The sequence below is a fragment of the Petaurus breviceps genome, unplaced genomic scaffold, assembly GCF_028583685.1.
Source record: "Petaurus breviceps papuanus isolate PSGF00001 unplaced genomic scaffold, PetGlider_PUasm1.0 90330, whole genome shotgun sequence".
Classification (NCBI taxonomy): domain Eukaryota; kingdom Metazoa; phylum Chordata; class Mammalia; order Diprotodontia; family Petauridae; genus Petaurus; species Petaurus breviceps.
Genome location: NW_027187219.1, coordinates 1,933,589 through 2,005,677, shown reverse-complemented (window position 1 = coordinate 2,005,677; position 72,089 = coordinate 1,933,589). Strand labels below are relative to the sequence as shown.

At 37.2% G+C, this 72,089-nt stretch overlaps 3 protein-coding genes and 3 pseudogenes across 3 annotated transcripts in view; all 6 read right to left on the bottom strand.

Annotated features, from left to right (window-relative positions):
- Positions 1-5,290: 5,290 nt before the first annotated feature.
- Positions 5,291-6,226, bottom strand: LOC138177110 (olfactory receptor 14I1-like). Its single transcript, XM_069108094.1, has one exon. It carries the CDS (start codon positions 6,224-6,226, stop codon positions 5,291-5,293), a length of 936 nt encoding a protein of 311 aa, XP_068964195.1.
- Positions 6,227-21,937: 15,711 nt separating this feature from the next.
- Positions 21,938-22,787, bottom strand: LOC138177063 (olfactory receptor 14I1-like; annotated as a pseudogene).
- A 14,602-nt stretch (positions 22,788-37,389) lies between these two features.
- Positions 37,390-38,239, bottom strand: LOC138177062 (olfactory receptor 14I1-like; annotated as a pseudogene).
- A 9,540-nt stretch (positions 38,240-47,779) lies between these two features.
- Positions 47,780-48,635, bottom strand: LOC138177061 (olfactory receptor 14I1-like; annotated as a pseudogene).
- A 13,345-nt stretch (positions 48,636-61,980) lies between these two features.
- Positions 61,981-62,970, bottom strand: LOC138177109 (olfactory receptor 14I1-like). Its single transcript, XM_069108093.1, has one exon. The coding sequence runs from the start codon at positions 62,968-62,970 to the stop codon at positions 61,981-61,983; it is 990 nt and encodes a 329-aa protein (XP_068964194.1).
- Positions 62,971-71,332: 8,362 nt separating this feature from the next.
- LOC138177108 (olfactory receptor 14I1-like) overlaps positions 71,333-72,089 on the bottom strand; it is a 951-nt gene continuing 194 nt past the window's right edge. The window contains exon 1 of the mRNA XM_069108092.1: positions 71,333-72,089. This exon is cut by the window's right edge and continues 194 nt beyond it. Within this exon, the coding sequence (XP_068964193.1) occupies positions 71,333-72,089 (757 nt within the window).

Genomic DNA, 72,089 nt, shown 5'->3' with positions numbered 1-72,089 from the left:
GATACTTTCCTAGGGAGTATTATTTTGGTGCTATATCTATCCATTATAGGCAACTTCTTGTGTTATCATGCGCAAATAACAATCCAAAGATATATTTCTTAGCTTTTGTATGTTAAGGATGAACATTTCTTTCTTTGGAAAAATATCCTCTGAATTATCTTGCCAATGGCAACTTTGACTTTCTGGTTCCTCAGACCATGGATGATAGTCCAACTGAAGCCCAAAGACAAGTCACTGGCATCATGGCATTATGGTGATTCCACAGTGTAGGGGGAGAGAAATGGCCACAAAACAGTCATAAGATATGGCCAGTAGCAAATCAATCTCTGTTGCTACAAAGTTGAAAAGGCACAAGACATAAGCAGTGCAGTCAAGAAGGAACATGAGTTGAATGCCACTCAAGGAGTTTAAAATGAATTTATGAAGCATGACTGAAATCTTGCACATATTCAGTAAAGATAAATTACTTAGGAAAAATACATAGGAGAGTTAAGATGTCGGACAGTAAGAAATGCAACAATGGCTGTTCATCAGAGCTGACAGGTAAATCAATAGGAATAATACAATGGGTTAAAGCAGCATCTTCTGTATGTCACGTGACCAGAATATACCACTAAGATAAGATTAAACTCACCTTTCTATCCTTATGGAACATAGAATCCAATAGCTGCTTAAGCTATATTTTCAGATATTACCTACATAACAAATATTATAAAAAATTAAAATGGATGAGTGCATTTGAGATCACAAAACTAAGTTCTTTTAATGTCTGAGAATAAAGGTCATGGGGAGGAAAAGGACAACCATTTAATTAGGGACCCCAGCAATGCTGACTTCACTACCAGCTCAACTCATGCCCTGGGCTTCATTAGCTCCTTACCAGGATCACGGCCTTTGTAGACACAGCCATTTTCACTTTCATTTATGTTTTGACTTTTTTAATTAGAAAGAATTATCCTAGAGATGGCTGGATTTATTGCATTTGTATCTCCAGATCTTTATTTTTTCAAGTGTGAATTTTGATTTTTGAAATTTTTTTCCAATTATAAGTAATATTTTAAGTTTGATATCCATTTTTTAATTTTATTTTTAATTTATGGAATAAAACAAGAATTTCCACAACAGTAAAATGAAAAGACTATTGTACATGAAACAGCAAATCTAGTATGCACAATTGGCTATTCCTTTAAATATACAACAAAATTATCAAATAATTTTTTCTTTTATTTTCTTCCCTTCATCCCAGAGAAGGCTATCATTAGACACAAATAGGTATGTGTCTGTGTGTACATGTGTGTGTGTAAGATTATTTTGTACATACTTCATTTTACCAGTACTTTCTCAGGATGCAGATTCTTTCTTCATATGTCCTTTATAGTTGATTCGGATATTTATAATACATAAAATAACTTATTCACTCAAAGTAATTCATAAAACAATAGTGCTGTTACTGTATACAATGTCCTCTTATTATGACCACAGGGTATAGGTATTTTAATAACTCTTTGGACAGAATTCCAAATTGCTCTCCAAAATAGTGAATCATTTGACAATTTGACAAACAATGAATTTGTTTCCCAATTTTTCCACAACCTTTCCAAGATTTGTTACTTTCCCCTTCTATCTTTTTAGCCAGTCTGGTAGAATGTTATCTTAAGGTTGTTTTTATCTGCGTTTTTCTCATCAATAATGATTCAGAGCATTTTTATGTGACTATAAATTGTTTTTATTTTTTCAGTGGAAAACTTCCTCTTCATATCCTTTGGCCATATATCTATTGGGAAATCATTTGCATTCTCATAGATTTGACAAAGTTCTGATTACTCTTTGTGAAAATCTCTCCATCTTATTTTATACTCACTATTTTCCTTCGCAGACTCTTTTTTTACCCTATCTCTGTTACCTTATCTTTTCCCCTTACCCTGTTAGTCCTTATTTTACCCACCCCTTTAAAAACCCCTCCCTTAATGTCTCCCTCTACCCTGCTAATCTTATTCTATACATCCTTTTAAAAGTCCTTCTTCCAACCTATCCCCCAATTTTCTCACTTTTCTATAAGTTCACAAGACTTCTAAACCTCTTCAAACGTACGTTCTGTTTCCTCTTCAGTATAGAGGAGAGTAAGGTTCCAACATTACCAGCCCTCCATCACTCTCTGCAGTTCCTGTTTCAGATTTTATATCCATGTCCCATTTTATGATAATTGCTCCCTTTTACCTTTTCATACACAATTTTGTTTTTTTTAGAATTATTCCATCATATAAAACTCAGCCACAACCTTTCTTTCAAATCAAATGTAATAATTTTTTATATTTTTTAAAATTTGTTTTCTGGGGGCGGCTAGGTGGCGCAGTGAGTAAAGCACTGGTCCCAGACTCAGGAGGACCTGAGTTCGGTTCTGGCCTCAGACACTTAACACACACACACACACACACACACACACACACACACACACACACACAAACACACACACTAGCCGTGTAACCTTGGGCAAGTTACTTAACCCCAATTGACCTCCAAAAAGGTAAAAAAAAAAAATTGTGTTCCAAATTCCCTCACTATCTCCATCCCTCCTCGGCTACTCTTGAAAAGGCAAGCAACTTGATATAGATTTTACATGTGCAAGTAATGTAAAATTTATTTCCATATTAGCCATGTTTCAAATACAATGCAAACAAAAATCCCTACAAAATTAAATCTAACAAGAGAAATAAAGGAAGTGAAAGAGTAGGGTTTGATCTGCATTTTGGACTCCATCAGTTCTAGTTCTGAAGATAAATAACACTTTTCCTTACAATTTTTAGTCATTGAATTCCTGAGAATAATAACTCATTCACAGTGAATTATCTTAAAATATTGATGTTACTGTGTACAATGTTCTCCTGCTTCTATTCATTTCTTTTATAGAAGTTCGTATAAGCTTTCACAGGTTTTCTTGAAACCATCCTGCTCATCACTTCTTATAGCACCATGCTGGATCAAAAAGCATGCACAGTTTTATAGCCCTTTGGGCACAGTATCAAATTGCTCTCTAGCATGGTAGAACTAGTTCACAATTCCACCTAACAGTGTATGAGTGTCCCAATTTTTCCATAACCACTCCAGCACTTCTCATTTTTCTTTTCTTTCATATTACTAAAATGGATAGGTGTGAGATGATATCTCAGGATTGTTTTCTCTAATCAATAGTTACCATTTATCAATTAGGGAATAATTTCTGTTCTTATAAATTTTCCTCCTTTCTCTGCATGTTTGAGAAATGAGACCTTTAACAGAGAAGGTTGCTGTAAATTTTTCCATTGAATTTTCTTCTTTTCTTCTAATCTTGGCTACATTGGTTTTTGCGGAGGAATTTTTTTCTTATTTTAATATAACAAAAATTATTCATTTTACATTCTATAATGCTTTCTACTAATTTGATTATAAATTATTTTCTCATCCAAAGATCTGACAGGCAAAATACTCCATGGTCCCATAATTTGCTTATGATATCAGCCTTTATATCTAAATCCCGTACCCATTTTCATTTTATTTTAGTATATAATGTTAGATGTTGCTCTGTACCTAGTTTCTGGCCAAATCCTTTCCTGTTTTCCCAGAAATTTTTGCTAAATAATGAGTTCTTGTCCCAAAACCTAGAAACAATGCAGCTACTCCTATGATCCACGGCTGGTTTTCCAGCGTTCAGCCTGCACTGCACTGTACTCCATGCCTGACCACCACCCTGGTGAAGTAGACATTTCCTGCCAATCTCCTAAGTTGTCTTGGGCTAGAAAATTCTCTTTCCCTGAACTTTATTGGTTATTTAACTCTAGAATGCAATTTTATGCATCATTTTAAAGTTTTTTGGAGGGGAATTTGAAAGAACTCAGGTGAGTTCCTGTCTTTACTTTGCCATCTATTTCTAGCACTTTTAAAGGCAGAAAAATGAGCACTTAATAAATTATTTTTCTTTGTCCAATAATTCATCGATCTATTCACATTACAATCTCTCTCTGTCTCTTTCTCTCTCTCTCTCTCTCTCTCTCTCTCTCTCTCTGTCTGTCTGTCTGTCTCTCTCTCTCTCTCTCTCTCTCTCTCTCTCTCTCTCTCTCTCTCTCCAGGTTTTCAATTAAACAAAGTTTCATTAATTACTCCTAAGAATTAGATGCAATTTTAGATGGTAGTAAACATAAAGCTAAATAAAAGAAGGTTTCTGTTCTCAAAAAGCATGGATTTAATACACTATAATTAACAAAGGACCTACTGTGTGCAAAAAACTGTTAGGGATATAAAAGCAAAAATGAAACAGTCTTTGCTATCAAAAAGTTATCTAGGTCTTAATTAGTACAAATAAACAATTCCTTGAGGTGGTTGTATTTTTCAATTTCACATAAGATATTTTCCTTGGACTAGAACCTGTTTCAGTTGAAAAATATATGATCACTTAAAGAGGACCATACCAGTTGACCTAGTTAGATGCTATTGGAAAGGGAACAGAGAATCCACAAGGAGGCATAAGACATTAATACTTTTAGATTTAATAGAAAATAAAATGTAAAAAGCACATAAAAAGACAAATAATCCATAAAATCAGGTGTAATAAAGATTAATTCTCACTTGAGGGATGAGGAAAAATTTTGTGCAAAACCATAGCATCAAAATTGAGATGGAGGGACTAGAGTGATCATCAAACCCCTCATTTTACAAATGAGCAAACTTAGGAAAAAAGGTTTAAATCTCACCCAGGCAATTAAAACACAGACACAGACACAAACACACACACGCACAAACACACAAACACACCACACATGCATGTATATGTACATATGTATATAGCTATACATATATGTGTGAAAGGATGAATATATTTTCAACATGCAGAGAAGGAGAAGACCATTAACACAAGAAAGATGAGTGGAAGCAAAACTATGGAAATTAGAGGGCAAGATTCATATCTGGAGAAAAACAGCTCAACTATCCTGATGGCAGCTTTTGGTTTAGCTTATCTACTGTTGTTCTAGGGCTCAGTGAGAATTCCATACATTTTTATTATTGCACTGTTGCCCAAAGAAAATGGGCTGGTGTCATGATAATTCTACTACAGACAGTAACCACTTTTAGGATAGGTCTATGTTATGGTAAAATAAAAGATGGATTCATTCTATCCCATGTGATGTATCATCTAAGGTTCTCTTTTCCTGGGTGGTATGTTTTTGATACCATTTCTCCCCATTTTAGACAACCTCATGTATCACCTTGCACATATGACAGACCAAATACATATTCTTCAGGGTTTTTTTTTATTTTTTCAAGGATGAGAGGAAAAAATCCTCTTGATCATCTTGTGCATGGCAGCTGTGATCTTCTGATTCCTTAGGCTGTAGATGATGGGGTTCACAAAAGGGGGCAGTATGGCATAGACCATAGCAATTAAAAGGTTTTGGATAGGTGATGTGACTGATGTGTCCGTGAGAACAGCAATAATTGCAGAAATGAGAAATAGGATGAGGATCATCAACTGAGGGGAGCAAGTGGAAATGGCCTTGTAGCGTCCTTCCACAGAAGGAATCTTGAGCACACTGGAGAAGATGCGAGCATAGGATACAATTAAAAAGGCAAAGCAGAATAACAAAAAACATGAACTTGCTACAATTAATACAAACTCGGTATTGAACACATCAGAGGTTGAGACTTTCAAGACATGAGGGATATCACAGAAAAACTGGTCGATCACATTGGATCCAGAGAAAGGCAGGCGGAACATGTTCCCTGTGTGTGCAGCTGAATAAATAAGTCCACTGTACCATGAGCCAGCTACTGCCCAGACACTACGTGTTGGTGTCATGATGACGCCATAGTGTAGGGGCTGGCAGATGGCCACAAAGCGGTCATAGGACATGGCCACAAGCAAAGCAAACTCTGTTGCTGAAAAAAAGAGAAAAAAGAAGATCTGAGCAGCACAGCCAAGGACAGACAATGATTGTGTGCCAGACAAGGAATTCACAATGAATTTAGGAAGCGTGACTGAGATGGTGCAGATATCCAGTAGGGATAAGTTGCTCAGAAAAAAATACATAGGACAGTGAAGGTGTGGGTCAGTAATAATCGCAGCAATGGTGAGAAGATTGCCCATCAGGGCAGCCAAGTAAATCAGCAGGAACAGCAGAGCATGTAACACCTGCAGCTCCCGCATGCTGGAAAACTCCATGAGGAGGAATTCTGTGATGATGGAGAAGTTGCCCATGGCTGCTGGTGAGCTGTAATTCAACTGAAATCAAATCACACTATGAGTAGCAGAAACAGTGTTGAAAAGAATAATTAAAGTACTTATTTAAATAGAACTTGAAAACTATCCTGTGCAATTAAACCTGAACAAAAAAAATCTCACTCTTAACACCCAAACCAGCTGAAGGCAGAGCTTCAGTAGACATGAGACTAAGACGCATCAAAGAATTCTGGAACAGTTTTAAATACTTAGCTGTGCAGAATGACCAGAGGAAGTTATACATTATGAACATTAAGAAAGTGAATGTTACCTCTCCAGAAGTAATAAAGAAGACACTCACCAACAAGAGTGAAAATGGATTTCATTCATGTGTGCATATGTGTGCACACACACATATATTTATTTACACATATAAAAACGTGTATTTTATACACATATATGTATATAAGTATATCTATACATATATCTTTATATCTATATTTATCTATCCAAAGTTCTAGATGAAGAATGAGAGAATGATGAGGATGAGGGCAATATTAATATTTCATTGCATATTTCATAGGGTTGTGTTCAGGAGAGTGGTTTGAAAATATTCAAACATTATATATATTAAGGTAATTTTATTGATAGTATTATTTCACTGGTTGGTAAAGCAAGACCCAAAATGATTCAGAGGTGTTGTTTTTTTTTTTGCAAAGTAACCAATTTTTCTTACTTTAAATGCAGTTTCCCTCTCATGGAAAAAAAATAGAAATAAAAATAGTTTTAGAACCAGCAACAGTAATCACTCTGTTGTTGTTTTTAAGATATTTTTCAGTTGTGTCCAACTGTCCGTGATCCCATTTGGGTTTTTTTGGTAAGTATTTCATGGTCACGATACTAGAGCAGTTTGCCATTTCCTTCTTCAGCTCTTTTTATAGATGAGGAACTGAGGCAAACAGGCTTAAGTAATTTGCCAAGGTCACACAACCAGTAAATATCTGAGACCAGATTGGAAATTTACAAAATGTTCCCTATTCAACTCATCAATATCTATTGTTTAATATGTATGTCATAGTCTCAAACTAAAAAGAACATGACACAATAGGAATGTCATGTCTTCCAAAAACATTCCTCATCTTTTGTTTGTTTCCTTAGCTAACATCATCTCTGTAGCCCAGCCTTTTTTGCACTTTCAGGCATCTCTAGAACTCAGATTCTGAAATCACACATAAGGAACTGGTCAACATTTTACTGTTCTGACATGCTTCTTCATTCTTGCTAATTACCACACAAAAAACTTTGCTTTCTGATAAGAAACAAATGTGCCATTTGAGCCCCCAAATTGATGGCTAGCAGAAGCCTTTTTGTTCTTCAGGCCAAAGAATGTCCACTTGAATAAGTTCCCTCTTTGATTACTCAGTGAGAATCTTTTCTTTAAATAAGGTGAATAAGGTTTCTCTTCATTCTTGTGAGATTATCTTTCCCTTAGTTAGATAAGACCAAGCCTGAGTCTAGACCATGTCTTCCATCTGATTCAATCATCAGAACATGGACCTGGGAGCTCAAGAGATGTGGTTTTTAGGTTTAATTTTACATTTTCCTTGGAATTTCCCTCTTAGTGTCACCTCTCCATCTCTCATTCCTTGCTTCCTCTGGCTATCTGGGCCAAGATCTGGAAAATTAACTCTTTGGATGATATAATCCACACTACCCTACCAGAGCCAATATTCATGATTCCTCTACTCTCTGGATACTATTTCTTATTGGGTAAAAGGAATCCATTTCCCTGATTAGCTACTGTGAAGATGAACTATTTCAAGAGCTAATTGACTCTGAAAAGGAACTAGGAATGGGGCAATGATTTTGTTTCTACAGGAATCTTCTGGAGAGAAGACTATATGTACCAATGCAGATGGGCAAGACAGAGAAAGAACAAAGGTAGAGATGGAGGTGGAGATGATAGAGAAAGATGGAGGGAGAGACAGAGAGAAATATATTGATATTCAAAGATACATATAAAGAGATACATGATAAATAAATGAATATATAGAGATGGATGTTATAGTTATCAATAGAGATATTGATGGAGTGATATATAGATATACAAATATGTGTATATCTATCTATCTAAGTGTGTTTTATAAACATGCATAAATTGTGTATATATTTATATACATAAAATAGTGTTCATATTCACATAAATGTGTGTATGTAATATAGGGAGTGTGTGTGTGTGTGTGTGAGAGAGAGAGAGAGAGAGAGAGAGAGAGAGAGAGAGAGAGAAATGATAGATAGATGAGATAGATAGATAGTTAGACAGATAGATAGGTATACCTGTATCACTATTTCACTTAACCATAAATACTCTTCTAGACCTCACTCTCTTTCCCAAGTTTCCCCCAAAACCTGAACTCCTAAGGCAACATTAGCATTCATTCACCACACTTCCAACTATCCCGTCACTGAATCTTACAGTTCAACCATTTTAATAGCATTATCAAAACTCAGTGCCCCTGAATTCACTGACCTAGCATAATCTCACCTCCTGCCCTACATGAAAACCTCTATTCATTCACCTGTAGCAGACATACATCTATGCACATTCACATTTCACACACACACACACACACACACACACACACACACACACATGCATACACAGAGAGAAACAAAATATGTATTGTTTTGCTCCAGGCTTCTGTTTCCCTCTCTATAGCCAAAAGTGAGAAAGAAGCCACAGAACTAGAATTCTCAGAGGAAAATATGACAAAATATAAATTAAAGTCCATAGAACAGACTCCTCATTTTAATTTTCACTGAAAAATGAGGAGCATTCATTTTATTTCCTGCACATGTAAATGCCCATTTTCCAATCAGAAGCTAGGGGATCTAGCATGTACTTCAAGTCGTTCAAACATGGCATGCACCTGAAAGAGTGACTGAAGGTCATAAACCTTCTTTGAAAATAGCTGGGGAATTGCTGAGACTCTCGGAGAAGTCCGTCTTCTCTCTCTCTTTAAATATCTCTTTCAAATATGATTATAGGAGCAGAAACTGAAAACAGGAAGGAAGTTTAGAGCCCAGTTATGCAGGCCCTTTCTTTACAAGGGAAGAACAGTCAGTGACTGACTAGGTTCCCTAGGTTGTAAATGACAAAGCCCAGGTTAAATAATTACCTTCTGTTTCCCAATTCTGCAATCCCTCCACTGAATTTATTCAGATAACCAACTCCTCTTTGTTGGAACAAAGCTAAAATATAGATGAGGGGATGGGGGAATATGAGAAGTGAAGTTTCAATTGAAACTCAAAGTTCCAATGTCCTCCAGTTATCTTTGCAGTACTCCAACATAAAGTTTAAGCTACAAAGAAAGTGCAGTAAGGAATTGACCCTCGTGCCCAACTCTCCTGGTGATCAGTAACAGAAATTTACATTAATCAAAAGGAGAACTAGGGTCTATCATCATAGATCAGAATAATAAATAGGACTGATATTCATATAACACTCTTGAGATTCAAAAAGTGTCTTAGATAGATCATCCCTACTGAGTCTCAAAATAAGTCTGTGAGCTACAAAGATAATACTATGCACATGGTACAGGCACAGTGATTGGGGCGGGGGGGGGAGGCGGTTGGGTTCAGCAAAGCTGAAGGTTACCTATAGTCAAGTCACAATAAGTCAACAGGCATTTATTAAGTGACTACTATATCTCAGACAATAGTAAGCACAGGGGTTACAAAGAAAGGCAAAAGATTGCCCCTGATTTCAAAGAAATCACAATCAATGGGGAGAAGAAAAAAAATAGGTAGGAACAAATGACATGTATAAGAAGAACTAGAGATGATCCCAGAGGGAAGCCAAAAAGATCACACAGCTCATAAGATCCAGAAGAAGAATTTGGAGTAAGATCTCCCTTAATTCCAGCCCACCATATTATCCACAGTATGATGCCAAAAAAACTTCGCAGAAGAAAGAATCACTCACTTACACAGAGATCATCACCATGATTCTGAGTTCCCACATCAACCACCTGAGCAAACTGACCAGTCACAAAGGAAAACAATCATAATCATAATGAAAATACCTGAGTTATTTGTTCTGAAGTGTATACTGTCCAGCTGTTATTGTCATTAGATTCTCTAACTGCTTACAGTTCCACATATAATTCAGAGGCTATCTCTTTCCTTACCAATTAATTTCATTCTCAGTGGAAGACTCACAAATGTGCCAAGGCACTGAAGTCTAAGCTTCTGGACCTATAGGCATTCTGGAAATTTTGTGGTGATTGTTTGGTTCTAGAACTTGGTGAAATATATTGTCCAGAGTCTTTTGGAGAAGGTGCTGTGAAGTCACCAGAGAATTTAAGATAAACATCATCATACCCTGGGTTGCTATGGATTATCTGACCCATCCTTTGAGAATAATTACATAGGAAATAGTCTTTTATAAACAACATGGTGAAAAAAAAATGTTTTCCCTTCAGTCTCATTAAAATATCAGCCACAGAAGTATAGCTTTTGGGAGCCTCTCAGTCCATGAAGTACATAGTCAATAGTCCGTAAGTATTTAATGAAAGCCTAGTACATGCCAAGCACTGGGTTAAGGGTAAAGGAAATGGGGGGGTGGGGATGAAGATGAAGAGGAAACAATACCTAGTACAAGGCCATGTGGGAAAAGTACAGTCATTGCAGCTGGTAGGAAATGAGAAGACTGTGTTGGACTCCCCCATTAAGTGAAAGGCTTAGGGGTCATGCTTCTGTCCTCTAGTCAGAGGGTCCATTCAGAGGTATGGAGGAAAATAATAAGATAAGTGTAGTATGGTTGATTCCATCTCAAAAGATAATATTATTTCATAATGAGTTTGTTTATTAAATGTTTAATTCATTTATTAATAATTCCTAAATCACTTTAAAACTGTATTAACATGGGGCAGAGTCAAGGTGGCAGAGTAGAAACAGCACCTCGGGGGCATGTGGCTCTGGCTTCCACCTTCCCCAATTCATGTAAAAGGGGACTACAAACAAACTTTGGAGCTACAGAACCCACAATATGACACAGAGAAGCTAACCTCCTGCTGAGGACAGCCCAGCAGGAATTGGCCAGCACAGCACTCTGGGAGCTGAGCCCAGGCCCATGCCAAGGCTTTAGCCACAGGGTGGGCCTGACCAACCGCTGGCTGGAGGGACTCCATATCACCAGCAGCTGTGGTTGTTTCCAGAATTATCAACACATAGATGCTGAGTACAAAATGAGAGGTCAGTGCAGTGTGGACTTTGGGACCCAGTAAATGAGAGTGCATTGGCTTTTGCCCCCAGGGTGAAAAGCACTCCCTCAGCTGTGCAGCCACCCCCACATGGCAGCTTCTGCTCCCAGCCTGCGGAGTGTAGGGGGACCAAGCGACCAGTCTGAGGGGTAATCGCTCTTGCTTTAACCTGTTTGGATCTGGATTGTGGTCTAGGGTGGAGGTGCTGGGATTTGTGTCCAGCTTACCAGTGTGTGTAGAGGCATCAGCAAGGGCCCCCAACTAATACCTCCAACAGATGAGAAAACCACAGCATTTGGTACAAAGCTCCCCTGTCTGTTGGCAGAGTCCTACTGTGGCAAAAAGTCCAAAAGTCAAGTAATTGAGTGGCAACATGACCAGGCAAAGGAAACAAAGCAAACAGAAGGATCCAACATTAGACTCCTACTTTGGGGACAAAAAGGATCAAAGCAGGGAAGACAGTGAAGTCAGAACTCCTGCACCAAAACCTTCAAAAGAAAATACAAGCTGGTTACAGGCCATAGATGACCTTAAGAAGCAGATAAGAGAAGTGGAGGAAAAATTGGGAAAAGAAATGAAAACAATGCAATAAAATTGTGAAATGAGAGTCAACAGCCTGACTGAGGAAAATAACACCTTAAAAGAATAGACTATCTCAAATGGCAAAAGAGGCTCAAAAATGCAATGAAGAGAAGAATGCCTTAAAAAGCCGAATTTGCCACATGGAAAAAGAATCTCACAAGCTCACTGAGGAGAATCATTCCTTCAGAATTAGATTGGAGCAAATAGAAGCTAGTGACTTTGTGAGAAATCAAGATGCTGTTAAACAGATCCAAACAGATGAAAGAATACAAGGCAATGTGAAATACCCCACTGGAAAAACCACTGACCTGGAAAATATATCCAGGAGAGATAATTTTACAATTATTGGACTACCTGAAAGTCATGACCAAAGAAAGAACCTAGAAATCATCCTACAAGAAATTCTCAAGGAAAACTGCCCTGATGTTTTAGAACTAGAGGGAAAAATAGAGGTTTGAAAGAATTCACTAATCACCTCCTAAAAATGATCCCAAAAAGGAAATATTAGGAATATTATAGCCAGGTTCCAAAATTCCCAGATTAAGGAGAGAATATTACAAGTAGCCAGGAAGAAACAATTTTAATATTGTGGAAACACAATCAGGATAACCCAGGATCTTGCACCTTCTATACTGAGGGATCAAAGGACTTGCAATGTGATATTCTGGAGGTCAAAGAATCTGGGATTAAAACCAAGAATCACCTACCCAGCAAAATTTAGTAATATATTTCAGGGGAAAATATGGTCATTCAGTGGAATAGAGTGCTTTCAAGCATTCTTGATGAAAAAAACAGAGTTGAATAGAAAATTTGACATTCAGATACAAGAAGCAAGAGAAGCATGAGAAGGTAAACAGGGAAAATAAATCATAAGGAACTTATCAAAGTTGAACAATTAACACTCCTACATGGAAAAATGGTAATTGTAACTAATGGGACTTTTTTCAGTATGAAAATAGTTGAAGGGAATAGAAATATATATATATATATATGTCTATATCGGACAGTATATGGGCATACAAATACATATGTCAATGTGTGTATATATGTTTACAGGTATACATAAATAGAGGGCACAGGACCAATTTAATAGGAAGGGATGATACTTAAAAGGTGAAATTAAGAGGTAAGAGAGGAATATAATGATAGGTGATGAGGAGAGACAGAATGGGGTAAACTATCTCATATAGAAGAAGTAAGGGAAAATGTTTATAATGGAGGGGAAGAATAGGAAGGCAAAAGGGAATGATTCAACCTTATTCTCATTGAATGTGGCTTGGAGAGAGAATGAAATATACACTAAATAGGGTATATCACCCTACAGGAGAGTAGGGGGGAAGGGGATGAGAGGGGGGATGATGGAAGTGAGGGTAGACTGGGGGGGGGGGAGGGAAGTTGGAAGCACCCACTTTTGAAAAGGTACAGGATAAAAGTAGAGAATAGAACAAGTGGAAGGTGGGACAGAAGGGAGGGTAATACAGTCAATCTTTTACAATATATCTACTATGCTAATGTTTCGCATTAGCTGCACATGTACAACCCATACTGAACTGCTTATCTTCCTAGTAAGGGTGGGTGACAAGGGAGGAAGGGAATGAATCTGGAATTCAAATTTTAAAATCAAATGTTTAAATATATGTATATATACTATTATTAATAAAATTTTACATTGGAAAATAATATATACAGGCGCTGGGGCGTATAGATCCACCATGCCCTACTGGAAAAGTCAAAGGGGGTATGGGAGAAGATATGGGAGAGAGCAGATTGGAGGAGGGGATATCCTGTGGGACTGCTCTTTTGGGGCAGTGGGTAGGGGATAAACAGGAAGAAAATTTGTAACTTAAAATCTGGCAGAAATGAATGATGTAAATCATAAGTTAATAAAGCATTTGAAAAATGAAAAAAATAAAAAAAACTTTATTAACATTCCTTTTTGTAGGTCTGTACCCCAAAGAGAATAAAGATAAAGGAAAAGGACTTAAAGGTATAAAGAGATTTGTAGAAGCTCTTTTTGTGGGGGCAGACTTGGAAATTGGGGCATGGGGTGCCCATCAATAGTGGAATTGCTAAACAAGCTGTAGTATGTGATTGTGATGTAGAACTATTGGACTGTGAGAAATGATGAAGGGAATGGTTTCAGAGAAACCTAGGAAGACTTAGATGAACTGTTGCAACTTGAAGTGAGCACAACCAAGAGATCATCATACATAGTAATAGCAATATTGTAATGATGATCAACTTTGAAACACTTAGTTTCTCTGGTCAATACAATGATCCAATATAATTTCAAAGGACTCATGAAGAATGATGCTACCTACCTCCAAGGAAAGAACTAATGAACTCTGAGTGCAAATTGAAATATAATTTTCTCACTTTCTTAATTTTTTCCTTTTTGTGAAATGAATGATATGGATAGATGTGTATGTGTGTGTGTGTATCTTACATGATTTCACTTGCATAATTGAAATCATATTGCCTGCTTTCTAAGTGGTCAAGGGAGGGGTGAAAAGGAGAGAATTTAGAACTCAATTTTTTAATGTTAAAAAATAACAAATATTTCTGATTCCTGTGTTTTCCTGATTCTGCACAGCTCACTCTGTATCGGTTTATCTATCTCCTCAAATGTTTTTGACATGATCCTCCTAATCATTTCCTAGAACAATCATATTCCATCACAGTCTTATACAACTTGTTCAACCATTCCCAATTATGTGTATCCACTTAATTACTAATTCTTCTTCTGTCACAAAAAAGAACTGCTATAATATTTTGTATATATCGGTCCTTTTCTTTTTTCTTGGATCTCTTTGCTAAATAGCCCTAAAAGTAGAATTGCTGAATCAAAGTTTAAGAGATAGTTTTGTAGACTTTGAGCATAGTTCCAAAGTATTTTCTGGAATGGTTGGACCAGTTCACAACTTAACTAACAGTTTATTAGTGTTCACATCCCTTCCATCATTTGATATTTTGTTTTTCTGTCATGTTAGTTGGTCTGATGAACATAGAATGATACCTCAGGGTTTTTGTTTTTTAACTTCATTTCTTCAATCAATAGGGATTTAATGTTTTTTTCATGACAACTGAAAATGACTGAACAACAACAAAGTAAAATTAATGTGTCATTTTATAGATTAACAAATAAAACAATTCATCATTATTTTCTTGATATTTATTGATACATTTGAATTTCCTAGTATTTATAGTTCCAAATTTATTATCCTGTCTAGCCTTTTCCAGTGATCTAGGTGTCTGGGTAGCTAGGTAGCACAGAAGATATAATGCTGCACCTGGAGGCAAGAAGACATCATCCTTAGTTCAAATCTGGACCCATACATTTGCTAAATGGGCAAACCTGGAAAAGTCCTTAACTCTGCTTGCCTCAGTTTCCTCACCTGAAAAATGATTTGAAGAAGGAAAGGGCAAATCACTTCTGTATCTTTGTGAAGACAAACACAAATGGGGTCACAAAGAGTCTGACACAACAAAACAACAATTCCCTTGTAGGGGTGGGGATAAGGAAAGGGTCTTCCATTTCCTTGGGAAAAGGAACTCTATCAATGCAAGTCCTTCTTGGACTTCTATCAATGCAAAGCTACAACTTCTTTTCAACATACATATAAGGAGTTTTCTGAAGCATGAAGGAACTGTAATGGGAATGTAAATTTTAAAGATCTTCCCTGCCCCTAGGCTAAAGTGCACCTGGAGCCTGGGGTGGGAGGCTTGTTTTTCAGTAGATACTTCTTGATTGGCCAGTGGGTCAATAAGGTTGTTACATTCTCTGAGCCAGGAGAAGGCTATATAAGCCCTGATGTGAGGCTTTGTTTTGGGGACTCACTTTGAGAAGTGTTCTGTGATTTGATATGGATTCTGGGAAGCCATTGTCTGGAGCTCCCCCCCTCCCCCCCGGCTTTGAAAAACCCAGGTGTTGATTGGGTATGGATGTAATGGCTGGACAGTTTGGAGGGCTGTCTACTTGATCTGTTTCTGTCTTGATAATTCTGCCTGTATACTTTGAAGTTCGGGGTGCTGACCTTTTCCCCTGAACACGGTAAACAATATATGTCTGACTGATTAAAGTAAGCTTGTTAACCCATTTTGAGTTGCTTTCCTTTATCAAAGCAGATCCAAGAACTTGTGGTGGCAGCAAACCCTGAGGGCGCTTGGGGTGCTTGCTGCTACAAAAATGGCATCACGAACAGGATTTGCAGAGTAAAAGGAAAGTATGGGGGCTGGGATAATTGTTTGTTTCCCAGTTGTGGTAGCTGTGATTCTGTGGAGCAATGGAGCAGGAGAGAAGAATGGCCTGCATGCGGATTTCGCTGAGCTGAGAGCAGGAATGGTGAGCTGCCTGCATCGGGACCTGGGCAGAAGCCAGGAGCGGCTGCCGCCTGCGGGAGGAGAAGGAGCCCAGGAGTTTGGAATTCAGCCACAGGAAAAGATAAGAACTGAGCAGCAAAGCAGGGGCACTGAATGTGTTTCCTGGCTGCATCCCACAATTTGGGACCCAGGGGGAGGATGGACTTGTGACTATGGTGGGTGGGATGAAGTACCTTGGATCCCCAGGGACCCCACCTTGTATTCCCATTACAGGAACTCAGTAACTTATCCAAGATTATCTACCTTTTTCAAGGCACTGTTTATTTTATTTTGCTTTTTTTTTTGGAGGGGGGAAGGCAGAGAAATTGGGGTTAAGTGACTTGCTCAAAATCACATGGATAATTTTGTGTTGTGTCTGAGGCTAGATTTGAACTCAGGTCCTCCTGACTCCAGGGCCAGTGCTCTATTCACTGCACCACCTAACCACCCCAAGGCACTATTTCTTGAGGATGCTCTAATCATGTTACTCACTTGACTCTACTTAGCTGTCTCTCTAACCTACTATACTTTCCCACCAGTTTTCTTACCCACCTACCTTGGGGTAATGCTTCTCTGATTGGTGAGTCATTGGGCAGAATTATAAGTTTTGAAGGTGTTCAGCTTCTCACTTCTGTCCCCCTTCAGGCCCCATGATTTGGAGAAAGGTTGGACAAGATATGGTGGCTCTACTTTTAACTCCCCTTCATATTTTGTCTTCCTCTATTAAAATGTAAGCTTATAGAGTTTAGGAACTGTATTATTGCTATTGGAAGAGAGGGTATTCTACCATGTATGTGTGTCTGTTTGTCTGTATGTATGTAGCTAACTCTCTAGCTATCTTTCATATCTATTGTCTTCCACATTGGACTGTGAGTTCCTTGGGAGCAAGAACTATATTTGGCCTTTCTTTCTGTCCCTAGGCTTAGCGCAGAACTCATCACATAAGATGTGATGAATAAATGGTTATTGAGTAACAGACTGGTCTTTTCTTCACCTCAGTTGACTGAGGTCCTTTTTGTAGCCTTTCCTGGGCAGAGGGCAAATTCAGTCTGAGTTAATGCTTTAGGGAAAATAGACTGACATAAGATGATGTAGATCTTAGAAGTCATAATGTACAATTGCATCATTTAAAAATGGGTATACTTAGGTAAAAAATATTAAGCCACTTTTATTGCCCAGGGAAACATAAATATTTTGTGGAACTCAAACCTAGAACTTCTTGTAGAGTAGTATGTGAATTGCTAAGGTTGTGTAGGTAGGGGAAGGTCATGGCCATCATACTGATGAGTAGAAGCAAAGACATAAAAGTATGAAGACATGATTTATGTTGGTAGAGAAGCAACAGAACCATCCTGAGAGCAGCTTTTTGCTAAACTTGTCTGTTGTCGCTCAGGGGATAAATTAGCATTGCATCCGTTCTTCTGCTGATGAAGTTACCTGAAGTCAATGGGCTGGTGTCATGATAATTCACTACAGACAATGAACACTTGTAAGATGGGTAAAAGGATGATTAATTCACTCTATTCAATATAGCATTATATCTAAGAGGGTACTTTTCTGGGGAGTATTGTTTTGGTGCTATATCTACCTATTTTAGGTTATTTTAGACCTATTTAGACATATTTCTTAGCTTTTTATGCTTTCAAGGATGGATTTATTTCTTGTGAAAATGTCCTCTGAATTATCTTGTCAATGGTAACTGTGTTTTTCTGATTCCTCAGACTAAAGATGATGGGCCAACTCCTTCCCCCCCCCCCGCAAAAAAAATATACTAACATTATGGAAAAATCGGGCAACAGATGAGCACAAAGCAGTTGTAAGACATGTTTATTAGTGAAGGGAGATAGGTTGATTTCCAGTTGAGGTGTTTACAAAGAATTTATGAAGCATGACTGAGATGTCACAGATATTTGGCAAGATATGTTGCTCAGAAAAACAGATATAGGAGAGGACATGTGTGGGGCAGTAATAATTACAACAATGGTGAGAAGATGCCCCATCTCAGGACCACCAGGTAAATCAGCAGGAAGAGTACAGAGCATAGGATCTGTATTTCCTGTATGTCATGGGACCTGGAATACACCACTAAGATTAAATTCTCCTTTCTACCCTTATGGAGCATCCAATCTAGTCATTGATTAAATCATATTCACAGATATGACATATGACAAATTACATGAAAAATATCATGAAAATGATAGTAGATAGGTATATTGCAAAAGTAAATTATTTTAATATCTGAGAGAAAATGTCATGGGGAGGAAAGGGACAATTTTAATTTAATAAAGGGCCCCCACAATGCTGATTTCACTACCAGTTTATTTCACTACCAATGTTAATTTCACGATTCACTCCCTGGACTTCATTAGCTTTTTACCAGCTTAACTGCCCCTGTATAGGCACTTCCCCTTCCAGTTCCCTTTCTGTTTTGGATTATTCTATTAGAATGATATATCTTGGAGAAATCTGGGTTAGTTGTGTTTGTATCTCTAACTCTTATGAAAAAAAATTCATCTTTTAATTTTAATAATTTTTATCTACTTACATATAATAACAATTTAACATTCTTTTTTAAAATTTTGAATTCCAAATTACCTCATTCTCTCTGTCCCTCTTTGAAAAAGCATGCAATGTGATAGAGAGAATACAAGTGTAGTTATGCAAAATTTATTTCAGTATTATACAGGTTGCAAAAGAAAACACAAACTAAAACACACAAACATAAGAGCAATTAAGGAGGTTTAATAAAGTAGGGTTTGAGGTAAATTTGGACTCCATCAATTCTTTTTCTGCAGGTAGATAACATTTTTCATTATATGTCTTGGATCATTGAATTGCTGAGAATAGCTAAGTCATTCACAGTTGATCATCTTATAATACTATTGGTACTGTGTGCAGTGTCTTCCTGATTCTGCTCACTTCACTTTGCAACAGTTTATATGTCTTCCAGGTTCTTCTGAAACCTTCTTGATCATCATATACCACAGTTTGTTTAGGCATTTCCCAATTGATGCTCATCCCCTGAATTTTCAATTCTTTTCCACCAAAAAAAATTGCTATAAATATTATTGTACATATTTATTTTCTTTATTTTTTTAATTTTTTGGATACTGAGTAGTGGTATTACTGGGCCAGAGGGCATTCACAGATTTATAGCCCTTAATATATATCAAATATGAATTATTCTCCAGAATGGTAGGATAAGTTCACAACTCCACCAACAATGCATTAGGGTTCCAAGTTTTCCATAACCATTCCAACATTTACCATTTTCCTTTCCTGACATATTAGTCAGTCCGATAGATTGTAGTTGGTACTTCAGAGTGGTTTTCTCTAATCAATAGTGATCATTTATTTATCAATTGGAAATGACTTGTATTCTCATAAATTTGACTTGTTTATATACTTGACAAATGAAACCTTTAACAGACATACTTGCTGTAATTTTCCTCCCAGTTTCTTGGTTTCCTTCTAATCTTGGCTACATTGGTTTTGATTGAGCAAAAAGGTTTTAAATTTAATATAATCAGAACTATTCATTTTATATCCTACAATGCTTTCCATCTCATAGTATCATAAATTTTTTTTATCAATAAATCTGACAGGTGAAATATTCCATGCTCCCATAATTTGCTTCTGATATAAGTCTTTATGTCAAAAACATGTACTCATTTTCACTTTGTCTTGGTATGTGATGTGAGATGTTGCTCTATACCTAGTGTCTGGTTAAATGCTTTCCAGTTTTCCTAGACATTTTTGATAAATGGTGAGTTCTTGGCCCAAAATCTAGGAACAATGCAGTCACACCCATTGTCTACTGCTGGCTTTCCAACATGCAATCTGCCCTGCACTGCACTCCAAACCTGACCACTGCCCTGGTGAAACACATTTTTGGCCAACCTCCTAAGTTGTCTTGGACTGGAAAATTATTTTACCCTGAATTTTTGTTGGTTAGGCCACTTTAGTATTTTATTCAATGTATCTCTTTAAAGTTTTTTGGAGAGAAATTTGGAAAAGCTCAAGGGAATCACTGTTTATTTTGCCATCTATCTCTTGTTTAAAAGGCAAAAAATGTGCACTTAATAAATGCTTTTGCTCTCTCCACCCACACCCATCCATCCATCCATTCCTAATACAATATCTCTGTCTCTTCTGTCATCTATCTCTCTCTGCATGTCTGTCCCTCTTTCTCTGTCTCTTTGTCTCTCTCTGTCCCTTTCCATCTGTTGGTCTGTCTGACTCTCTCTCCAGATATTCAATCAAACAAACTTTCATCAATTGCCTCCTAAGAAAGAGATGCAATGTTAAGTGGTAGGTAAATATAAAGTAAATTCAAAGAAGGAAATAGTTTTCAAGAAGCTTAAATTAATATACAATGATTTATTATGCAAATACTGTGTGCAAAAAAACTGTCCAAGGGATATAAAGACCAAACTGAAATAGTCATTGACCTCAAAAAGATTAACTAGTTCCTAATTCATATAAATAATTGATTCCCTGAGGTGGTTGCATTTTAAAAATTCACATCAGATATTTCCCTTGGACTACAACCAATTACCACATTTTTTCATAATTGTAACTTCAAATTGTGCCAATTGAAATACACACGATCACTTCAACAGTGCAATTATTTTTATTAATTGACCAAACTGTACACTATTGAAAGGGAATAGAGAATACACCAGGAGAGATAAGGCATTTGTAGATGTAGTAGAAAATAAAAAGTATTAAGTGCACAGGAAAAAAAAGATAAGCAATGTATAAAATTAGGTATAAAGAAAGATTACTTCCAGCTTGAGAAACAAAGAAAGATTTTGCACAAGATCATAACATCATAACATGAGATGGAGGGAATATGGTGACTTAGGGAAAAAAGAGTTAAATTTCCCAGGGAACTGAGATACACACACACACACACACACATGCATAGACATGCATGCATACGTGTCTGTATGTGTATGTATATGTTTGTGTGTACAGGTGTGTGTATGTATTGTGTGTGTTTGAAGGATTAATAGATCTTCAATATACAAAGAAGAACAACATTACCATTATAGAGAGGAGTGGAAAGTGACAAGGCAAGAAGCATGTTAAGGGGGAAAACAACACAACTATCCTGATGACTGCTTTTGGTTAAGCTTATCTACTATTGTTTGGAAGATCAACGAGTGTTTTGTCCATTCTTTTGATGGCAATGTTGCCCAAAGGAAATGGACTGGTATCAAAGTAATTCCACCTTTGACAATAACTACTTACAGGATGGGACACTATTATGTGAAAATAAATGAGCTGTTCATTCCATCCCATGTAACATTTCATGTAAGGGTCTGTTTCCCTGGATGGTATGTTTTTGGTGCCATTTCTCGCCATTCTAGACTACCTCAGGTTTTCATCTTACACATTTGACATATCAAATATATGTTCTTCAACTATTTTATATTTTCAAGGATGGATATTTCTTTTTTGGGTAAAAAAAAGATCATCTTGATCATCTTGCCCATAGCAGTTGTGACCTTCTGGTTCCTTAGGCTGTAGATGATGGGGTTCATAAATGGGGGCAGTATTGTATACGCCATAGCAATTAAAAGGTTTTGGATAGGTGATGTGTCTGATGTGTCCTTGAGGACTGCAGTCATTACAGAAATGAGAAATAAGATGAGAATCATCAACTGAGGGGAGCAAGTGGAAATGGCCTTGTAGCGTCCTTCCTCAGAAGGAATCTTGAGCACACTGGAGAAGATGCGAGCATAGGATACAATTAAAAAGGCAAAGCAGAATAACAAAGAACACAAACTTCCTACAATTAATACAAACTCAGTATTAAACACATCAGAGGCTGAAACCTTCAATACATGAGGGATATCACAGAAAAACTGATGGATCATGTTGGATCCAGAGAAAGGCAGGCGGAACATGTTCCCTGTGTGTGCAGCTGAATAAATAAGCCCACTGAGCCATGAGCCAGCTGATGCCCAGATACAACATGTTGGTGTCATGATGATGCCATAGTGTAGGGGCTGGCAGATGGCCACAAAGCGGTCATAGGACATGGCCACAAGCAAAGCAAACTCTGTTGCTGAAAAAAAGAGAAAAAAGAAGATCTGAGCAGCACAGCCAAGGACAGACAATGACTGTGTTCCAGACAAAGAATTCACAATGAATTTAGGAAGTGTGACTGAGATAGTGCAGATATCCAGTAGGGATAAGTTGCTCAGAAAAAAATACATAGGACAGTGAAGGTGTGGGTCAGTAATAATTGCAGCAATGGTGAGAAGATTGCCCATCAGGGCAGCCAGGTAAATCAGCAGGAACAGCAGAGCATGTAACACCTGCAGCTCCCGCATGCTGGAAAACTCCATAAGGAGGAATTCTGTGATGATGGAGGAGTTGCCCATCTCTGCTGGTGAGTTGTAATTCAACTGAAATCAAATCACACTATGAGTAGCAGAAACAGTGTTGAAAAGAAGAGTGAATTAAAGTATTTATTCAAATAGAACTTGAAAACTATTCTATCCCATTAAACCTGAATAAAACCAAAAAATCATTATATTTTCAGCCAAAACACCCGAAGGCAGAGCTTACAGTAGAAAAGATGAGGCTAAGATGCATCCAACAATTCTGGAAATGGAGTTTTAAATGGAGCTTTGGAATGGAGCTCTTCAGAATGACCAGAGGAAGTTATTCATTATGGACATTAGGAAAATGAATAGTACCACTACGAAGTTAATAAATAAGAATATCACACCCAATTATCGAAATGGATTTCATGCATGTGCAAGTTTACACATATGTGTGAGCATGCATGTATACAGTTATACACACATATAAATACATGTATTTGCATATACACATCTATATATCCATAGAACTATATATATATTTATATTTAACAATCTATAGATCTAGATGGAAAGAGCAAATGAAGGAGGAGAATGAGGGAAAGATTAATACTTTTATTGCATATTTCATAGTGTTGAGTTCAGGAAAGTAGTTTGAAAACATTAAAACATTATATGAATTAATTTTTTGATGGTATTGTTTCACAGGTTGGGAAAGCAAGGCCCAAACTGATTAAGGGTTTTGTATAAAATAACAAAGACCATTAGTAGTGAAGTCCAAACTTAAGACCAATTTTTCTGACTTTAAATGCAGTCTCCCTCATAAAAAACAGAAATACAAATGGCTTTGAAACCAGTAATAGTGATTGATCTTTTGTTGTTGTCGTTTTTGTTTCAAAGACATTTTTCAGCTGTATCCAACTTTCCTTTTCACCATTTGGGTTTTTTTCTTGGCAAAGATACTGAATTAGTTTGCCATTTCCCTCTACAGATCATTTTACAGATGAGGAACTCGGGCAATCAGGGTTAAGTGACTCACCCAGGGTCACTGAGGTATTAAGTATCATAGGCCAGATTTGAATTCACAAAATTGAGTCTTCCTGACTTCTGGCCCACCACTCTACAGTGCTATCTAGCTGCTCAATTACACTATATAGAATATATATGTATGTATGTATAGGTAGAATAGATAGAATAGAATAGAGGACAATATTAAAAGGATCAATATATACTGTTTAAGACTTATGTGCTAGGCTTAAACTAAAAAGAACCTGACACAATAGAAATGTCATCTCTTCCCAAACATTCATCATATTTTTGTTTGTTCGTCTCCTTTGCTAACCTCATCTCTGTAGTCCAGTCTTTTTAGTACTTCCCTGGCATTTCTAGGGCTCTGATTCTGAGTTACAAGTAAGTAGCTGGTCAACATTTTACTGTTCAGATGTGCTTCCTCATTGTTGCTAAGACTGTCCACACTGACTTTGTTTTCTGAAAAGAAAAGACATCCCACTCACGCCCCCAAATTGATGGCTAGCAGAAGCCATTTTGTTCTTCAGACTGAAAAATCACCATCCAAATAAATTTTCTTTTTATCCTCAGCCACTGAGAATCTCCTTTAACTAGGTGAATGATATTTCTCCTTATTCTTGTGAGACTTCATTCCTCTAGTTGGACAAGACCAAACCAGAGGCTAGCCCAAGTCTTCCGTCTGGCTCAATGATCAGAAGATGACTTGGGAATTCAAGAGATCTGATTTTTAGAGTTAATTTTACCCCTTCCTTGGCATTTCACCCCTACTGTTGCCTGTTCTTCTCTTACTTCTTGCTTCTGAGCATCAGGCCAAGGATATGTAAAAATTACCTTTTTGGATCATATAATCTGTACTGCTCTACCAGAATCAACATTTATGATTTCTCTAATTTCTGCATAATATTTCTTATTTTGTGAAAGGAATTCATTTACCTGATCAGCTACTATGAGAATGAACCACTACAAGAGCTAATTGGCTCTGGAAAGGAATTAGGAATGGGTCAGTGATTTTATTTCTATAGGCACTAGCTGGAGAAAAAACTATGTGTACCAATGTAGATGGACAAGACAGACACAGAGCTAAAGTAGAAGTGGATATGGAGATGATAGTGACAGAGAGAAATGGAAACACAGATAGTAAAAAAAATATACTGAAATAAAATTACACATACAGGGGCGGCCAGGTGGCTCAGCGAGTAAGAGCATCGACCCCAGTGTTGGGATGACCTGGGGATCAAATCCGGGCTGAGATACATAGCACCACACCCAGAAATAACTAGCTGTGTAACCTTGAGCAAGTTACTTAACCCTGATTGCTTAAAAAAATACACATATAGAGAGAATAGATAAATGAATAGATAAGATATATAGATGGATGCTATAGATAGCAATAGAAATATTGATGGAGTAATATCCTGATATAGGTACATGTGTATGTCTATATATACATAAGTGTGTTTTACATATAGAAAAAACTGTGTATATATTTATATACATTAAATAGTGTTCACATACTCATATGTGTGAATACATGTATGTAGGTAGAGAGAGGGTAGATAGATGGATAGATAGATAGATAGATAGATAGATAGATAGATAGATAGATAGATAGATAGATAGATAGATTACAAATAGATAGATGGATGGATAGTTATATAACACCTCCACATCACCACAAATACTCTTTTAGACCTCAGCCTCCTTCCCAACTTTTCCCCCAAACTTGAACTCCCAAGTAGACAATAGAATTCATTCTCCAACCTTCCAAATATCCCATCATTTAGTTTCACAGTTCAGTCATTTTAACAGCATCGACTAAAATCAGTGCCCCTGAATTCACTAACCTAGTGTAATCTCATCTCCTGCCCTATATGCAAACCTATATACATTCACCTAAAGAAGACACAGATCTATAAACATTCACATTTATACATATACATAAACAAAATATTTATTGTAGGATTCAAGGCTTCTCTTTCCCCCTCTATGATCAAAAGTGAGAAGGAAGTCACAGACCTAGAATCCTCAAAGGACAACATGACAAAACACAAATTTAGAGGGTTTTAGGTCATATCGGCAGTCCCCTCATTTTAATTTTCACTGAAGAATGAGGAACATTCACTTTATTTCCTGCACATCTAAATGCCCATTTTCTAGTCAAAGGGTAGGAGATCAAGCATCTACTTCAAGCCATTCAAAATGGTTCTCCACCTGAAAGAGTTATTGAAAGTCACACACTTTCTTTAAAAATAGCTGGGGAATTGCTGAGATCCTCGGGAAAGTCTATCATCTCTCTGAATGTTTCTTCCAAATTTGATTATGGGAGCAGAAACTGATAATTGGAAGGAAGCTTAGAGCTCAGTTATTCATGCCCTTTCTTTACAAAGGAAGAACAGAGACAGGCAGTGATGGACTCTAGGTTTCTCTGGTTATAAATGACAAAGTCCAGATTAAATAACTGTCGTCTGCTTCCCAATCCTACACTCCCTCCATTGCATTTCCCCAAATGGCCTACTCCTCTTTGTTGGAACAAAATTACATTACGAATGAGGAAACCTGGGAGGTGAAGTTACAATCGAACACAGAGTCCCTGTGTCCTCCAGTTATCTTTGCAGCACTCCATCATAAAGATTAAGCTACAAAGTGCAGGAAGGAATTGACCCTTTTGCACAACTCTCCTGGTGATCAGTAACACAAATTTACAATTAATTGAAAGGAGAACTGGGGTCTATCATCATAGATCAGAACAATAAATAAGAATCATATTTACAAAACACTCTTGGGATTCATAAAATATCTTAGATATATCATCTCTAATTAGTTTCAATACAAGTCTTTGAGCTACAAAGATAATACTATGCACATTGTAGAGGCATGGTGTTTGGAGGGGGAGGTTGGGTTCAGCTAGGCTGAGGCTTACCCACAGTCAAGTCACAGTACATCAACAGGCATTTATTAAGTAACTACTATGTCCCAGACACTGGTAAGCACTGGGTTACAAAGAAAGGCAAAAGATCATCCCTGACTTCAAAGAACTCACAGTTAATAGGGAGGAGAAAACAAGTAAACAAATAGGTACAAATGACATATACAGGAAGAATTGGAGATAATCTCAGAGGGAAGCCAAAAAGATTACACAGCTCATAAGAGTCAGAAAAAGAATTTGGGCTAAGCTCTTCCTTAATTCCAATCCACCCTATTACCAACAAGGTGATACCAAACAAACTCCCAGAAGAGAGAATCACTTACACAGACATTATCCCTGTGATTTTGAGCTCAAACGTGAAGCACCTGAGCAAACTGACCAGTCACAAAGGAAAACAATCATAATCATAATGAAAATACCTGAGTTATTTGTTCCGAAGTGTATACTGTCCAGTTATTGACATTAGGTTCTCTACCTACTTAGAGTTCTAGACATAATCTGGAGACTATCTCTTTCCTCACCAATTAATCTCATTCTCACTGGCAGACTAAAAAATGTGCCAAAGCACTGAAGTCTAAGCTTCTGGACCTATAAGCATCCTGGAGATTTTGGATGATTCTTTTGTTCTAGAACTTGGTGAAATATATTGTCCAGTGTCTTTTGGAGAAGGTGCTGCAAAAACACCAGAGAATTTAAGATAAACATCATCATACCCTGGGTTTCTATGGATTATCTGACCCACCCCTTGAGAATAATTAGGTAGGGTATAGTCTATTGTATAAACAACTTGGTGAAAAAAGTTCTCCCTCCTGTCTCATTAAGTTATCAGGAATAAATCACTGAACTCCAATTGCCTCAAAAAAAAAAGTTCTCTAGTTGGCATAAAAGCACTTGCTCCTCCTGCCCCTTCCTACTTTTCCATTCTTCTTATACCTTGTCCCCCTCACCAAACTCTACAGTCCAGTCTGTTGACTCAGAGCTCCTTGAGATGACACACACTCTCATCTATCTCTGTACCTCTACACTGGCTGTCCCCTGAGACTTAGAGGGCTTTGCCTCTTCACTGGAGCCTCTTAGCTTCCCTGGATTACTTTAAGACTCAACTCAAATTCCACTTTCTGCCAGAGACCTTTCTCATTCCCCCAGCTGCTAGTGCCATCCTCTCATAGATTACCTTCCATCTACTCTGTGTCTTGTATGTACCTAATTATTCACATGGTGTCTCTGCCCATTGGAATGTGAGCTACTGGAGAGTGGGACTAACTTTTCCTTCCTGTGTATCTCCAGTGCTTAGCACAATGCATGGCCCACTCAATAACCATTTATTAAGTGCCAAAAAATAAAATAAAACTTTAGTCATAAAATTGTAGGCTACTGGGAATCTATCAGTCCATGAGTCAATAGTCAGTAAAGACTTATTGAATGCCTACTATATGCCAAGCACTCTGTTAAGTGTAAAGGAAATGGGAAGAGGAAGATGAAAGGGAGATAGCACCTAGCACAAGGGCATGAGGGAGAAGTACAAAGTCAGTTCAACTGGCAGGAAATGAGGAGAAGACAGTGTTGGGCTCCTCCAATAAATGAAGGGTTTAGAGGTCTTAGTTCTGCCCTCAAGTCAGAGGGTCCAATTAGTGGGGTAGAAGGGAATCATAACATAGGAGTAGTATGGTTGATTCCATCTTACAGGATAATGTGATTTCACAATTTGTCTTTTTTAACCTTTAATTCATTTATTAGCAATTTTCAAATCATTTCTTAAAATTTTTTATTTAATATTCCTTTTCATAGGTCTGTACCCTAAAGAGATCAAAGAAAAAAATGCAATTCTATGTACAAAATATATATATATATATTTCTTGAAGCTCTTTTTGTGGTGGCAAAGAATTGGAAATTGGAGAAATGCCTATCAAAGGAGGAATGACTGGACAAGTCATTTTTTGTGATTGTGATGGAAAACTACAGTGCTATGTGAAATGAGGAGGGCACTGGTTTCAAAAAAACATAGAAAGATTTGTATGAACTGCTGCAAAGTGAAGTGAGCAGATAGTAATAGCAATATTGTAATGATGCTCAACTGTGAAACACTTAATTACTCTGCTCAATGCAATGATCCAAAACAATTCCAAAGGACTCGTGAGGAAAGGTACTATCTTCCTCCAAAGACAGAATTAATGAACAGAATTAAGTGAAAAGTAGATATAAATTTTTCACTTTCTTATTTGTTTTCCATTTTGTGAAATGTCTCATATGAATATGTGTCTTACATTATTTCACTTGTATAATGGATATCATATTGTTTGCATTCTAGGTGACCAGGGAAGGAGTGGGAGGGAGAGAATTCAGAACTCAATTTTTTTAATGTTAGAAATAAATAAATTACAATTTTTTCAATTCCAGTTTTCCTGATTCTGCTCAGTTCACTCTAAATCAGTTGATATGTCTCCCTAAGTCATTTTCATTTTGTGAAATCACCCTCCAAATCATTTCTTTCTTTTTTTTTCTTGAAGCAATTGGGGTTAAGTAACTTGCTCAAGGTTACACCGCCAGCTATTTTGTGTGGGTGTTAAGTATCTGAGGTCAGAACCGGTCCCGGGTCCTCCCACTCCAGGGCTGGTGCTCTTATTCACTGCACCTCCTGGCCGCCCTGAAGCATTTCTTATAGCACGATAGTATTCCATCACAATTGTATACCACCACTTGTTCAGTCATTCCCAATTGATGGGAATCTCCTCAATTTCTAATTTTTTTCCATCACAAAAAATAGCTGCTATAAATACGTTTTTATATATCACTCCTTTTCCTTTTTCTCTGATCTCTCTGAAATAGTCCTAGAACTGGAATTGCTAAGTCAAAGGGTGTACACAGTTTTATTGACTTTGAGCATAGCTCTAAATTATTTTCTAGCATGGCCGGACCAGTTCACAACTTAAGCAACAGTGCTTTAGTGTCCCTATTTCTCTACATCCCTTTCTGTATTTGATATTTTGCTTTTCTGTCATGTTATTTAATCCGATAAACATGCCATGATAGCTCAGAGTTTGGGGGTTTTAACTGCATTTCTTAGATCCGTGGTATTTAGAACCTTTTTATATAAAAATACTGAAAAATAACTGAACAACAAGGAAGTGACATCAATGTGTCATTTTATAAATTAATACATAAAACAATTCACCATTTTATTTTTTAAATATTTATTGATACACTTGAATTTTCTGTTGTTTATAGTTCTGAATTTATCCTCTTGCTTGCCTTTTCCAGAGAGGTAGGTGTCTGGACAGCTAGGTGATAAAGAAGATGTCGTGCTGCACCTGGAGGCAAGAAGACTCATTGTCCTTAGTTCAAATCTGGACCCATATATTTACCATCTGTGTGAAGCTTGAAAACTCACTTAATCCTGCTTGCCTCAGTTTCCTCACCTGAAAAATGATCTGGAAAAGGAAAGGGAAAATCCCTCCAGTATCTTTGCCAAGACAACCCCAAATGATATCACAAAGAGTCTGACATGCTTTTATCCCCTGAGGGTGGGCTGGGAACAGTTGGAGATCTCCCTGCCCGTTCTTCCCCTCCCTTCCCCAGCCCCACCCAGCCCTGCCTGATATGTCCCAGAAATTCCTGCACTTTCTTGTGTGGGTGTGTATGTGGGAGGGGGAAAAAGGGAGCAGAACTGTTTGATGCATTCAGGAAAAGCTGTGCAATGTGTAATACCTGTGGATCTCTCACCTCCTAGACAAGACAACTCCAAAAGACTCATGGAAAATGCTATCCACACAGAGAAAGAACTTTGTAGTCTGAATTGAGATGGAAGCATATTATTTGCTCTCCTTTTCTTTTGTTTTTTTGTTTCTTCTTCTCATGGTTGTTCCCATTAGTTCAACATAGTGTCTGAGGTAGGACTACTCCTGCCTCAAAAAGGGCATATGGTCATTGAGTGAAATTGAGGACTTTGAAGTTGTAAAGCCATGCATAAGCAGCTTTGCAGAGGATGGCTGCTGTGAACAACTTCTGATTACACAGTATAGTGGACACTCTATTTATTCCATAACAAATCAGAGCAAAACATTCAGAGAAATCAAAGTATAGCATTCCCAACGACTTATCACTAATATGGCCACATAGTTTTCACCATAGTGGTCACAAAGTTTTCAACAAAGAACATTCATTTAATAACTCAATCATTCAATAATCCTAAAGGAGGTTTGCCTCCTTTAAGGATACCAAGTACAATAGTCAAAGTTCTCCACTCATGGGGCACACTAAGTTAACTCAATCAGTCACTTATTCATTCATCATTCATTTAGTACTATCATTTAGTCAATCAATCATTCAATCAACTCAATCATTCACTATTCAGTCATCAGAAAATGCACAGACCCTCCACCCTAGGTCTCTAGTAAATTACAATTTCTCAGTCAGTACACAGTATCCAAGTAAAGGCCTCTTTCAGTTTGACTCAGGGTGGTGCCTCAGATTCCCTGGATCCCCTTCCATTGTCCCAGATCCTACCTGGATTCACCAAACTGTCACCTGGGTCCAAAAACAGAAAACTCTCAGGTCCTTCTCCAGCTGTCTATGCAGTTCCTGCTCCATATTGGAGCTCACAGTGTCCAGTCCATCTCAAGTCCTTCAGAATCTCTGTTCCTGGGAAGAGAAGGCTTAACAAAGCCACCAACAGATTCATGCAAAGTACCAGCATCACAGTCATGCTTCCTCCATCTTCATCAGCTCCAGTTGGCCCTCAGCTCCATCTGGCCCTTGGAAATCCTCAGCAGCCTCAACAACTCCAGCTGGCCTTAGGACTCAGAATAAGTTTCAGCTGGTTCCCAGAATCAAAAATCACTTCATCCAGGTTCTCCAAATAAAAATCATTCTCTACAGCCTAAGGGGCTTTACCTCTTCAGCCTTCCTGGTGGCAGCAGTTTCTGCCTCCATGAAGCCTGCTCCAAGAAAGTCTGTCTGACCCAGCAGGGACTTCTCCTTATATACACAAAGCATTAATTTCCTGTTTCAGCCAACCCCTTCCTGTTATATCAGCAACAGGGATTCATACCTTCTGTTTCTTTAACAGAAGCTTGATTAATTACTAAGTGCTAAGTACCTGTTACCTTTGCCAATACAAAGGAATCTTTAAATTCAAATTACATTACCATTACACAAGTATTCTTGATGAAAAAATCAGAGCTGAACAGAAAATTTGACTTTAAAATATAAGAAGCACAAGAATGTAAACAGGAAAAAGAAATCATAAGGAACTTATTAAAGTTTAACTATTTAAATTGCTACATGGAAAAACGATAATTGTAACTCATGAGACTTTTCTCAGTATAAGGATAGTTGTAGGGAATATATATATACACATATGTATATATAGGAGGGTGTATGTTTGTATAAATACATATGTGAGTGTGTGTATATGTGTGTACATGTATAAATAGAAAGAGAGCACAGGATCAGTTGAATAGGGAGGGATGATATCTAAAAAACAAAATTAAGAGGTGAGAGAGGAATATACCGAGAGAAGGAGAAAGAGAGAGATATAATAGGGTAAATTATCTCATACAAAAGAAGCAAGAGAAAGCTATTACAATGGAGGGGAAGAAGAGGAAGGTGAAAGGGAATGGGTCAACCTTACTCTCATTGAATTTGTCTTAAGGAGGGAATAACATGCACACTCAATTGGGTATCTTACCCTACAGGAAAATGGGGGGAGGGGGTGGAGAGGATAAGAGGGGGGATGATAGAAAGGAGGAAGATTGGCAGAGAGGGTAGTTAGAAACAAACACTTTTGGAAAGGGACAGGGTCAAAATAGAAAATAGAATAAGTCGGGGGAAGGATAGGATGGAGGGAAATATAGTTAGTCTTTCACAATATACTTACTATGGAAACATTTTGCATAACTACACACGTACAATCTATATTGAATCGCTTATCTTCCCAGTGGGGGTGGGTGATGAGGGAAGAAGGGAAAGAATCTGGAAATCAAAATTTTAAAAACAAATGTTAACCGCCTGCTCCCCGTTTCTTATAGCGCAATAATATTCCATAACATGCATATACCACAACTTGTTCAGCCATTCATATTTACCTGGAGAGACTTAAAAGAACTCATGCTGAGTGAGAAGAGTATAACCAGGAGGAATTTGTACATAATTACAGACACAACGTATGTGTGATGACCAACTTTGATAGACTGGACTCTTCTCAACAATGCAGGGATATAAGTCAATCCCAAAAGACGCATGATGGAGAGAAAAACGTGCATCCAGAGAAAGAACTAGAAAGAACTAAATTTATATCCAGGTGGAAGAAAAATACCTGATCTTTTTCGTTCTCTTATTTGATTTTATGTCCTCTTTACCATTTTTCATTCCAGCTGGTACAATCCATCCTTATAACCTGACCATTGTATAATGTGAAAGTATTTACAGATCCTATTCTTGATTATAAGACGCCATGGGGGGGAGGGGAAGGAGGGGGACAAAATGTGAAATTCAAGGAATTGTGGAATTTAATCCTGTAAACTAAAAGGAAACAAATTAATAAATTAAAAATTGAATTAAAAAAAAACAAATGTTAAAAAATAAAATAAATTGTTTTTTACATGAAACTGGAAAATAAGGTATACAGGTACTGGGGTATAGAAATCCATATTGCCCTACTAGAAAGTTAGAGAGGGAATAGGGGAGGATATAAGAGAGAGTAGATTGAGAGAAGGGGTATTCAGTAGGCTCGTTATTTGGGGGTTAGGGCAGGGGAAAGATGGAGTGAAAATTTGTAACTCAAAATCTTATGGAAATGAATTTTGAAAACTAAAAGTAAACAGAGGAAAAAATAAAAAATAAAGCAGCAGTCATCAAAACTACTTGGTACTGGCTGAGGAATAGGGTAGTGGATCAGTGGATTAGATTAGGTACATGAGATAAAGCAGCCAATGACTATAGTAATCTATTGTTTAATAAACCCAAAGACTCCAGCTTCTGGGATAAAAACTCACTATTTATCAAAACCTGCTGGGAAAACTGGAAAATAGTGTGGAAGAAATTGGGCATAGACCAATATCTTACACTGTATACCAAAATCAAGTCAAATGGATGCATAATCTAGGTATAAAGGCTGATGCTATAAGCAACCTGGGAGTTCAAGGAAGAGTTTTCCTTTCAGATGTATGGAGAAGGAAAGATTTTATGACCAAATAAGAGTTAAAGAGCAATATGAATTGCACAATGGATAATTTTGATAACATAAAATTAACAATATTTTATAAAAATAAAGCCAATGTAACCAAGATTAGGAGGGAAGTGGAAAATTGGGAAAGAATTTAAACAAGCAGTGTCTCTGATAAAGGCCTCATTTCTAAAATATGCAGAGAATTGAGTCAAATCTATAAGAATGCAAGTCATTCCCCAATTGATAAATGGTCAAAGGATATAAAAAGACAGTTTTCAGAGGAGTAATATAAAGATATCTATAAGCATATGAAAAAATGCTCTAAATCACTATTGATTAGAGAAATGCAAATCAAAACAACTCTGAGGTACCACATCTCACCACTCAGATTGGCTAAGATGACAAAAAAGGAAAATTATAAATGCTTGAAAGGATGTGGAAAAATTGGAACACTAATGCATTGTTGGTGGAGTTGTGAACTGATCCAACCATTCTGGAGAGCAATCTGGAACTATGCCCAAAGGGCTACAAAAAAGTACATACCCTTTGACCCAGCAATACCCCTTCTAGAGCTGTATCCCAAAGAAATAATAGAAGTTGGAAAAGGAGCCATATATACAAAAATATTTATAGCAGCTCTATTTGTGGTGGCCAAGAATTGGAAATCAATCCCCATCAATTGGGGAATGGCTAAACAAGTTGTGGTATATGAATGTAAAGGGTTACTATAGTACTATAAGAAAGAAGGCTTTCTTAATAAGTTGGAGAAATTTACGTAAACTGATGCTGACTGAGGAGAGCAGAACCACGGGAACTTTGCACACAATTACAGACACATCGTATGTGTGATGACTTACTTTGATAGACTGAACTCCTTTCAGCAATGCAAGGTTAGAAGACAACTACAAAAGACTGATGATGGAAAGGGATATTAACATCCGGAGAAGGAGCTATGGAGTCTGAATGCCAATGCAAGCAAACTCCTTGCTCTCTCTCTTTTGTGTTTTGTTGTGTTTTGTCCCTTCTTTCTCATTGTTCATTCCATTGGTTATCATCCTTCTTTACAACTTGACTAATGTTCAATGTGAAGATATTTGTAGAAATTATATTGGAATGCATTTTACCATGGGGAAGGTGGGAGAGGGGAGGAGAGGGAGGGGGAGAAAATTTGAAACTCAAAGGAATGTGGAACTGAATGTTGTAAACTAAAAGTAAATAAATGAATTTAATTTTTTTTAAAAAAAGGGTCTGACACAATGAAACAACAAAAAGTCTCTTCTAGCCATAGGGATAAGAAAAGGTCTTCTGTTTCATAGTGATATGGAACTCTAAACTGAAGAAAGTCCCTATATCAATGAAAACCTCCAACTTCTTTACAACTTATACACTGAAGGAGTTTTCTGAAGCACAGAGGGACTCAATAAGTTACCCAAGATTACCCATGTTTTCCAAGGCACTGTTTATTGAGGAGGTACTAGTCATGCTACCCACTTAACTCTACTTAGCTATCTCTCTAGTCTACTATACGTTCCCACCAGCATTTTGCCTACCTACCTTGGGGTAATGATTTGCTGAATCCTATTCTCTTCATTGGTCATTCATTGGCCAGGATTATTATTGTGGAGGGTCTCTCTGCCATGTTACTCACTTCTTTACCTTTTCAGGTTCCATGAACTGCAGAATTGTTGAATAAAGTAATTGTTGAATGACATAACCCATTCTAGCTCCTCTTGATATTTTTTCTTTCTCTATTAGAATATAATCTTCTTTAGTTTAGGATTTTTATTACTGTTTTTGGAGGACAGGGTAAGCTACCTGTTATCTATTTATCTATCAATTTATCTTTCTATGTCTTTTGTCTTCCCCATTATCTTACCCCCTGACCATAAGGGGATCAAACAACTCAGAAGGAGATTACAGGGGGTCTCTTTGCTGGCACTGACACAGGATTATGTTGCTTCGTCCACACATGGATCTGAGTTGCAGTCCTGGGTGACAGTCCTGGGGCAAGGAGGAGCACTGGTATAGCAGAGCTTCTGGCAGCACTGGAGAGGGAACCCTTGTCACAGTTCCAGGGCAGAAGAGAGTGTTTGATCACTAACAGAAGACAGCACAAGTCAGGAGAGAAGTGAGCACCTCTGCTTAGATCATATCACGTTGGAAGAACTGAAACCTTACAGATCCCTAGAAGTGTCTCTGAAAACAGCTGCAAAACACCTTAATTTTGGAGCAATGCACCCTTCACACTGGAAGGAGAGACCTACCTTAACAAAGAGTTAAATGTCAAATAATTGGCTGGGAAAATGTGCAAACAGTGGGGGGAAACCTCAGACTATCGAATCTTACTCAGAAGACAACAAAACCAAAGCCCCTATATCCAAAGCCCCCAAGAAAACTATGAATTGGTCTCAGGCCATGGAAGGGTACAAAAAGGATTTTGAAAATCAATTCAGAGAAGTAGAATAAAAACTGGGAAGAAAAATAATAGTGAGGCAATAAAATCATAAAAATGAGTTAACAGCTTATTTGTTAAAGGATACCAAAAAAAATACTAAAGAAAATAACACTTTAAAAATAGACTAGACCAAAGGGCAAAAGAGGTTCAAAAAGCCAATGAGGAGAAGAATGTGCTCAAAATCAGAACTGGCCAAATGGAAAAGGAGGTCCAAAAGCTCACTGAAGAATATAATTTCTTAAAAATTAGAATGTAACAAATGGAAGCTAATCACTCTATGAGAAATCAAGAAATTATAAAAACAGAACCAAGGGATAAAGAAAGATTTTGTGGAAAATCATAACATCAAAAATGAGGTGGAGGAATTATGGTGGTTATCAAACTCAACTCCCTCATTTTACAAATGAGCAAACTTGGGAACAAAAAGGTTAAGTTCCCAGAGAGCTACTATATACATACATGCATACATGGGTGTATATTTGTGTTTAAGTATTTGTACATATGTGTGTATATATGTATTGTGTGTGTTTCAAGGACTGATAGATCTTCAACATGAAAAGAAGGAGAAAAACAATACCATTAAAAGATGAGTGAAAATAAAGGAATGAAAGGGAGAAAGCAGGAAACATTTTAAGGGGGGAAACCACACAACTATCTCGATGGCTGCTTTTGGTTAAGCTTATGTACCATTGTTCAGGGAATCAATGAAGCTTCCACTCATTCTTCTAGTGGAACAACTGTCCAAAGGCAATGGGCTGGTGTCATGATGATTTCATTATCAACAATAACCACTTGCAGATTGGATCTCTGCCATGTGAAAATAAATGACTGATTCATTCCAACCCATGTAATATTTCATCTAAGGGTCTGTTTCCCTGGGTGGTATGTTTTTGGTGTCATTTCTCTCCATTCTAGACAACCTCAGGTTTTCATCTTACACATTTGACAGAACAAATACATATTCTTCAACTATTTTATATTTTCAAGGATGGACATTTCTTTCTTGGGGGAAAGAATATCTGCTTGATCATCTTGCTCATGGCAGTTGTGACTTTCTGGTTTCTTAGGCTGTAGATGATGGGGTTCATAAATGGAGGCAGTATTGCATAGACCATAGCAATTAAAAGGTTTTGGATAGGTGATGTGACTGATGTGTCCGTGAGAACAGCAATAATTGCAGAAATGAGAAATAGGATGAGGATCATCAACTGAGGAGAGCAAGTGGAAATGGCCTTGTAGCGCCCTTCCATAGAAGGAATCTGGAGCACACTGGAGAAGATGCGAGCATATGATACAATTAAAAAGGCAAAGAAGAATAACAAAAAACATGAACTTGCTACAATTAATACAAACTCAGTATTGAACACATCAGAGGCTGAGACTTTCAAGACATGAGGGATATCACAGAAAAACTGATGGATCACGTTGGATCCAGAGAAAGGCAGGCGGAACATGTTCCCTGTGTGTACAGCTGCATAAATAAACCCACTGAGCCATGAGCCAGCTGCTGCCCAGATACAACGTGTTGGTGTCATGATGATGCCATAGTGTAGGGGCTGGCAGATGGCCACAAAGCGGTCATAGGACATGGCCATAAGCAATGAAAACTCTGCTATTGAAAAAAGGAGAAAGAAAAATATCTGAGCAGCACAGCCAAGGAGGGACAAGGACTGAGTGCCAGACAAGGAATTCACAATGAATTTAGGAAGCGTGACTGAGATGGTGCAGATATCCAGTAGGGATAAGTTGCTCAGAAAAAAATACATAGGACAGTGAAGGTGTGGGTCAGTAATAATAGCAGCAATGGTGAGAAGATTGCCCATCAGGGCAGCCAAGTAAATCAGCAGGAACAGCAGAGCATGTAACACCTGCAGCTCCCGCATGCTGGAAAACTCTATGAGGAGGAATTCTGTGATGATGGAGAAGTTGCCCATCTCTGCTGGTGAGCTGTAATTCAACTGAAATCAAATCACACTATGAGTGGCAGAAACAGTGTTGAAAATAAGAATTAATCAAAGTATTTATTCAAATAGAACTTGAAAATCATTGTCACATTAAACCTGAACAAAAGCAAAAATTCATTATATTTTTAAGTTAAAAGAGCTGAAGGCAGAGCTTGCAGTAGAAAAGATGAGGCTAAGATGCATCCAGCAATTCTGGAACAGAGTTTTAAACATTTACCTCTGCAGGATGAATGGGAAGAACGTGATGAAAGTTGGTAGCCCTGTAGAATTAATAAAGGAGGCTATCACCACCAAGACTGGAAATGGATTTGGTATATGTTCACACACACAAGTACCCACGGACACACATACACCTAAACACATAGGTGTGAGCATATACATTCATACACATAGGGAAATGCATATATTTGTATACACACATTATGTATAAATATACATGCATATATATTTATATTTATGGAGAGAGAGAATGACAGAAAGAGGAGGATGAGGGGAAACTGACACATTTCTTGAGTTTTGCATTTGGTTGTGTTCAGGAAAGGGATTTGAAAACATTGAAACATTTTACAAAATTAAGTCAGTTATATTGAGAGCATTGTTTCACAGGTTGATAGCAAAGCCCAGATTGATTTAGCATTTTGTACAAAGTAACAAAGACCATTAGTAGTAAAATCAGAACTTGAAGTCAATTATTCTGACTCTAAATGCCTTTTCCCTCATCAAAAAAAAATCGAAATACAAATAACTATGAAACAAGTAACAGTGATTACTCTGTTGTTTTTATTGTTGTTAAGACATTTTTCAGTTGTATCCAACTTTCCATTTCACCATTTGAGTTTTTCCCTTGGCAAAGATACTGGATTAGTTTGCCATTTCCCTTTCCAGCTTGTTTTACAGATGAGGAACTCAGGCAAATGGGGTTAAGTGACTCACCCAGGGTCACAAAGGTGTTAATTATCAGAGGCCAGATTTGAATTTACAAAGTTGAGTCTTCCTGACTTCAGATCCACTCCTCTATACAGTGCTACCTAGCTACTAGATTACTGTGTCCTGTGTTCAAATCATCAATATCTATTGTTTAATATTTATGTCTTAGCATTAAACTAAAAAGAACCTGACACAGGGGCTGCCAGGTAGCAGAGCGAGTAAGAACACCAGCTCCAGAGTCGGGATGATCTGGGATTGAATCTGGGCTCAGACACTTAGCACCCACCCAGAAACACCTGGCCACATAACTTTGAGCAAGTTACTTAACCCCAATTGCTTAGGGGCAGCCAGGTGGTGAAGTGAGTAAGAACATCGGCCCCAGAGTCGGGATGACCTGGGATCGAATCTGGGCTCAGATACTTAGCACCACACCCAGAAATAACTGGCCATGTAAACTTGAGCAAGTTACTTAACTCCAATTGCTTTAAAAAAGAAAAAGAACCTGACACAGTAGAAATGTCATCTCTTCCCAAATAGTCATCATATTTTCCTTTGTTTGTTTTCTTTGCTAACCTCATTTCTGTAATCCAGCCTTTTTTGCGCTTGCCAGGCATTTCAAGGGCTCTTATTCTGGCCAATAAGCAACTTGTCAACATTTTACTGCTCAGATGTGCTTCCTCATTATTGCTAAGATTGTCCACACTAATGGCAGATGTCTGAATTGTGTCCCCAAATTGATGGCTAGCAGAAGCCTTTTGTTCTTCAGGCTGAAGAATGCCCACCTGAATAACATCCTTCTTTAACCTCAATCACTGAGAAGCTTTCCTTAAAATAAGGTGAATAAGACTTCTCTTTGTTCTTGTGAGACCATCTTTCCCCTAGTTAGATAAGACCAAGCCAGAGGCTAACCCATATCTTCCATTTGGTTCAATGATCCGAAGACAGAACTGGGAACTTAAAAGTTCTGGTTTTTAGGGTTAATTTTACACTTTCCTAGGAATCCCCTCTTACTGTCACCTCTTCATCTCTCATGCCTTGCTTCCTCTGGGTATCAGGGTCAAGATTTGTAAAATTAGCTTTTTGCATGACATATTCCACACTACCCTTCCAGAGACAATATCCATGATGCCTCTAGTCTCTGCGTACTCTTCCTTGTTGTGTGAAAGGAATCTATTTCCCTGATTAGCTACTATGAGGATGAATTACTGCAAGAGCTAATTCACTCTGAAAAGGACTTAGGAATGGGGCAGTGATTTTATTTCTACAGGCACCAGATGGCAAGAAAACTACATCTAGCAGGGCAGATGGGCAAGACAGAGATAGAGCTGAAGCAGAGATGGAGATGGAAATGATGGAGGTAGAGAGAGATGGAGGTAGATACAGAGAGAAATGTACTTATATACAAATATATGCATAGAGATAGGTAATAGAGGAAAAAATGAATAGATAGATGGATGGATGCTACAGATAGCAACAGAGATATTGGTGGAGTGATATCAGGGTATACAGATATGTGTATGAATCTATATATGTGTAAGTTTGTTTTACATGTATGTAAATATAAATTCATGTATGTATAAAAACACAAAATAGTGCCTATACACATGTATGTGTTTATGTATAAAGAGACAGATAAATGCATACATACATTTAGGGCTGGGGATAGAAAATATACACATATACATATGTACATACATACAGGGACAGAAATTATATGTACATACATACATACATAGATTTGGGGTTAGGATTAAGAATCATACATACATACACCTATATTGCTCTTCCACTCCACCAAAAATAGTCTTCTACACCTCAGTCTCTTTCCAAGTTTTCTCCAAAACTTGAACTCATTTGAATTCCTTCTCCACCCTTCCAAATATCCCATCAATAGTTCAACAAGTTTAACACCATTGACAAAACTCAGTGCACCTGAATTCAGTTACATAACACAATCTCACCTCCTACCCTATAGGCAGAATACATACATTCACCTGTAGCAGACATATACCTATACACATTCAGATTTTCACACATATACTCAAACATACACGAACAAAATATGTATTCCTGTGCTTCAGGCTTCTCTCTTCCCTTCTAAAATCAAAACTAAGAAGGAAGTCACAGACATGGAATTCCCAGAGAACAAAATACATATTTAGAGGGCTCTGGGGCATATCAGCAGTCTCGTTATTTTAATTTTCACTGAGAAAGGAGTAACATTCACGTTATTTCCTGCACATGTAAGTACCCATTTTCCAGCAAGAAGCCAGGAGATGAGCATCTACTTCAACCAATAAAAAAGTGGCCTCCACCTGAAAAAGTGACTGAAGGTCACACACTTTTTTTGAAAGTATCCGGGGAATTGCTGAGACCGTCAGAGAAGTCCATCATCTCTCTTTGAAGGTCTCTTTCAAATATGATCATAGAATCAGAAACTCCAAGCTGGGAGGAAACTTAAAGCTCAGTTATCCAGGCCTTCTCTTTAAAAGGGAAGAACAGAGAGAGGCAGTGACTGACAAGTTTCCTCAGGTTGTAAATGACAAAGTCTGTGTTAAATAACTGTCTTTGGCTTCCCAATCCTGCACTCCCTCCATTGCATTTGTTCAAATGGCCAACTCCTCTTTGTTGGAACAAAACTAAATAACAGATGAGGGAGAAGGGAATCTGAGAGGTAAAGTTACATTTGAAAGTCAGAGTCCCTGTGTCCTCCACTTATCTTTGCAGCACTCCATCATAAAGATTAAGCTACAAAGTGCAGGAAGGAATTGACCCTTTTTCACAACTCTCCTGGTGATCAGTAACACAAATTTACATTTATTTGAAAGGAGAACTGGGGTCTATCATCATAGATCAGAACAATAAATAGGACTCATATTTACAAAACACTATTGAGATTCATAAAGTCTGTTACATACATAATATCTGGTGAGCATCAAAATGAGTCTGTGAGTTACACAGATAATCCTATGCATATGTTACAGGCATGATAATGGGGGAGGGCAGGGTTCAGTAAAGCTGAGGCTTACCCACAGTCAAGTCACAGTATGTCAACAGGCATTTATTAAGTGACTACTATGTCCCAGACACTGTGGTAAGCACTGGGGTAAAAAGAAAGGCAAAAGGCAAAAGAAAAGTCCCTGAGTTCAAAGAACTCACAGTCAATGGGAAGGAGAAAACAAGTAAATAGGTAAAAACGACATATATAGGAAGAATTGGAGATCATCTCAGAGGGAGGGCTAAAAGATTACATGGCTCATACGAGCCAGAAGAAGAATTTGGACTAAGGTCTTCCTTAATTCCAACCCACCATATTATCCACAGTGGGATACCAAACAACCTCCCAGAAAAGAGAATCACTTACACAGAGATCATCCCCATGATTTTGAGTTCCCACATAAAGCACCTGAGCAAACTGACCAGTCACAAAAGAAAGGAATCATAATAGTAATGAGAATACCTGAGTTGTTTGTTCTGAAGTGTATACTGTCCAGTTGTTATTGTCATTAGGTTCCCTACCTACTCATAGTTCTACACATAATCTGGAGACTATCTCTTTCCTCACCAATTAATCTCATTCTCACTGGCAGACTAAAAAATGTGCCAAAGCACTGAAGTCTAAGCTTCTGGACCTATAAGCATCCTGGAGATTTTGGATGATTCTTTTGTTCTAGAACTTGGTGAAATATATTGTCCAGTGTCTTTTGGAGAAGGTGCTGCAAAAACACCAGAGAATTTAAGATAAACATCATCATACCCTGGGTTTCTATGGATTATCTGACCCACCCCTTGAGAATAATTAGGTAGGGTATAGTCTATTGTATAAACAACTTGGTGAAAAAAGTTCTCCCTTCTGTCTCATTAAATTATCAGGAATAAATCACTGAACTCCAATTGCCTCAAAAAAAAGTTCTCTAGTTGGCATAAAAGCTTGCTCCTCCTGCCCCTTCCTACTTTTCCATTCTTCTTATACCTTGTCCCCCTCACCAAACTCTACAGTCCAGTCTGTTGACTCAGAGCTCCTTGAGATGACACACACTCTCACCTATCTCTATACCTCTACACTGGCTGTCCCCTGAGACTTAGAGGGCTTTGCCTCTTCACTGGAGCCTCTTAGCTTCCCTGGATTACTTTAAGACTCAACTCAAATCCCACCTTCTGCCAGAGACCTTTCCCATTCCCCCAGCTGCTAGTGCCTTCCTCTCACAGATTACCTTCCATCTACTCTGTGTCTTGTATGTACCTAATTATTCACATGGTGTCTCCGTCCATTGGAATGTGAGCTACTAGAGAGTGGGACTAACTTTTCCTTCCTGTGTATCTCCAGTGCTTAGCACAATGCGTGGCACACTCAATAACCATTTATTAAGTGCCAAAAAATAAAATAAAACTTTAGTCATAAAATTGTAGGCTACTGGGAATCTATCAGTCCATGAGTCAATAGTCAGTAAAGACTTATTGAATGCCTACTATATGCCAAGCACTCTGTTAAGTGTAAAGGAAATGGGAAGAGGAAGATGAAAGGGGGATAGAACCTAGCACAAGGGCATGAGGGAGAAGTACAAAGTCAGTGCGACTGGCAGGAAATGAGAAGACAGTGTTGGTCTTACCCAATAAATGGAGGGTTTAGAGGTCTTAGTTCTGCCCTCCAGTCAGAGGGTCCAATCAGTGGGATAGAAGGGAATCATAACATAGGAGTAGTATGGTTGATTCCATCTGACAGGATAATGTGATTTCACAGTTTGTTTTTCATTTGTTAGCAATTTCTAAATCATTTTTTAAAATTTTATTATTTAACATTCCTTTTTGTAGGTCTGTACCCCAAATAGATTTTTAAAAATGCACTTCTATGTACAAAAAATTTCTTGAAACTCCTTTTATGGTGGCAAAGAATTGGAAATTTGAGAGATGCCTATCAAAGGACGAATGGGCAGACAAGTCATGTTATGCAATTGTGATGGAAAACTATGGTGCTATGAGAAATGATGAGGGCAATGGCTTCAGAAAAACAGAAAGACTTATATGAACTGCTGCAAAGTGAAGTGAGCAGATAGTAACAGCAATATTATAAGGATGCTCAACTATGAAACACTTAGTTGCTCTGCTCAGTGCAATGATCCAAAACAATTCCAAAGGATTTATGAGGAAAGATGTTATCCACCTCCAAAGAAAGAATTAATGGACTCTGCAAATGGAGACATAAATTTTTAACTTTCTTATTTGTCTTCCATTTTGTGAAATGGTTCATGTAGATATGTCTTACATGATTTCACATGTATAATGGATATCATATTGTTTGCATTCTAAGTGACCAGGGAAGGAGTGGGAGGGAGAGAATTTAGAATTCATTTTTAATGTTAAAAATAAATGAATAACAAATATTTGGTTTTATTACCCTGTTTTCCTGATTCTGCTCAGTTCACTCCGCATCAGTTGATGTCTCCCTAATTTGTTTTTTTATCCCTGAAAACATCCTCTGAATCATTTCTTATAGCACAGTAGTATTCCATCATAATCTTATACCACAACTTGTTCAGTCATTCCCAATTGATGGGCATCTCCTCAAATTCAAATTCTTTGCCACCACAAAACTGCTATAAATACGTTTTTATATATCACTCCTTTTCCTTTTTCTCTGATCTCTGTGAAATATTCCTAGAAGTGGAATTGCTAAGTCAAAGGGTGTACACAGTTTTATTGACTTTGAGCATAGCTCCATATTATTTCCTAGAATGGCTTGACCAGTTCACAACTTAACCAATTTGGCTGTAGTGTCCCTATTTTTCCACATCCCTTCCTGCATTTAATATTTTGCTTTTCTGTCATGTTAGTTAATCTGATAAAAGTGCCATGATACCTCAGAGTTTGGGGTTCCAATTGCATTTCTTGGATCAATGGTATTTAGAATTTCTTATATGAAAATACTGAAAAATGATTGAAATACAAGAAAGTAACATTAATGTATCATTCTATAGATTGATAAATAAAACAATTGACCACTTTATCTTTTAAATATTTATTGATACACTTGAATTTTCCATTGCTTATCTTGTAAACTTATCATCTTGCCTTGCCTTTTCCAGAGAGGTAGGTATCTGGATAGCTAGGTGGTACAGAAGATATATTGCTGCACCTGGAGGCAAGAAGACTCAGTGTCCTTAGCTCAAATCTAGACCCATACATTTTCTTTCTGTGTGAACTTGGAAAAGTCACTTAATCCAGTTTGCCTCAGTTTCTCACCTGAAAAATGATCTGGAGAAGGAAAGCACATATCCCTCCAGTATCTTTGCCAAGACAATTACAAATGAGGTCACAAAGAGTCTGACAAAATGACACAACAACAAGAAGTCTGTTATAATCATAGGGATAAGAAAAGGGTCTTGGATTTCATTGTGATATGGAACTCTAAACTGAAGAAAGTTGCTATATCAATGCAAGCCTACAACTTCTTTGCAACTTATACACTGAAGTTTTCTGAAGTACAGAGGGACTTAATAACTTACCCAAAACTACCTACTCTTTTCAAGGCACTATCTCTGGAGGAAGTTCTAGGGAGGATGCCCACTTGACTCTCTGTCTATCTAGTCTACTATATTTTTCCACCAGCTCTCTTGCTTACCTAACTTGTGGTAATGATATACTGAATCCTACTCTCTTGATTGGTCATCCGTTGGGCAGGATTATTATTGTGGAGGGTCTCTCTGACATGCTACTCACTTCTTTCCCCTTTCAGGTCCCATGAACTGGGAAATTATTGAATAATGTTATTTTTGAATGACATAACCCATTCTAGCTCCCCCTGATATTTTTTCTTTCTCTATTAGAATATAATCTTCTTGAGTTTAGGATCTTTATTACTGTTTTTGGAGGACAGGGAAAGCTGTCATCTATTTAACTATCTATCAATTTATCTGTCTTTTGTCTTCCCCATTATCTTACCCCCTGACCGTAAGGGGATCAAACAACTGATCAGAAGGAGATTACAGGGGGTCTCTTTGCTGGCACTGATGCAGGACTATGTTGCCTTGTCCATACATGGATCTGGGTTGCGGTCCTGGGTAACAGTCCTGAGGCAAGGAAGAGCAGAACTTGTGGCAGCACTGGAGACGGAACCCTCCTCACAGTTCCAGGGCAGAAAAGAGTGTTTGTGATCACTCATAGACCTCAAAGCACAAGCCTGCTTAGATCATATTACCCTGGAAGAACTGAAAACTTACACATCCTGAGAAGTGTCTCTGAAAATAGCTGCACAAATACCCTAATTTTGGAACAGTGCAACCTTCACCATGGAAGAAGAGACTTTCCTTAACAAAGAGATAAAAGTCAAGTAATTGGTTGGGAAAATGTGCAAACAGTGGGGGGAAACTCAGACTATATAATCTTACTTTGGTGACCAGGAAGATGAAAACACACACTCATGATATAACAAAGTCAAAGCTCCTATATCCAAAGTCTCCAAGAAAACTGTGCATTAGTCTCAGGCCATGGAAGAGTTTAAAAAGAATTTTGAAAATCAAGTCAGGGAAGTAGATGAAAAATTAGAAGAGAAATGAGAGTGAGGAAAGAAAATGAAAATGAGCTAACAGCTTGTTTGTTAAAGGAGATGCCCCCCAAAAAATACTGAGGAAAATAATACCTTAAAAAACAGACTAGACGAAATGGCAAAAAGGGTCCAAAGAGGAGAAGAATGTCTTCAAAAGCAAAATTGGCCAAAAGGAAAAGGAGGTCCAAAAGCTCACCTAAGAAAATAATTCCTTAAAAATTAGAATGGAGCAAATGGAAGCTAATGACTCTATGAGAAATCAAGAAGTTATAAAACAGAACAAAGGGATAAAGAAAGATTTTGTGCAAAGTCATAACATCAAAATTGAGATTGAGGAACTATGGTGGTCATCAAGCTCAACTCTCTCATTTTATAAATGAGCAAACATGGGGAAAAAAAGTTTAAGTTCCCAGAGAAAAACTATATACTTACATAATATGTACTTTTAGGCATATGAGTGTATATATGTATTGCATGCATGTATTTGAAGTATTGATAGATTTTCAACATGTAAAGAAAGAGAAGAACATTATGATCATAAATATGAACGAAAACAAAAGAATGAAAGTGAGAAGGCAAGAAACATGTGGGAAGGGGAGAAATGAAACGATCTTGATGGATGCTTTTGGTTAAGCTTATCTGCCATTGTTCAGGGAATCGATGAAGCTTCCACCCATTCTTCTGATGGAACAGTTGTCCAAAGGCAATAGGCTAGTGTCATGATAATTTCACCATCAACAATAACCACTTGCAGATTGGATCTCTGCCTTGTGAAAATAAATGATTGATTCATTCCATCCAATGTAACATTTCATCTAAGGGTCTGTTTCCCTGGGTGGTATGTTTTTGGTGCCATTTCTCTCCATTCTAGACTACCTCAGGTTTTCATCTTACACATTTGACAGAACAAATACATATTCTTCAACTATTTTATATTTTCAAGGATGGACATTTCTTTCTTGGGGGAAAGAATATCTGCTTGATCATCTTACTCATGGCAGTTGTGACTTTCTGGTTTCTTAGGCTGTAGATGATGGGGTTCATAAATGGAGGCAGTACTGTATAAGCCATAGCAATTAAAAGGTTTTGGATAGGTGACGTGACTGATATGTCCATGAGAACATCAATAATTGCAGAAATGAGAACTAAAATGAGGATCACCACCAACTGAGGGGAGCAAGTGGAAATACCCATGTAGCGTCCTTCCACAGAAGGAATCTTGAGCACACTGGAGAAGATGCAAGCATATGATACAATTAAAAAGGCAAAGCAGAATAACAAAGAACACAAACTTGCTACAGTTAATGTAAACTCAGTGTTGAACACATCAGAGGCTGAAACCTTCAATACATGAGGGATATCACAGAAAAACTGATGGATCATGTTGGATCCAGAGAAAGGCAGGTGGAACATGTTCCCTGTGTGTACAGCTGCATAAATAACCCCACTGAGCCATGAGCCAGCTGCTGCCCAGATACAATGTGTTGGCATCATGACGAAGCCATAGTGTAGGGGCTGGCAGATGGGCACAAAGCGGTCATAGGACATGGCCACAAGCAAAGCAAACGCTGTTCTTCCAAAGATGAGAAAGAAAAATATCTGAGCAGCACAGCCAAGGAGGGACAGGGACTGAGTGCCAGATAAAAAATTCATAATGAATTTAGTAAGTGTGACTGAGATGGTGCAGATATCCAGTAGGGATAAGTTGCTCAGAAAGAAAAAATACATAGGACAGTGAAGGTGTGGGTCAGTAATAATAGCAGCAATGGTGAGAAGATTGCCCATCAGGACAGCCAGGTAAATCAGCAGGAACAACAGAGCATGTAACACCTGCAGCTCCCGCATGCTGGAAAACTCCATGAGGAGGAATTCTGTGATGAAGGAGAAGTTGCCCATCTCTGCTGGTGAGCTGTAATTCAACTGAAATCAAATCACACTATGAGAAGCAGAAACAGTATTAAAAAGAAGAATGAATTAAAGTATTTATTCAAATAGAACTTGAAAACCATTCTCTTGTATTAAACCTGAACAAAAGCAAAAATTCATTATATTTTTAAGTCAAAACAGCTGAAGGCAGAGCTTGCAGTAGAAAAGATAAGGCTGGGGCGGCCAGGTGGCTCAGCGAGTCAGAGCACCAGCTCCAGTGTCGGGATGACCTGGGGATCAAATCCAGGCTCAGATACTTAGTACCACACCCAGAAATAACTGGCCTTGTAACCTTGAGCAAGTTACTTAACCCTGATTGCTTAAAAAAAAAAGAAAAGAAAAGATGAGGCTAAGATGCATCCAACAGTTCTGAAACAGAGTTTTAAATGCTTAGCTCTGCAGAATGAATGGGAAGAACATAATGAATGTTAGGAAAGTAAATAATACCCCTGCAGAAGTAAGAAAGGGGACTATCACCAACAAGAGTGGAAATAAATTTGGTATATGTGCGCACACACATACACCTATACACATAAGTGTGAGCATATACATTTATACACATATTTAAATACATGTGTTTGTATATACATATTATATATCTTTATATTTATCAAGAGGGAATGAGAGAAAGATGAGGATGAGGGAAAAACTAACACATTTACTCAATATTTCACATGGTTTTATTCAGAAAAGTGATTTGAAAATATTCAAACATTATATAAAATTGTCAATTTTATTGACAGATTGGGATAGCAAAGCACAAACAAATTCAGTACTTTGTACAAAGTAACAATGACCACTAGTTGTAAAATCAGAACTTGAAACCAATTCTTCTGACTCCAAATGCCTTTTCCCTTATAAAAAAAATAGAAATACAAATAACTATGAAAACACTAACAGTGATTACTCTGTAGTTTTTGTTGTTGTTAAGACATTTTTCAATTGTATCCAACTTTCCATTTCACTGTTTGGGGTTTTTCTTGGCAAAGATACGGTATTATTTTGCCATCTCCCTCTCCAGTTCATTTTACACATGAGGAACTCAGGCAAATGGGGTTAAGTGACTGACCCAGGGTTGCACAGGCATTAAGTATCAGAGGCCAGATTCGAATTCACAAAATTGAGTCTTCCTGACTTCAGATCCACCCCTCTATACAGTGCTACCTAGTTGCTTAATTACTCTGTCCTGTATTTAAATCATCTATTGTTTAATATTGATGTCTTAGTATTAAACTAAAAAGAACTTGACAGTAGAAATGTCATCTCTTCCCAAACAGTCATCATATTTTCCTTTGTTTGTTTCCTCTGCTAACCTCATCTCTGTTGTCCAGCTTATTTCCACTTGCTAGACATTTCTAGGGCTCTTATTCTGACCAATAAGCTACTGGTAAACATTTTACTGCTTGAATGTGTTTCCTCATTCTTGCTAAGATTATCCACACTAATGGCAAATGTCTGATGTGTGCCCTGAAATTGATGGCAAGCAGAAGCCTTTTTGTTCTTCAGGCTGAAGAATTCCCACCAGAATAAGTTTGCTCTTTATCTTCTCTCACTGAGAAGCTTTTCTTTAAATAAGGTGAATAATATTTCTCCTTGTTCTTATGAGACCATCTTCCCCCTAGTTAGATAACACCAAGCCAGAGGCTAACCCATATCCTCCATCTGGTTCAATGATCAGAAGACAGAATTGGGAATTCAAGAGGTCTGATTTTTAGGGTTAATTTTACACTTATCTTGGAATTTCCCTCACAGTGTCACCTCTTCATCTCTCATGCCTTGCTTCCTCTGGGCATCAGGGTCAAGATTTGTAAAATTAGCACTTTGGATGATACAATCCACACTGCCCTACCAGAGCCAACATTCAAAATACCTCTAGTCTCTGCATACTCTCTCTTATTGTGTGAAAGGAATTTATTTCCCTGGTTAGCTACTAAGAGGATGAATTACTGCAAGAGCTAATTCACTCTGAAAAGGAATTAGGAATGGGGCAGGGATTTTATTTCTACAAGCACCAGATGGAGAGAAAACTACGTCTGCCAGTGCAGATGGGCAAGACAAAGATAGAGCTGAAGTAGAGATGGAGATGGAGATGATGGAGATAGAGAGAGATGGAGGTAGAGATAAAGAAAAAAAGTGCTGATATGCAAATATATGCATAGAGATAGGTAATAGAGGAAAAAATGAATAGATGGATGGATGGATGCTACAGATAGCAACAGAGTTATTGGTGGAGTGATATCAGGGTATACAGATTTGTGTCTATATATACATAAGTTTGTTTTACATATATGTTAATATAAATTGTGTGTATATTTATAAATACAAAATAATTACTATATACATATATGTGTTTATGTATAAAGAGACAGATACATACATAAGTTTAGGTTTAGGGATAGAAAACATACATACATTTTGGATTAGAAAGGCACATACATATATACATACATACATACATATACAGATTTGGGATTAGGGTTAGGAATCATGCATACATACACCTATGTTACCCTTTCAATCCACCACAAATACTCTTCTACACCTCAGCCTACTCCCAAGTTTTCTCCCAAACCTAAATTACCAAATCAACATTTGAATTCCTTCTCCACCCTTCCAAATACCCTATAAGTAATTCAACTATTTTAACACCATTGACAAAATTCAATGCCCCTGAATTCAGTGACATAGCATAATCTCACCTCCTACCCTATAGGCAGAATACATACATTCACCTGTAGCAGACATACACCTGTACACATTCAGATTTTCACACACATACTCAAACATACATGAACAAAATATGTATTGCTGCACTTCCGGCTTCTCTCTTTCCTTCTAAAATCAAAACTAAAAAAGAAGTCACAGACATAGAATTCTCAGAGGACAAAATACGTATTTAGAGGGCTTTGGGGCATATCAGCAGTCTCCTTATTTTAATTTTCACTGAGAAAGGAGTAACATTCACATTATTTTCTGCACATGTAAATATCCATTTTCCAGTCAGAAGCCAGGAGATGAGAATCTACTTCAAGCCATTAAAAAAATCCCTCCCTCATGCCACTCTCATAGCCACTGAAAAAGCAAGCAACAAGATATCAATACATGTGAAATCATATAGGACACATATCCATATGAGCCATTTCACAAAAAGGAATAAAAATAAGAAAGTTTAAAAAATGCTAAAATTGGTAATTATTTTAACTATTTTTTTATTTGATTCTCCAGGATTCTGTATGTATGTCATCATATCATTGGCAAAGAGTGATAGTTGTGTTTCCTTATTGCCTATTCTAATTTCTTTGATTTCTTTTTCACCCTTTTATTGCTATAGTTAGCATTTCTAGTGCAATATTGAAAAATTGTGATGATAATAGGTATCCTTCCTTCACCCCTGATCTGGCTGGAAAGCTTTCTAGTTTTTCCCCATTATAGATAATGCTTGCTGATGGTTTTAGACAGATGTTACTTAACGTTTTAAGGAAAGATCGGTTGGAGCCAAGGTGGCAGAGTAGAAACAGGACATTCATGCAGCTCCTGCTTCCACCTCCTCCAAAACATGTAAAAAATGACTCTAAACGAATTTTAGAGCTACAGAACCCACAAAGTGACAGAGAGAAACTAACCTCCCACTGAAGACAGCCCTGCAGGCCAGCAGGAAGTGTCCATAGCAGTCTCTGGGAGCAAAGCCCAGCCTGACATGAGCATGTGATTTTAGCCTCAGGGAGGCCATGACCAGCCACTGGCTGGAGGGACTTCAGGAGAATGGATCACCAGCAGCTGTGGTGGTTGACAGAATTATCAACCCATAAGTGCCAAAGACAAAGTGAGAGGTCAGTGTGAACTTTGGAAACAGGGAGTCCAGGAGTGAAGTCTGGCCTCTGCCCTTGGAGGGAGAAGCAGTTGAAGGCAGCAGCCATGCATACTTTGCTGAGCATGGCTGCTTCAGAGCTCCTGGTCTGCAGAACATAGGAGGAGAAAGCAACCAGTCTGAGGGGTAATCCCTCTTGTTTTAACCTGCTAGGATTTGGATCACAATCTAGTGTGGAGGTCCTGGGGTGCTTGTCCAGTGTGTCAGAGCCAGTGGAGGCTTCCGAGAGAGCACCCAGCTAATAGTTCCAGCAGCTGTGAAAACCCCAGCAATTTGGGACAAAGCTGTCCTCTCTGGAAGCACAGTTCTACTGTGGCAAAAAGTTCAAAAGTCAAGTAATTGAATGGAAACATGAGCAAGCAAAAGAAGCACAGCAATCCGACTTTGGATGCCTTTTTGGGGGACAAAAAGGATCAAAGCATGGAACAAGAAGAAGATAATGAAATCAGAACTCCTGCATCAAAAACTTCCAAGAAAAATATGAACTGATTACAGTCCATAGAGGAGCTTAAGAAGGATTTTTTTTGTTTTTTGTTTGTTTGTTGTATTGTTTTTTTGAGGGCAATTGGGGTTAAGCAACTTGCCCAAGGTCACATGGCTAGTTTTTGTGTTAAGTGTCTGAGGCTGGATTTGAATTCAGCTCCTCCTGACTCCAGGGCCTGTGTTCTATTCACTATGTTACTTAGCCACCCCTTAAGAAAGATTTTGAAAACCAAATAAGAGAAGTAGAGGAAAAATTGGGAAGAGAAATGAGAATGATGCAAGAAAATCATGAAAAAACAGTCAACAACAAGACTGAAGAAATAACACCTTAAAAAATAGACCAACTCAAATGGCAAAAGAGGCTCAAAAAGCCAATGAGGAGAAGAATGCCTTAAAAAGCTGAATTTTCCAGATGGAAAAAGAATCTCAAAAGCTCACTGAAGAGAATCATTCCTTAAGAATTAGACTGGAGAAAATGGAAGCTAGTCACTTTATGAGAAATCAAGATACTATTAAACAGATCCAAACAAATGAAAAAATAGAAGGCAATGTAAAATATCTCATTGGGAAAACCACTGATCTGGAAAATAAATCCAGGAGGGATAATTTTAAAATTATTGGACTACCTGAAAGCCATGATCAAAAAAAAGAACCTAGAAATCATCCTTCAAGAAATTCTCAAGAAAATTGCCCTGATGTTTTAGAAACAGAGGGCAAAACAGAGGTTGAAAGAATCCACCAATCACCTCCTGAAAAAGATCCCCAAAAGAGAAACTCGTAGGAATATTATAGCCAAATTCTGGAGTTCCCAGATCAAGGAGAAAATATTACAAATATCCAAGAAGGTACAATTTGAATATTATGGAAACACGATCAGGATAACACAGGATCTGGCAGCTTCTACACTGAGGGATTAAAAGGGCTTGGAATATGATATTCTGGAGGTCAAAGGAGCTGTGATTAAAACCAAACATCACCTACCAAGCAAAACTGAGTATCATGTTTCAGGGGAAAAATATGGTCACTCAATGGAATAGAGGACTTTCAAGCATTCTTGATGAAAAAACCAGAGTTGAATAGAAAATTTGACATTCAGATACAAAGCAATGGAAGCATGAGAAGGTAAACAGGGAAAAGAAATCATAAGGAACTTATCAAAGTTGAACTATATACATTCCTATATGGAAAAAAATGATAATTGTAACTTATGAAACTTTTCTCAGTATGAGAATAGTTGAAGGGAATATATATATATATATGTATATGTTTGTATGAGTACATATGTGAGTGTGTATATGTGTGTGTGTGTGTGTACAGGTATACATCAACAGAGGGCACAGGACTAATTGAATAGGAAGGGATGATACTTAAAATGTGAAACTGAAAGGTGAGAGAGGAATATAATGAGAGGAGATGGGGAGGGACAGGATGGGCTAAATTATCTCATATAGAAGAGGCAAAGGAAATTGTTAGAATGGAGGGGAAGAACAGGAAGGCAAAAAGAAATGAGTCAAACTTACTCTCATTGAATTTGGCTTTGGGAGGGAATGACATACACACTGAATAGGTTATCTTGCCCTACAGGAGAGTGGGATGGAAGGGGATGAGAAGGGGGATGATGAAGGGGAGAGCAGGTGGAGGGGGAGGGAAATTGGAAGCACACACTTTTGAAAAGAGACAGTATCAAAGTAGAGAATCAAAAAAGTGGGGGTAGGGATAGGATGGAGGGAAATATAGTCAGTCTTTCACAATATATCCACTATGGAAATGTTTTGCATAGCTACACATGTACAAGCCATATTGAATTGCTTATCTTCCCAGTAAGGATGGGTGATGACGGAGGTAGGGAAAAAATCTGGAATTCAAAGTTTTAAAATCAAATGTTTAATATGTATTGTTATTGTCGTTTTATTATTATTTTTCTTACATGCAACTGGGAAATAAGATATACAAGTACTGGTGTATAGAGAGCCATCTTGCCCTACTGGAAAGTTGGAGGGAGGATGGGGGAAGATATAGGAGAGAGCAGATTGGGGGAGGGGGTATGCAGTGGGATCACTGTTTTGGGGTGGTGAGTAGAGGAAAGATGAGGAGAAAATTTGTAACTCAAAATCTTGTGGAAATGATGTAAATTAAAAATAAACAGAATAAATATAAAATTTAATTTTAAAACATGAAAGATCCATTTATTCCTTTGCTCTCTAGAGATTTTAATAGGAATATGTGTTGTATTTTGTCAAAAACTTTTTCTGCATCCATTGAGATAATTATATTGTTTCTGTTTGTTTCCTTTTTGATATGGTCAATTATACTGATAGTTTTCCTAATATTAAATCAGCCACGTATTTCTGGCATAAATCCCACCTGGTCATAATGTATGATCCTTGTGATGTATTGTTTTAATCACCTTGCTAAAATTTTATTTAAGATTTTTGTATCAATATTCATTGACAAAATTGGTCAATAGTTTTCTTTCTCCTTGTTTTGCTCTTCATAATTTAGGTATCAGCCCCATATTTATATTCTAAAAGGAATTTTGTAGCATTCTTTCTTTGCCATATTTCCAAAAAGTTTATTTAGTATTGGAATTAATTGTTCTTTAAATGTTTGGTAGAAGTCACTTGTAAATCCACATTGCCCTGGGAATTTTTCTTAGGAAGTTCATTGATGGCTTGTTCAATGTCTTTTTTCTAAGATGGGGTTATTTAAATATTCTATTTCCTCTTCTGTTAATCTGGGCAATTTATGTGTTTACAAATATTCATCCATTTCGCTTAAATTGTCACATTTATTGGCATTTAATTTGGCAAAATAGTTCTTAATAATTGCTTTAAGGAGGTACCAGCCCTGAACAGGATCTAGCCCACCAATGAATTAGCCAAGTAGGTTCAAAAGCATATCTTGAATATAAGGTAAAAATACACACTTCAATTATACCACAGTTGAAAATATACTTTGTGGTGAGAGTAATATTTGTACCTACCAATTTGGAAACTGATCTGCCAGTTATATTAATTCATTCAGTCTGCAAAAAGATCCAAAATTTTGTCGATGATAAGGTATCATTTGATTCATGATTCCATGATTTGCAGAAAGAAAAAAAAGGCTAACGTGAAAGTCTTATTTATATAGCACAGTAAAAATTAAAAGAATAACAATGTGTATAAAGCTTTATTATTATAAATCATCTTGATGTTTGTCATTCCATGCTCTCAACACAACTATGGGAATTTTTTAATAATAATTTTACATACAAGGAAAATAATAATCATATTAGTTACACGATTCAACCAAAACCACACAACTAGAAAGTGGAAGAACCATAACTTTAATCTAGGAGTTCTGAAACAAGGACTAGAAAATGTCCAGCTTTGCATTTAGAAATACCTAACCAACAGTCAGTAAACATTTATAAAGTAGCTACTATGTACCAGACACTGTGTTAAGCACTGGAGATACAAATAAGAAAAAGGAAGACAGTTTTTGTCTTCAAGGAGCTTATATTCTAACAGGAGATAAATAGGGGACAATTAACAGAGAGAAGGCACTGGAATTAAGAAGCATTGGATAAGGCTTTCTGTAAAAGGTGGGATATTATTTGGCACTTAAAGAAAGCCAAGGAGATAGTAACTATAGTGCAGGAGGAAGAGCATTCCAGGCATGGAGGAGGGAACAGCCAAAAAAATGTCCAGATTCAATTGATGGAATGTCTTGTTTGTGAAAGTCAAGAGGTCAGTGTTACTGGATTGAAGCAAATGTGTTGGGGACTAAAGCAAAAGGAGACTGGAAGGGGGGAAGATTGATTATGAAGGAGTTTGAATGTCAAACAGAGTATTTTAAATTTTATCCTGGAGGCAATAGGGAGCCACTGGAGTTTACTGAGTTGAGGGGGGAAATAGAAGCCAAGAGAAGAAGAAGAAAATAAAGGAAAAGAAAGTCAATGGGATGAGTAGAATCTTTGAAAAGTTATATGATAGACCTCTGGAGAAAATTGAATGAAAATAGGAAGATGCATACCTTTTTTCAGATATATATAAAGAGATAGATAGATAGATAGATAGATAGATAGATAGATAGATAGATAGATAGATGGATGGATAGATAGATGGATAGGTAGATGATAGATAAATAGACAGATGATAGATAGATAGATAGATAGATAGATAGATAGATAGATAGATAGATAGATAGACATATATATAGCAACTCTGGATTAAAACTTGATAATAATATTAAACTGATAAAAATAAAATAAGGCAAATTAAAAATAAAAATGAGTGAGTAGAGGAGAAAGAACCTAACCATTGGTAGCTACTTTGGTGTTAAAGAAGATCTGGGTTCATATTCAGAGGAAGATAGTAAGGTTTAAAAAATCACTCCTACCCCAAAGAGTAAGGTCAAATGGTCCCAAGTCCAAAAAGAAATCTTGGAAGTAATAAAAAAAAGAATTCAAAAATCAAAAGAGGAAAAATTAGGAAAAATGAAACAATCACAGAAAATTATGAAAAGAAAGCTAACCAATTAGAAATAGACAAACAAAATGTTAAGGAATAAAATAACTCCTTGAAAACTAGAATTGGGCAAATGGAATTGAATGACATTGTAAGACACCAAGATATAACAAAACTAGAAAAAATGGAAGATAAACTGAAACATCTCATTAGAAAAACTAATCTGGAGAACAGATCAAGGAGAGAATATAAGAATTGTCAGACTACCTGAAAGTTGTGGTAAAAAAAAAAAGAATCTGGATACAATATTACAAGAAATTGTTAAGGAAAATTACTGTATAAGGCAGCTAGGTGGTACAGTAGATAGAATGATGGGTCTGGAGTTAAGGATACTTCTTTTCCTGAGTTCAAATCTGGCCTCAAACAATTATTAGCTGCGTGACTCTAGGCAAGTCACTTAACCCTTTTACCTCAGCTTTCTAATCTGTAAAATTAGCTGGAGAAGGATATAGAAAACCATTCCAGTATCCCTGCCAAGAAAACCCCAAATGTGGTCACAAAAGGTCAGACACTACTGAACAATTTTATTTCTTACAATTTGGCCAAATTTGTTGATTGTTTCAACTAGGTCAGGGGTGGGGAACCTGTGGCCTCGAGGTCACATGTGGCCTTCCAGATCCTTGGGTGAGGCCTTTTGACTGAGTCCAAGCTTTACAGAAGAAATCCTTTTATTAATGGGATTTGCTCTTTGAAGTTTAGATTCAGTCAAAGGCTACACTTGAGGACCTAGAGGGACATATGTGGCATTGAAGCTGCAGCTTCCCCACCTCTGAACTAGATTTTGTTGTTTTTGTTGATTCTCTTAGATTTTCCAAATATAGTCACATCATCTACAAAAGTGAGAGTTCTGTTACCTTGTTGCTTACTTTTATTCCTTCAATTCCTTTTTCTTGTCTTATTGCTATAGCTAGCATTTCTAATGCAGTATTGAATGATGGTGATAATGAACATCCTTGCTTCATCCATGGTAGTTTATCCTCATTTTAGATAATATTTGCTCTTGATTTTAAATACTACTTATCATTTGGGGGAGGGGGCAGCCAAGTGGTAAAGTGGCTAGAGCAGTGACTGGGCCTGGAGGCAGGAAAACTTGATTTCAAATCTGACCTCAGACATTTAGTCACTGTGTGACTCTTGACAAGTCACTCAATCCTGTGTGCCTGTTTCCTCATCTGTAAAATGAGTTGGAGAAGGAAATGTCAAAACATTCCAGTATCTTTGTGAAGAAAATCTCAAAATGAGGTCAGAAAGAGTTAGACATGACTGAAAAAAATGAATAACTTACCATTGAAAAAAAGCTTGGTTTTGTTGCTCTGCTTCCTAGTGTTTTAATAGGAATAACTATTTCAAATGTGTGTCTTATAAACAACATAGTGTCGAATTCTGTTTTCTGATCCATTCTGATATCCTCTTCAGTTTTATGGGTGAGTTCATCCCATTCACATTCACAGTTATTCTTAATTGTGAATTTCCCTCTATCCTATTCTCTCCAAATTGTCCCCTTGTTTTACTCTGTCTCCTTTTCAAAAATCTGTTTAGCTTTTGATTGTTTTTTTGTCCCAGAAACTTTTAAAACTAAGTTTGTTGTTGTTGTTTCCTCCCTTTTCTAGACTATAATTTGACATAATACTTTATGTTAGAATTGAGCTCTGCTCAACTCTAGAGGGAATGACTGTTCTGAGCTTCTGTAGTTCAATGTGGGGGCTTCGGATGCTTCCATGATGATGTAATCCAAGAAGAGGTCTGGTCAGTGCCCTCCTGCTTTGTGCTCTGGTCCTCACCCAGGCATGACACCTGCTCCTTTGTATCTGTGATTATATCTCTGTGCCCAAGAATTGCAAACCGTAACTGTGTAATATGTTAAAGAGCTGCCAAACAGTGCAAGATCCTACACAGGACCAACATGTGAGTCTCCTAAAATCTCTTTCTGACTGGGTATTCAATTACCTTGCCATCCCTGTATGTTGAGTATTGCTGTTGCTCCTGCTGCTTCTGTAGCTGCTGACTACAAGGCCTGCCCCCCACACCCCCACCACCTTGCCACATTCCTAGCCATTCCTCACCCATGTCTCCACAGACCTCTTTCTGCCCTGGGTTGGAAAAATGACATGAGCTATATTACTAGAACACCATAAAACTTATCAAGGTTATCAACAAAAGTGTGAGGGAAGTTATATCAGTGTTCTGGGAACCTGATTTCCCTGTGTGCAAGTAGGATATGGGAGAGTGATCTCAGGACAGATGCTAAAGCAGAAACAATGGAGTTAAATCATAATCTTACTGCACAAGAATTTTTTTAGCCAGCTGACTTGGTGTGACCAGCTGCTATTTTTGTCACAGAACAGTTGAAATTGCCCTGGTGCTATGAACTGAAAAAGTCAAAGAGAATTCTTTCTGATTGAGAAAGAAACTTCATAGTAGGAGCTCCCATATTAGTGGATAGAAGCAGAGATCATCTCAAAGGAGACAACCAGAAGAAGGCAACCCTGAGGAAGTGCAGCAGAGAGCAATAAGACTGAGAAGAAAATCAGCAAAGGACCTCAGCAGACCACCAGAGAGCAGCTTGGAGTCCACAATATTGACAGAGGCATAAACAGCATTCACTGCATGGGAGCAAGCATTAGAATTACTGTCAGTCTCCAGACTGGAAAATTCCTTAGAAAAATACATTGTCATGACTCCAAAAAATTAATCTGCAATCCTAGCCTCACAAAATTACTATGTATACCTCCTCCCTTTACATGCCTTAGTCATGGATGTTCCCTGGTCATTTCTTGTCTCTAAGTGGTTTTGTCTTTTATAAATGGAATAGCATGTGTTCACCTATGCATGAGGACAATACTTTTGTTACTATTTTAGCTAATATTTAAGGGTTTTGTGTTTTGTTTAATTAAAAGCTACTGATGACTAAAAGAAAGTACTTCAATTTCTAAGTGGCTGACCCAGGAACTATACTCATGTCTATATAGGGTTGCTAAACTCAATAGGCAATTTTTATCTTGGTGAGAATTTGATTCTTATAAGGGAATTATTATATAATCAGAAAAAAAAGGTTTTAAGAAGATGAACCTTTCATTTTCTCCTCTCATTAGTCATGTTGGACCAAGTTTCAGAGGCCACATTATCCCATGCACAAAATGCCACTAGCCACAAGGAGCATTTCACTTTTCATAAAAACAAGAAAAGAAGTATGCATCTTTGCATTTATTCATTTTTATTTTTTTAAGCAATTGGGGTTAAATAACTTGCTCAAGGTTACATGGCCCGTTATTTCTGGGTGTGGTGCTAAGTATCTGGGCCCGGATTCGATCCCTAGGTCATCCCAACACTGGGACTGGTGCTCTTACTAGCTGAACCACCTGGCCACCTCTAAGCAATTGGGGTTAAGTAACTTGCTCATGGTTACACTACCAGGTGTTTCTGGATGGGTGCTAAGTGTCTAAGCCCTCATTTGATCCCCAGGTCATCCCAATACTGGGGCCAGTGTTCTTACTCGCTGTGCTACCTGGCCACCCCTATTTATTTTTATTTTTAAATTATTATTGTTACCTTACCAGACATCAACAAACATGAGCATACACTTACAAAATAACATATACATACAATGTGTTCTTTATAAATACATATATTAACTTTAAGATCATAGTTCCAACACTACCCTTCTTGGTCATTCCCATTTTTAACTTTTTTTTTGCTCTCTTCTTTCTATATATTTTTAAAGATTGACATTTTCTTTCTTTTTTTGAACATCACTGTCGATATTTATTTTATAAACTTACCTTTTCCCCCAATGTAAATAACACCATTCCCCTTGAAACAAATATGCATGTATGTATGTTTATGTCAAGAAAATTCTATTCACATGTTGTCTGTGCCTGGAAATGCAGGACTGATTCTATATCTTTAGAGTTCATCACGTGTCTATCAAAAGATGGTTACCAAGATTCACCGTCAGTCATTTGGAGTCATATTTGCTCATTGCATCAAACAGTTGTCTTTCACATTACTTTCCTTTGCAATGCTACAGTCATTGCCAAATGGTTCTCCTGGCTCTGTTCATTTCACTGTGCATCAGCTCACACAAGTTACCCCCAGGTTTCTGTTATTCTCTCTTTCATTTTCTAGAGTTCAATAATGTCACATTGTATAATACACCAATTTGTTCATTCATTCCCCATATGATGGGGATCCATTGTTTCCAGTAAATTTCCCAGGTCTCTGCTTATACAAAAAAAAAAAAAGACAATGGTTAAATGGTTGAATAGATTAGTAAATTTATATGCAGCATTGCCTATTATGGATTTTTTAATATGGTTAAGTCATTCATTTCCATGCAATAATTATTCTAGCTTTGATTTTGGGAGGATATACTTTTAATTGCTTTGTGGATCAAAGGGAGAAAATAATCAATAGGTTCATTTTTTAAATCTAATTACTGTACCATCTTCTATTTTCAGTACCCCAGCCACACAATCCTTGTCTTCTTAATTTTCTTCGGGTTAGACACTTTCTTCCTGGGAAATAATGCCATCTTAATTATCCTGATCAGCACAACTTTGATCTTCTGGTTTCTCAAGCTATAAATGATGGGGTTCATGAATGGTGGCAATACTGTGTAGGCCATTGCAATAAGAAGGTTCTGAACTGACGTTTTGTCTGGTGTTGGCCCCAGAACTGCAATGATTGCAGAAAGGAGAAATAAGAGAAGGACAATCAAGTGAGGGGAACAGGTAGATAAGGCTTTGTAGCGTCCTTCCACTGAAGGAATCTTGAGTACACTGGAGAAGATACGAGCATATGATATAATTAGAAAGGCAAAACAAAATAATAGAAAACATGAACTTATGGCAAGGAGTAGGTATTCAGTATTGTAAACATCTGATGTTGCAACCTGCAATACCTGTGGTATATCACAGAAAAACTGGTGGATCACATTGGATCCTGAGAAGGGCAAGCGGAACATGTTTCCTGTGTGTATAGTAGAATAGACAATGCCAGTGAACCATGAGCCAACTGCTGCCCAAAGGCACCGAGATGGTTTCATGATGACCCCATAGTGCAGGGGGTGGCAGATTGCCACAAAGCGGTCGTAGGACATGGTCATGAGGAAAGCAAATTCTGTTGATCCAAAGAAGAGAAAGAAGAAGATCTGAGCAGTACATCCGAGGAGCGAAATGGATTGAATGTCCATTAAGGTGTTAACAATGAATTTGGGAAGAGTGACTGAAACATAACATATATCCAACAGGGATAAATTACTTAGGAAAAAGTACATTGGAGCATGGAGGTGTTGGTCAGTGACTACTGCAGTGATGGTGAGAAAATTCCCCATTAATGTTGCTAAATAAATCAAGAGAAAAAACATTGCATGTAAGACTTGCAACTCTCGGATGTCAGTAAATTCCATTAGGAGAAATTCTGTGACAATGGTGAAGTTGACCATATCTTCTTGTGCCCTATAAGTGATCAAAAATAAAAATATAGTGTGAATAGAAGAAACAAAGACAAAGAAAGGAACAAACAAAAATGCCTAGGGGAGCCATGAAAATAAATCTGGTCCATTAAAAAATTTCTTCAATGATAAGGTCTCATCTGGGTCAGAACTAAGACTAGATGTGATGATGGTGAGGAGAGAGATGCTAGTTCTAGAACTGAGCCGTTAGTCAACTACCATCTAGAGATACTATAGTCTTTGTAGTGTAAAGACAGTTGTTCTACTCCTACATAGTGCGATGAATAGATCACTGGGCCTAGAGTCAGAAAAATGTGTGTTCAAATCCAGCCTCAGCCACTTTCCAGTTGTGTGACCCTGGGCAAGTCACTTAACCCTGTTTGCCTCAGTTTTATCATCTGTAAAATGAGCTTGAGAAATAAATTGCCAACCACTCCAGTATCTTTGCCAAGAAAACCCCAAATGAGGTCATGAAGAGTCAGACATGATTGAAATGACACAACAAAAATCCTTTCATTAATCTAACCTCTCTTAATTTGCCCTTCTTCTTCCTCTCCTTTCCCTCTTCTTTCCCTGTTAAGTGAAATATATTCCTGTACATATTTGTTCTTCCCTCATTGAGCAGTTCAGATGAGAATGAAGTGCGTAATCAGTCACTCCCCTCACCTCTCCTCTGTTTGTATATATACCTCCTTGTACTCTTTGATGTTCTGAGATAATGTCCCCCAATCTTTCCTCTACTACCCAGGACATTCCCCTTTCTCTCCTTTCATTCTATTCTTGTCTTAAACTCCTTAAGACATAAAAGAACTACTTCTAGACCTTGTCTGATTAGACTCTCCCTATAACATTTAATAATGATAGGGTTCAGAAGGGAAACACGCATCATCTCCCCACATTAGAATGTAAGAAGTTTGCCTGTATTTATTCCTTTATCAATGTTCATTCACGTTTACCTGTTTGGATTTCTCTTAAGTGGAGTCTGAACTTCAAAGTTTCAATGCAACTGCTGCTGCCGCTACTATTATTACTGTTATTACTGCTGCTGCTGCTGTTTCTGCTATGGCTGTTATTGCACTTATATTTTGCATCAAATCTAAATCATGCTCTTTGCAATTTTTCCTTAGTTCTTCCCTCTGGAACAGACCATTACCAGACCAATCTTCCTTTCACTTGTCAAACCTTCAAATGCTTTTTAATCATTTTCCCTTAGAAAATGATTTCTCTACAATCCCAATTCTTTTTTTTTCATTTCATACGGAATAAACTTTACCTTCCTGATGACCCTTTGCTTGATCCCTTGCAGCTTATCAATGCCCTTCATATACTGTAGCATCTCGTCTCAACAAGAGCAGAAGACAGAGGGACTTGCCTGTCTCTTCCTTATTCCAGGAAGCTTTTCCTCTTAATTTAGCCCCAAGCTATACCTATACCTTGTATAGTTTCTATATAATTCTCCTGACTCATGTTGAATAATTGGGTTTGCAGGACATAATTTGTTATGTTTAAAACCCTTATGTTTCTTGGTTTCAGAATGTAAATGTTATAATCTATAGTCAACTACCATCTGGAGATACCATGGTCTTTGTAGTGTAAAAGCACTGCTATATAGTGCAGTGGATAGATCACTGGGCCTAGGGTCAGAGAAATGTATGTTCAAAGCATAAGGTTTGCATGTCCAGAAAACATTCAATCTTTCAGAGATTGCCCTGGGGAATTCACATCAATGGACTATTATGAAGCCTGTGCCATAGAGAAAGTAGGTCTGATTATTCCCCTTTGGCAGATGGGCCATGGAAGCACAGAGAAACGACAGGTTTCAAGCTAAAACCCAAGCCTCCTTATTCCTCCCCAGTACTCTTTTAGCATAGAATCCTGGTACTTTGCAACTGAGCTATATTCTAATTGCTTTGCATCACTTAACTTTTTCGCCAAATTCTCCCTGTGACTAACAGATGCATCAAATACTTGCAGTTAATTAGAATTAGAAGGTAGATCTGTATTTGTAGAATGAAATGATAGCAATGCTGTTATTACGATTCCTCTACTGGTTCTAGTACTACTATTACTGCTGCTGCTGCTGCTATTCCTACTACTACGACAATAGCAGGCATTTATTTTGACCCTGAGATTCGTGCACCATCTCTTTAAAGCTTGACACGAGCACTTCAAGTACATTCCACAGGTATTAATTGCTTATTTCAGAAAGGATAATTTGTGACTTACCTAGGGTCACATAGGAAATCACTACTGGAGACAGATTTTTGTTTGTTTTCGTTACCTTAAATGATATCCGGTACATGATCCATTACGCAAATGATAGCCAGTGTATACCCATATGTGCTTCCTCTTAAGAAAATAATGACTTATAAGTGACCAAATCATGATATTGGTTTCACCTTTTAACAAGTGAGCAACTTGGCTTGTCTAGAGGTGAAGACAACAAAAATGTGAATTAGGAAGTGTGGAATTTCTCCTCTCTCTCCTTTCTAGCCAGGGTGTCACTTTTGCCCTTACTATGAAAGAGGTGCTAGTGCCTATCAGAAAGACTGTCTCCTTGCTAAGTTAACAGATTCCTCACTCTAAGACTAAGAGCAGAAAAGGAATGAAGATTATTACATATTACCCTGCTGTCCTCTGTGATATAACTGGTATTTGTTAAGTGACTGGAGAAATTTATTTATTAAAAGATCTTTGAAAAACTAGTCCCTTCAACATCCAGAATAGTCAAAGGGTTCTCCATCCCCACAGCTGTTATGAATTCTATGGCCCTTCTCTTGAGAATACTTGGATGGGGAGTAGTACCTTTCACACATAACAAGGAAATTGAGTTTTCCCTTTAGTCTTGTTAAAAGATCGTCCCTGTGTTCCTAGTCATTTGGGCCTCTGAGAGGCCATGAGGGCCTTCCATGCAATCTTCATTTTTATCCAAATGAAGACCAACTAAATTTGTTTTTGTTAACTGTGTTTTCCATGACAAAAAGCTTGAAAAAATCTACTTGAAAAATCACAAAGTGACATCTTATAAATAAGAAGAGATGAGATAGTGACACACTGTATTTCCCACATAGAAAGGCTGATTTTTAAGCACTGCCTTCATGTAGGTGATAAAATTATTTTTAGTCATTATCAGGAAATAAATATCAATATCTAGAAAAGAAAACCAATAAAATTATTCTTTTACTTAACTTTATATAATCATTCTAACAACAAATAAATAAACAATAAATAATTATTTTTTTAAATATCACATCACAAACAAACAAATGAAGAAAAACAAGTCATGGATTAAAACTCTTTTGATCCCATTAACATAATACTCCAACAACAAAAGTCCTTTTCTGCTGCAAGGAATTGCCTATTACCAAGTCCCAGACATTCTTGAGGCTGGATTTATGACCAGTGACCTTTCTGAAGACTGGTTCTCATTATCCTCTTTCCAGTTTGAGGGAGTTGGGGCTGGTACCAACTCAATGCTGAGTTCATAAAGTACAAGTCTTGGCTAAACAGATGGCCACCTGTGCCATGAACAATGTTGCTTATGACAAATGTTTTAGCATAAAGCTTGGCAATTCCCAGGTGCTTCATAAATATGTACTGATTAGTCAATTGATTAATGGATGTGAAAGAACTGGTCAAAGTCAAACCCCTCAAAATTGAAAAAAAAAATCCCCAAATCGATTCACAGAATATTGGAATATCTATTGAATGTGTCCAGCACTGTAACTTGGGTCCTGGTTGTGGTGTGTGAAGATGAAATGACTAAGAAAATAAAGATTGGAGTATATGTATTTTTTAAGTAATGCATGCCAATTGCCTGATTAATTAGGACCTTCTTAGCTGAGGGCTGGACCCCAAATATAAGGAAAGACAGACTTTTATACATTAAAAACAATTAATCTAATATGACAAATAAATTAAAAGAAAAATTATGGGGCAGCTAGGTGGTGCAGTGAATAGAGCACCTGTCCTGGAGTCAAGAGGTCCTGAATTCAAATCTGACCTCACACTCTTGACACTTTGTGACCTTGGGCAAGTCATTTAAACCCAATTGCTTTGCCTTGTCCTCTCCAAACAAACTTGACCTGGATGCAATATTAGGTGATCTGACATCTAGTTGTAGGAAAAATTAGGGACTTTTCCAAGTTAGGAGGGAGAGAATGAACAGGTGCAATTCTCTGGAATCAGAAAAAGAGGTGTTCCACTCCCCACAAGAAACTGTTTTCAATCAAAGGAACACAAAACAACTGATTAACCAATATGGGTCAATTTTCAGGTAAGTCATACGGGTTCCTTGAGATGTATAAGTATGAGAAAGCCCATTGCATCTTTGGATCTGACAGGGTTTCTGGTCAGTCTAACCAAGTTATTTAGTTAAAGGTCTCTAAGCAACATTCCCAGCTTCTCAGACATTCAGGGTAAGGTTCAAACAATGTAATAAAGTTTTCTTACAATTCTCACAATTAAATAAAGTTTTCTCAATAGACAAAAAATTGAATAGAAAGGGATCTGAGCTAGCTCCAGAACTGAGTCAGAAGATGGAGTCCATGTGACCTATAGTTCTTAAAGGAAACAGTCTATAAAAAATAAATTAAAAAAATTTTTTAAAGAAAACAGTCTAATCCTGATGCTTTCTCAAAATGTACTAATCCATTTAATCAGAAGACTTTCACATTACATATTTTTCTTGTTACTTTGTCTAATTCTACCATCAGAAGAATAGCATCCCTACATTATAGTTTGACCACAAATACAGATTAAAGTTGGAAGATTTGTCATACTTACATCCTATTATAGTAACTCAAAGATATCCCAGCATCGATCTATTAATTAACAGATTGAACATTGTACTTACAAAACTTCTACTATTCACCTACCCTGATTATAGAAATTTGCCATGAAAGGAAAAGAAGGGATCTAGTTATGAAATGCCAAGACTCATCCCTCAAGGACATACACTATCCTGACACATAAAATAACAGGGGGGAAATTCCTTTAGCTCTGTTTGATCCCAGGGACAAGTCATATCTAACAGTCAATCATGGAGTAACTATGTACCAAAGCCAGGCTCAGGATTAGCCAGATAGGGAAATTTCCTGTTAGAAAGGAAATAGCACAATAGGGAAATTGAGTCAATTCCCTTATGAGTGAAATATCCTATTTGAATTAAACTAAATTGTCCTCATTCATCAAGCTTATATTCTAATAAGACACTTAGAGAAGTTTTATGCACAACATTACAGAATTATTACATAGGAGAAATGAAAACAAAAAGCTTCATAAAGTCAGATGTAAATGGTCACAAGAAGTGAAGAAATTTTTTTTTCATTCCAACAAAAATTCTTTATATGCCTTCTAAAGAACTTCCAGATCATATGAGTAACACGATGGTGGAATAGATATTCTCTCCCATTCTAAAGACCTCTCAAACATCTTCAAAACAGATATTTTGTGATAAAGATGGTATTTGCCATAGTCTTACTTTTCCATTATCTAGAATCCAAAAGAAATTTAAGAAACAACAAACTCAAACCCAGGAACTGATGCTCACCGACCTTGAGCTCACTCAGCACCCTTCCTCCCACCATTCAAACTACTGACAATAAGACTGTCCTAGAAAGAGGGAATAAAGATTGATTAGACACGTAGGAGAGCCAAAAGAGCCAAGTGTCATGAAAATCTAGAGAGAAGTAAGCATCAAACATAAGTGTGTGAACTATGACATCAAAGGTTGCCAAGATTCAATGAGAATGAGCATTAAGAACCAAACAAAAGTCAGCTTTCAGTGAAAGCAAGGACTTATCTTTTTATCATGATACTCTGCCAACATTGTTATAAGAAAATAAGAGATGTCTCTGAAAAGTTAAAAATTCCTATCACATGGATGGAGATGCGGAGTTCCGTAGTCTGTAGCATATAACCAAAAGGGAACTTGGAAGAACAAGAATAAAAAACATCTTCTAGGGATTGTTTCATAAAACAGAAATATGTATGTGTGTATGTATGTATTTATTCACATGTATGTATCTATGTGTGTACATACGTGCATACATATAACACATAAGGACATAAGCACATGTGTATATACATGTGAATGTCATGTTCTAGGAATTAGAAAAGAAAAAATTTTAGCATGATAAGGTGTGTGTGTATATGTGTGTGTGTGTATATATATATATATATATATATATATATATATATATATATATATATATATATATATATATGGCAGTGGGGAGGTACATGTAGGTGAGGGTGTGATACTGTTGTTGGTGTTTGTTTCAGTCATGCTTGACTCTTCCAGACTCCATTTAGGGTTTTCTTAGCAGATATACTGAGGGGTTTACCATTTCCTTCTCCAGCTCATTTTATACATGTGGAAACTGAAGCATTCAGTGACTTGTCTAGGGTCACACAGCTAGTAAGTATCTGAGGCCAGATTTTAACTCATGAAAATGACTCTTCCTGATTCCAAGTCCACTGTTCTACTCACTGTTCCACCTAGCTGTCTATTATAGATATAGATAAAGATTATAGATATGGCTAGATATAGTCATATATCATATATACATATAAATGAAATGTGTTTTATATATGTAGACATATACATGTATGCATATATAAAGTAAAAATATTTAAAGGAACTGCTATAAATATTTTAGAACATATAGCTTCTTTTCCTTTTTCCCTAATCATCTATGGAAATAAACCAAGTAATGGTATTTGATATTGCTAGGTCAAAGGATATAGGGAGTTTAATAACTCTTTGGATATAATTCCAGATTGCTCTCCAAAATGGTTGGGTCATTTTATAATTCCACCAACAATGAATTAGTGTCTCAATTTTCCCACATCCTCTTCATTTGCCACTTTTCCCTTCTATCATTTAGCCAAACTGTTAGGTGTAAGATGATATCTTGAAGTTGTTTTAATCTGCATTTCTCTAATCAATAATGATTTAGAGCATTTTATATGACTATAAATAGTTTTGATTACTTCATTGGAAAACCTCCTGTTCATATCATTTCACCATTTATCAGTTGGGTAATAATTTATACTCTTATAGATTTGACAAACTTCCTTATATATTTCTGATATAAGACCTTTATCTGATAAACTACAAAAAAATTCCCAATTTTCTGCTTTCCTTCATATCTTTATTATATTTATCTTATTTATACAAAAACTTTTTAATTTCATTTAATGCTCAATAATGTGATCTATTCATTTGTAACAAACATTCAATCAAAATACAATAAGAAGTTGTTTATCCTTATCTGAGGATAAAATCTATTATAAAAGTGCAGTTAGCAAATAAATCAGATGTAAAAAGAGAAGGACACAACTGAAAGTAAACAACACTACTTAGACAAGCAGTGATGAGGTAGGAGAAGGAGATGAAGTGGACAGGGGAATAATTCACCAGGACACAGTTCCACAAGCAATACCCTCCAGGGAAATCATTCCTGAAAGCAAGCCAATGAGCCAAAAAATGCTCCAAACCCACATGACTATGTTGTTTTTGTAGTTCTGTAAGCTCCCAAGTTCTCAGTTTATGTCATTTGCCATGGTTTCTATTTCCCATAACCCATCAGTCCCTCTTGATAGATAGGGAAATTGCAGAGTCTAATACTAGCAAAAATTTGCAACAAATTACTTTAATAATCAATAGTATATAATTTTTACATTTGAAAGCTACACAACAAAGTGTTATACGAGGTCTGAAGAAGAAAATCATAGGAAACCTGTTAGGTAAGGTGGAGTTTCCATCCAAGTAACTATAAAATAACAAATATACAAAAAGGAACAGAGAAATAATGCAATAATAAATATAAAAAAGAGGTAAGAAATAAAATATTAAATAAATGCTAATCAAAGATTATGTTCCCCTGAAGGGGTCATAGAAGGTTTCCTGTGAAAGGTGACATTTGATGAGGATTCTGAAGTTTGAGTAACTTTTCAAAAGGGACTTTTGAGGAAAGGATGAACTCAATGTTTTTTTTTTATTCTATGGTGTTGCCCTGTTGGATAATTAGCCCGTTATTGATTGAATTAATTGAAGTAATGAGGCTCATTATACTTCAACAATGGCTTATTCACTGATTTATATAAGGAAAATAAAGAGTTAAATTGTGTGTGTGTGAAAGAGAGAAACAGACAGACAGACATACAGACAGAGACAGAGAGAGACACACACAGAGATACAGAGAGAGAGAGAGACAAAGAGAGCACATTTGTTTTTTGGTTCACATCCAAGATGAAAACAACCAAATGACTGGTTATTTAATTTCACCTTAGTTGATAATACCAGTTTGCATAAAGAGCTCTCCATCCACCCAAGTTTCTTTTTAGTTTACTCAAGGATAGACATTTTCTTCTTTGGCAGAAAGATTTGTTTAATCATTCTACTCAGCGCAATCTTGATCCTCTGGTTCCTCAGGCTATAAATAATAGGGTTAATAAATGGAGGAATTATTGTGTAGGATATTGCAACAAAAAGGTTTGGAATTATTGAATCTGATGGGGGTTTCAGGGCTGCAAAAATTGCAGAAAGGAGAAATAAGAGGAAAATAATCAACTGGGGAGCACAGGTAGATAAGGCTTTATACCGACCTTCAACAGAAGGTATCTTGAACACACTAGAGAAAATACGACCATAGGATACAAATAGAAAGGCCAAGCAGAATAAAGAAAAACCTGACCCTGCCACAAGCAGAATAAACTCAGTGTTCAGAACATCAGATGATGCAACCTTTAAGACATCAGGAATATCACAGAAATACTGGTGGATTTCATTGGATCCAGAGAAGGGTAACCGGAACATGTTCCCTGTGTGTATAATAGCATACATTAATCCACTGAGCCATGAGCCTACTGTCGCCCAGAGACATCTGGCTGGTGTCATGGTCATCCCATAATGCAACGGATGACAAATGGCAACAAATCGGTCATAAGACATGGTTATGAGTAAAGCAACCTCTGTTGATCCAAAGAAGATAAAGAGAAAAACCTGGGCCATGCAGCCCAAGACAGAGATGGATCGTATTCCAGTCAGAGAATATACAACAAACTTAGGAAGAGTCACTGAGATGAAACCAACATCCAACAGG

What these genes read in the sequence shown, in the direction of transcription:
- LOC138177109 (XM_069108093.1), bottom strand. Translation starts at nt 62,970, where the DNA reads ATGGTCAACTTCACCATTGTCACAGAATTTCTCCTAATGGAATTTACT.
- LOC138177110 (XM_069108094.1), bottom strand. Translation starts at nt 6,226, where the DNA reads ATGGGCAACTTCTCCATCATCACAGAATTCCTCCTCATGGAGTTTTCC.